Source organism: Lycium ferocissimum, chromosome 5 (genome assembly GCF_029784015.1).
Source record: "Lycium ferocissimum isolate CSIRO_LF1 chromosome 5, AGI_CSIRO_Lferr_CH_V1, whole genome shotgun sequence".
NCBI lineage: Eukaryota > Viridiplantae > Streptophyta > Magnoliopsida > Solanales > Solanaceae > Lycium > Lycium ferocissimum.
This window is the reverse complement of record NC_081346.1, coordinates 71956209-72028136: the sequence shown is the minus strand read 5'-3', so window position 1 is coordinate 72028136 and position 71928 is coordinate 71956209. Positions and strand designations below refer to the sequence as shown.

The 71928-nt window shown below is 34.3% G+C and overlaps 8 protein-coding genes and 1 long non-coding RNA gene across 10 annotated transcripts; 7 read left to right on the top strand and 2 right to left on the bottom strand.

Annotated features, from left to right (window-relative positions):
- Positions 1-2616: 2616 nt before the first annotated feature.
- Positions 2617-4793, top strand: LOC132057335 (uncharacterized). Its single transcript, XM_059449896.1, has 2 exons — positions 2617-2856; positions 4356-4793. Exons 1-2 carry the CDS (start codon positions 2821-2823, stop codon positions 4620-4622), a joined length of 303 nt encoding a protein of 100 aa, XP_059305879.1. The 5' UTR covers positions 2617-2820; the 3' UTR covers positions 4623-4793.
- A 1938-nt stretch (positions 4794-6731) lies between these two features.
- On the top strand, positions 6732-10510 carry LOC132057334 (uncharacterized). The gene is made up of 2 exons (XM_059449895.1): positions 6732-7227; positions 10049-10510. Exons 1-2 carry the CDS (start codon positions 6865-6867, stop codon positions 10313-10315), a joined length of 630 nt encoding a protein of 209 aa, XP_059305878.1. The 5' UTR covers positions 6732-6864; the 3' UTR covers positions 10316-10510.
- Positions 10511-21370: 10860 nt separating this feature from the next.
- Positions 21371-22000, top strand: LOC132058006 (F-box protein CPR1-like). The gene has a single exon (XM_059450575.1). It carries the CDS (start codon positions 21371-21373, stop codon positions 21998-22000), a length of 630 nt encoding a protein of 209 aa, XP_059306558.1.
- Positions 22001-23416: 1416 nt separating this feature from the next.
- LOC132058005 (phenylalanine ammonia-lyase-like) lies at positions 23417-24158 on the top strand. The gene has a single exon (XM_059450574.1). It carries the CDS (start codon positions 23417-23419, stop codon positions 23924-23926), a length of 510 nt encoding a protein of 169 aa, XP_059306557.1. The 3' UTR covers positions 23927-24158.
- A 1277-nt stretch (positions 24159-25435) lies between these two features.
- LOC132058532 (auxin-responsive protein SAUR32-like) lies at positions 25436-26249 on the top strand. Its single transcript, XM_059451003.1, has one exon. The coding sequence runs from the start codon at positions 25618-25620 to the stop codon at positions 25957-25959; it is 342 nt and encodes a 113-aa protein (XP_059306986.1). The 5' UTR covers positions 25436-25617; the 3' UTR covers positions 25960-26249.
- Positions 26250-28004: 1755 nt separating this feature from the next.
- Positions 28005-28705, top strand: LOC132057333 (uncharacterized). The gene is made up of 3 exons (XR_009415131.1): positions 28005-28161; positions 28249-28486; positions 28565-28705. It is a non-coding gene; the product is annotated as an uncharacterized LOC132057333 (long non-coding RNA).
- LOC132057332 (uncharacterized) lies at positions 28576-32559 on the bottom strand. The gene is made up of 3 exons (XM_059449894.1): positions 32373-32559; positions 28972-29050; positions 28576-28819 (listed from the first exon to the last, which is right to left on the bottom strand). Exons 1-3 carry the CDS (start codon positions 32522-32524, stop codon positions 28751-28753), a joined length of 300 nt encoding a protein of 99 aa, XP_059305877.1. The 5' UTR covers positions 32525-32559; the 3' UTR covers positions 28576-28750.
- Positions 32560-39618: 7059 nt separating this feature from the next.
- Positions 39619-42063, top strand: LOC132057330 (transcription initiation factor TFIID subunit 8). 2 transcript variants are annotated; one of them, XM_059449891.1, is made up of 2 exons: positions 39619-40177; positions 40576-42063. In XM_059449891.1, exon 2 carries the CDS (start codon positions 40753-40755, stop codon positions 41875-41877), a length of 1125 nt encoding a protein of 374 aa, XP_059305874.1. In that variant the 5' UTR covers positions 39619-40177; positions 40576-40752; the 3' UTR covers positions 41878-42063. The 2 variants fall into 2 exon arrangements, with proteins under 2 accessions (XP_059305874.1, XP_059305875.1); XM_059449892.1 differs by having other exon boundaries at positions 39636-39778; positions 40743-42063.
- A 2323-nt stretch (positions 42064-44386) lies between these two features.
- On the bottom strand, positions 44387-49689 carry LOC132057331 (membrane magnesium transporter). The gene is made up of 4 exons (XM_059449893.1): positions 49593-49689; positions 49439-49491; positions 48162-48262; positions 44387-44789 (listed from the first exon to the last, which is right to left on the bottom strand). Exons 1-4 carry the CDS (start codon positions 49663-49665, stop codon positions 44699-44701), a joined length of 318 nt encoding a protein of 105 aa, XP_059305876.1. The 5' UTR covers positions 49666-49689; the 3' UTR covers positions 44387-44698.
- Between the last annotated feature and the right edge of the window lie 22239 nt (positions 49690-71928).

Here is a 71928-nt window from a genome sequence, read left to right as displayed (position 1 = left end):
TCATGAAGCTCACCGTCAGGAGCAAAAGGAATTCCATAACAAACTCTGAAAACACCTACATAAATCAATTAACTAATGGTGGAATACGTTTTAGCCAAAAATAGAAAATCAGAAAACTTAATTAGCATGAAACTAACTTACGGGAAGGATGGAAAATCCATAATGAACTTTGTGAGCACCAACATAAATCACTTAACTAATCACCGAAACCAGAAAACTGATTCTAGCATGGAAGTGATTGGTGAAGATCCATAACATACCTTACAAAGACCGAAGAAAAAATACCTCTTGGAGAACATGAACATTTTTACTCTTGTCCAATAACAAAAACTTCAGATCTGTATTCAAAAATTCCGGTGGCCGGTGGCGGAGGGCATCTAGGAACAGTCATGGCTGTTAAATGATTTGGTCTTTAATATTTTCTGTTCAAATAGGGTGGTCTTTGTAATTGCTACGGATATCCGACCATGCAATTGCTACGGATCCGAGGAAAAGAGAAGACGATTGACGCGGTCGGATCACGCGGAGAAGACGGTGGTCTAAAACGACATGAGGATGAATGATACATGGATCCCTCAAAACCAAAAAAAACCTTTAAACTTCCACTGAATACAGGGAAAGATGAAATATGTGGCTTAGTAAAGCCCAAAAAGAAACAAAGATGATGAGGGAGAACACAAAAATAATAGAGAATCTTACATATTTTAGGAAAGAGAGTTGAATTTTGGCAGTAAAAGGTTGAAATTAATGAGCAGTTAATACAGAGTAAAAAAAGGAAGTGAAAGAAATCATAAACTGATTTGAAAAGCACGAAATTAGGGGAGATGGAAGTTAGAAACGTATATTTAAGAAAAGGGGAGAGAGAGAAAGTGTGCAGCTAAACAATAGGGGTGTGGGGAGTGGTAAGTTAATTGGTAGAAAAGTGGGTAGCTATAAGTTGTAAAAATATAATATTATAGCTACTAAACTTAATTATTAAAAAGTATAGTTATGTTCCATAAATATGTAACATAGTAAGCTACGCCAAGTAAAATTTACTATTTTTTTTGCCTTAAGGCAGGCATAAATTGGGTCCAACTTATGCCTTGCGATTTCTTTTTAATTTTTGACTGAGCTGGGCTTCGAACCCCAAATCAAAGGGCTTTTAGTGAATGACAAAAATTAAAGACCACCAATTTGAGAGGCAAAAATTGAAGACCAGTGCCTTTGAAGAGCATTCTGCGCAAAAAAAAAAAACGTAATTTCGGGTGAAGTGCACAAATAATCGTTTTAGGTCTCTATTTATAAAAAATAGTCTAAATTTACTGAGTTTTTAAAGTTTAGCCATTTCAAAATCAATCTTCAAACCGTTGGATTTTGAAATTAGGCACTTAGGTTTGGAGTTTGAATGCAATTCAAATTCACCTTATAGCTGAAGTTTTGGGTTTGTCAGTTCAACTTCAGACCTTCGAGCTAAAGTTTGCTGTAGCAATTCAAGTTAAAAAAACAAGTTATATCTATTGCTTAGTAACCAGATATAGCTCACTTGTGTTCTATATGTTTAGCATGCTAATTGCGTTAATTATAGAATAACTATGACTTAAGGATCGAGTGATATCATCAAATATAGAGCTTCGTAAATTCAGATTTTCATACTGAATGGTATATGTATCGCTAAAAGTATCGAAATTTTATTTACAATGCTGATCAAATAATAAGAATGAGGAGCAAGAGGAAGGCTGAACCTTTTCAATCTTGAAGAATCTCAATTCATGTCAAAAGTCAAAACAAACATATCAAAGAATGAGTAGAGGAGTTAGAAACATAGATAACCAACCATGATTGTAGTGTAGTCCTTCATCTTTAATAAAGATCTCGAGTTCGAGTTCCCTATGTATAGAGTCGTCTTTTTTAGGGAGCGCTTTATCCCAATGTAAAACTTTTCAATGTGAATCCTAATTTAGTCAGCCTCAGTGCCGTTACCGTATACCGGTGAAAAATAAAAAAAATAAAAAAGAAAAACCGATATGAAATTGGCTAAATTTTAAATACTCCGTCCGTCCCGATTTTAGTGTCTTACTTTCCTTTTGGTATGTCTACCCGTTTGGCCATAAGAATTATTCACTTTTTTCCGGAATTTTTTTCACTTTTTTCAAAAATCAGTGTTTGGCCATGAAACTTCTAAATACAACTTCCAAGTTGTATTTGGAATTTGAAAAAAAATCAAAACCTTGTTTTTCACAACCAAAACCTTGTTGAAAAGTACATTTCAATAATATTACTATTTGCAAAAATTATGGCCAAACATAACTCCAACTCCAACTTCAAAAATTCCAAAAAAAGTGATTTTTTTTTTTTTGGTTTCTTTGGCCAAACGCCTACTTAGTAAGTTTTTTTTTTTTTCTTTCAATTTCACCATTCTAAATGAACAATTTTGGACCACAAGATTTAAAGGACTACACACATCATTTATTTAAGATCATCTGACACCGTGATTCATAGCCACGTGCTCTAATCCTCTAAGCTACCAGCCTCATCCCGTCTTCACTGGATCTATTCCCGTAAGTACCCTAAAATAGTAACCTTTCCTCTCCCCAGTCATTTCGAGTTAAGAAGATGTGAAAGCGCGTTTACATAATTTAAAAATCTTCCTTTATTTATTAAACGCCTTGCCTAGTCAAATTAAGTCACTTAAATTGAGACAGAGGAATTATTTAAGTTTTTAAAAACTGAATATGTGTTAAAACAGGGGAGCTAAAAGTGGTCACTTGGGGCTAATTCTACCTTAATTTAGGGATTAACAGATCGTTCCCATAATAGTCTTCAATATTCCTGCAACCAATGTCCGATCCCAATTCTACATCCAATATTAAAACTGTAAGCTCTTTTTCCACTTCTCATTATTAAATTCTTGTTATATTTTCATATTCTGTTGAAAAAATCGATTGCGAATTTACAAGTGAATGTTGTGATTAATGGGAGAGTAGTGTAAGCTAAGTGTTTGATCAATTGCCTAAAATAAGAAAAATAAATAAGTATTTTATGATTTTATAGTCTGAATGTAAACTTGATTTACAGTTTTCGATTGTAGCATATCACTGGTTGCACATGATTTATTAAGATTTAGTTTCATTTTAGCCAACTGTAAGAATTTTTTTAAACGGGTGGGTTTTTAAGGAATCAGGTACTTAAAATTGGGGGGTGGGTCATTTTATTATGAGGTTGCCACGTGTCCTCCCTTCAAATTAAGGACAAATTTGTGTCAACCGAAAGTATAAGGATGGGTATATTTAAACTATTTTTGAGGGTAGAAAGGTATATTTGACCCTTTTTTGATATAGAAATAATTGAACTCCATTTTGTATTGAAACTAACTTAAATTTGCCCCTTTTTTTTGCTTCTCATTATTGAATTTTTGTTATATTTTCAATACCTGTTGAAAAATAGATTGCGAATTTACGGGTGAGGGTTGTGATTAAAGGGAGAGTACAGGGTTTGAGTTGGGTTTGAGTGTAGGCTAAGTGTTTGATAAATTGCCTAAAAGAAGCAAAATAAATAAGAGAATCTTGCAAACTATACAACCCAACATAATATATTACACGTACATAGCCATATTTTCAGCTTACATTCGCATAACCAACATTTTTTTTCCCGTAACAGTGCTTGTACACATAGTATACAACATTATACAAACATTATATAACATTAGACTGACATTCAACATTATGCAGTTACCGTAAACAATGTGTCCGCCTTGTATAACAGTGTATAAGAAGTGTTTAAGAAAAAACTGACCTAAACTGGGTAATTAAAGAAAAACTGGGCTAAACCGGGTGAATATTCTTTCCCACTAGATATACAGGGCATTGGAAATTTTATACTAGTAGAGTATGGAATTGATCCCAACAATACTGCCAATTTCAAAACTCTATGCATATTGTTTTCTACTATCATTATTGGATTCCTGTTATATTTTCAGATCAACTGTATGCATGTTGTTTTCTACTATCATTATTGGATTCCTGTTATATTTTCAAATCACGTTGACAATTCGATTGCAACAGTGCTTATACACACAGTAAAGTAACAACATTATATAATATTATTCAACATTCTACAGTTACGGTAAACAATGTGTCCATCTTGTATAAAAGTGTATAGTAGTGTATAAGAGGTGTTTAAGAAAACACTGAGCTAAACCGGATAAATATTCTAACCAGTAGACAATGAGAGCAGAGGAAACTTTATAGTAGAGCATGGAATTGATCCCAACTCTACAGCCAATTCCAAAACTGTATGCATATTGTTTTCGACTATCATTATTGGATTCTGTTATATTTTCAGATCACATTGAGAATTCGATTGCAAATTTACAGGTTAGGGTTTTGATTAAAGGGAGAGTACAGGGCGTATCGTATAGGGGTTGGACAGTAGATAATGCGACGGAATTGGGATTGAGTGGTTGGGTTAGGAACAGAAAGGACGGGACCGTGGAAGCCATGTTTTCAGGTAGTCCTGAGAAGGTTCTAGAAATGGAACGCCGCTGTTGGGTGGGCCCACCAGCGGCTGAAGTCACAGGCGTGGATGTTAACGCTTGTGATGAAGATATGGCGCCGGGGTTTGAATGTAGGCTAACTGTGTGATCAATTGCCTAAAAGAAGCAAAATAAATCATCCAACCTGAGGCATTAGTACTAATCTCGTAGTTTCTTGTCCATTTGATTTCTGTTACTACCTATAGTTTCTGTTGTCGCATTATTTGTTGATGTTGATGTTGATGTTCCTTTTCTGAATTTGATCCAATGATTTCGTAATAATTCAATGTCTTGCTTCACTTCTGTATTTCATTTTTTTTTTTTTAATGTGAGTTACTTGAGAGTCTTTTTGAAACAACCTCTCTACCTCCACAAAGTAGGGGCACCTTATGAATTACACTGGGTATTATCGTTGTTATTATTGAGGCAAAGAGCTGAAGAAATTTTGTGATAATGGAATTATCTGAAATTATGTTAGTATAAGTTTATATTATTTTATGTTTTTACTCTGAAAGTAACCTTGACTTAGAGTTTTGATTTATCATGTTTACCTTCGACCTGATTGCACGTGATTTTAGTTTCATTTTAGGTAACTGAAAGAATATTTTGGTCAATATAGAGATTAGAGATTTAGAGATCATTGAACTCCATTTGTATTTCATTAATTAATCAAAGAGAAACTCAATAATGCAAAGGAAGTTTGATTCTTTGATACGTTTCCTTCTTCGGACAAAACATTTTTTCCGTCTTTGTTTTAGGAATCCAACTAGTGACTTTGAATTACGAATTCCCTCCATTTCAATTTAAAATGTCTTAGTTTAGTTAAGCACGTTTAAAATGTCTTAGTTTAGTTAAACACGAAGTTTAGATATTGAAGTTCCTCACTGATCCAAATCTTTTTTTTTTTTTCCTTTCCAAATCTTTTCACAAATCTTCATGACAAAACAAAAACAGTCTGTTGGGGAGGAGGATGAAGAAGGAAATCAAAACTTTAGAATTTGAGTAAATGAAAAACGGGTAGGAGTTTTTTTTTTACAAAAATTTCGGGATATTTATCTCTAATTTTTTAAATGACTATAGGTACACCTCAATTAACTTAATTATGTGTTTAATTTAGTGAAGGTCACTCTTTTAAAAAAATTAAAACTTTGAGGTCCCTCAATTAGGAGTCATTGTTGCTGGTTAGGAAGTGAATTAAGTATTAAAATTTATATAATTAGTATCAAAATATCTAGTTTGGTAGCATTTTAATTGGTGTGTATAGAATTCAGCACACCAAGTCAAGTACGATATTTTGCACAATTAAAACATGTATAAGTTATAAATCATTTTATATATTATTTATAAAGGATAGAAAATGAAATCAATAATACATGTAGTAATTAAATCTTACATAATCAAACCCTACATAACTAAACCCTTCAGGCATGTAGAATTGCGATATGTGATAGACAAGGATATTCCATTTAAGTATCCACACTAATAGCCTGTTTGACTAAGTTTTTGAGAGGTCAAAAGTACTTATTTTAAAAATGTGAGATGTTTGACCAACTTTTTTGGAGAAAATGAGTATTTCTAGAAAGTAGCAGAATCAACTTTTCAAAAGTTAAAAAGTAGTTTTTCTCAAAAACAATTTTTTGAAATGCACTTTTCTGAGAAAATACACTTAGAAACACTTTTAAAAGATTGACCAAACACTAATTGTTGCTCAAAAGTAATTTTTAAATTAATTGGTCAGACACAAAGTGGTTCTCATTAAAAATTCTTTTTTAGAAAAAAATATTCTAAATAAGCTGATTTTAGAAGCTTGGTCAAACAGGTTCTAAATCCACGTATATCCAATGAAATTGTTATTCTTTATCCACCAATCAAATACAATCTTAAAAATTATCCACCAATTAAATACGAGATAAAATAAGGCAAAATTTCAGAAATATTCAAGTTGGTCACTTACATTGCAAAAAAATAATCCAAAACTTACATTATAAAAAATAGCCCAAAATATACAAACATATACAGATACTTATTTCAATATATACCAACATATATAAACATATACAAAAGCAGAGAGAGAGAGAGAGAGAAAAATTTGGATACTTTTTTGTAAAAATTTAAAATATGGGTCAATTTTGATAATATTGTTGCCCCAATTAACATATTGCGTAATTTTCTCATAAAATAATTTATCCCATGAAATTACTATCACCCTGCATACCAAACAAGCTCTTCATAATTAATTCCAGGCTATCTGCATAACTCCCATCAGCAACCAACAATTTGTCTCCTCCTTCCTCAATATCGACACGAATCCCAAAAAAACCAAAAAAATGATAAACTGAAAAACAAGTCAAATGGCAATGTTGGCACCTTCTGCATCATCTTTTGCTACCAAAAAATTCACTTGTCATTTGACAAATTCAGCACTCTTCAAATCCCACTTTATCAAGAACCATCTAGAACCACCATCATGTCAATGTCAATCAAGAACCTTTTTTATGCTTACCCAAAATGCTGTTCATTTACATAGGAGGAGTACAACAAGATTCTCCTTTAAGCTTCACTTGTTACTACCTCTTAGTCTTGGTATTAGTTCTTCTCTTCCATTTTGCTCTAGTTTTGTTCTTCCTTGTTCTCCTCTTCACAAATTTCATTCACCTCTTTTCTCATCTCCTATGTCCTCCTTAAATTCAGATGCCAACCCTGTTGCTAAAACGGTGAGTTCTAAGATATTTGTGTGCTATGCCCCCACCCCTTATAATGGATGTTAGATATTTTTTTTTTTTGGTTTGTTTATGTGATATTGATAAAGGTTAGCTGTGAATTTTTTTATTTAACAAGATTATATTTTGAGCTTGTTAAGGGTAATGGGTGTTTGATTATTTCTGGGTTTATGGTACTTGTGTGCTGTGGCTATTGGTTTGTTGTGATAAAAGATGATATTTTGAGCTTCTTTTGGGAAATGGGTGTTTTCTTGGTTTTGGGTATTTCTGTGCTCTAGCTATGATTTGTTGTGATTTTCAATTGAAGTCCTTGATAAAAGATGAGATTTTTGAACTCATTTTAGGAAATGGGTGTTTGGTGTTTTCTTGGTTTTGGGTATTTTTGTGCTCTGGCTGTAGGTTTGTTGTGATTTTCAATTGAGATTCTTGATAAAAGTTGAGATTTTTAGCTTCTTTTGGTAAATGTGTGTTTGGTGAATTTCAAGGTTTAGTATATTTGAGCTAAATGAGGCAGATTTTGAGCTATTCCCCCAACCTCTTGTAATGGGTGTTTGATTATTTCGGAGTTTTCGATATTTATGTGCTATTAGTTGTGAATTTTTGACTTAAGAGAATGTGGTTTTGAGCTTGTTAATGGTAATGGGTGATTGATTGTTTCTTGGTTTTGGGTATTTGTGTGTTGTGGATATAGTTTTGCTGTGATTTGCAGTTGAAATTCTTAAACAAAGATGATAATTTTTAGCATTAGGAAGAACCATCTAGAATCACCATGTCAATGTCAAACAAGAAGCTTCTTTATGTTAACACAAAATGCTGATTTATATAGGAGGGGTACAACAAGATTCTCCTTTAAGCTTCACTTGTTACTACCTCTTAGTATTGGTCCTAGTTCTTCTCTTCCATTTCGCTCTAGTTTTGTTCTTCCTTGTTCTCCTCTTCATATTCTTCACAAATTTCCTACACCTCCTTTCTCATCTCTTATGTCCTCCTTAGCGCCCTGTTGCTAAAACGGTGAGTCCTAACTACCCCTTTTTGATTTTTCAATTGAAGTTCTTGATAAAAGATGAGATTTTTTTTTTTTTTCTGGGAAATGGGTGTTTGTTTAATTCTGCGTTTTAGGATATTTGTGTGCTATGGCAGCTATTTCTCCACTCCTTGTAATGGGTGTTTGATTATTTCTGAGTTTTTGATATTTATGTGCTATTGGCTGTGAATTGAGTTCAATAGAGTTCGTGATAAAAGATGAGATTTTTGAGCTTCTTTTGGGAAATGGGTGATTGGTGATTTCTGGGTTTAGGATATTTGATATGATTTTCAGTAAATTCTAAAATGAGAGAGATTTTGAGCTATTTCCACCGCCCTGGGTGTTAGATTATTTATGGGTTTTTTGATGTTTATGTGCTATTGCTAAAGGCTAGCTATGTATTTTTGATTTAACAAGATGATATTTTGAGCTTGTTAACGAATGGGTGTTTGATTATTTCCCGTTTTTTGTGTGCAATGGCTGTAGGTTTGTTGTGATTTTTAATTGAAATTCTTAGAGAAAGATGTCTTTTTGAGCATTTATTGGGAAAATGGTACTCCTACTTGATTATGTCCTTAAATTTCGATGCCAACCCTGACGTTAAACGGTGAGTCCTAACTTCCCTTTTTGACTTTCCAATTGAAGTTCTTGATTAAAGATGAGATTTTGAGCTTCTTTTGGGAAATGGGTGTTTGGTTATTTCTGGGTGTGAGTCTTAACTTCCCTTTTTTTATTTTTCTATTGAAGTTCTTGATAAAAGATGAGATTTTTAGCTTTTTTCTTGGAAATGGGGTGTTTGGTGTTTTCTGGGTTTAGGATATTGTGAGTCCTAACTTCCCCTTTTTTATTTTTCAATTGAAGTTCTTGATAAAAGATGAGATTTTGAGCTTCTTTTGGGAAATGGGTGTTTAGTAGTTTCTGGGTTTAGGATATTGTGAGTCCTAACTTCCCTTTTTTGATTTTTCAATTGAAGTTCTTGATAAAAGATGACATTTTGAGCTTCTTTTGGGAAATGGGTGTTTAGTGATTTTAGGACATTTGTGTGTTATGGCAACAGGTTTGCTATGATTTTCAATAAATTCTGAAACGATAAAGATTTTGAGATATTCCCTCCACCCCTTGTAATGGGTGTTTGAGCATTTCTTGGTTTTAAATGCTTATCTGCAATTTTTTTCCTCGATTCAATGTTTACTTGCTATTGATAAAGGTTAATTGTGAATTTTTGATTTAACTGGATGAGATTTTGAGCTTGTTAACGGCAATGGATGATTGGTTGTTTGTGGGTTTTGGTAATTATGTGCTGTGGCTATAGGTTTATTGTGACTTTTAATTGAAATTCTTAGAGAAAGATGTCGTTTTGAGCATTTATCGGGAAATTGGTGTTTGATTATTTTTGGGTTTTTGTGGTGCTATGATTGCAGGCTAGGTTTGATTCTTTTCAACTGTAATTCTTAAAAGAGATGAGATTTTGAGCTATTGTTAGATTTGCTCTATCTCTTGGTTAGCTGTGATTTTTTTGTGAACTTATTCATAAAGATGAGATTTTGAGCTTTCTTGGGTGATTGTCGGATTATTTCTCGTCTATTTCATGCTGCTACTGCAGGTTTGCTGTGGTTTTCAGTTGAAAATCTTACAAAGATGAGATTTTAAGCTACTTGTCTTGTATGGTTGAAAGCTAGCTTTAATTTTCAGTTAAAATTCCTTAAAAAGATGAGATTTTAAGCTATTTTTTTCAGTAATCAGTGTCTGATATTTTCTGTATTTTGGTTAATTATGTGTTTGTGGCTGCAGGTTAGAGCTGTGATTAAAGGGAGAGTGCAAGGGGTGTTTTACAGGGACTGGACTGTGGAGAATGCTAAGGAGTTGGGCTTGAAAGGTTGGGTTCGAAATCGGAGGGATGGAACGGTGGAAGCTTTGTTTTCTGGAAGCCCGGAAAAGGTTCAAGAAATGGAGCAGCGGTGTCGGAGGGGTCCACCATCTGCTATTGTCACCGGACTAGATGTCTTTCCCTGTGATGATGACCCCGGAACAGGGTTCGAACGCAAACAAACTGCTTGATCATAGGCTAGCCTGGTGGTAAAGACTAAGCTGATAGTCATGACTTGCTCTTGCTGTATGTCAATAAGTAAACCATGTTTGTACGTACAAAGTCTTTTTTTTGGTCAAATACATGCAGAGTCTTTGAAATGTTTTGGATTTATTGTTAAATGTTCTTATTGATGTTATGCTTACATACATTGATTCATTACTGCATGATTGTACCAAATCTCTCCCATGTGGCCACTATTCTGTGGTGTTTTTTTTAAATGAATCATGTTAGATAAGAAAGTAAAAGTATTAACTCTACAGGTCCTTTTGCCATTAATTTAGATCTGTTTCTACTGACACTTGAACCTTTTATGAATCCGCCCTAGCCCAGTACGGATACCGACAAAGATATTACACAAATAGATATTGGGCCAAAGTAGAAGCAATAGGGCCAGGCCTTCACAAAGGTCAACTTGGGATCCAGGCTGAGGGTACTTTGTATTGTCGTTAAATAGCATGGGGTGTTACTATCAAAGGGTATCGTGAATTACATGCCAAGGCATTTCTGTATTTCTCATCCCTAATTTTCTGAGTCTAAGCTTCTCATCTCCCTTCTTCAGTCTATGCATCCCTAGGTCTTAACTTTCACTATTTCTGCATTTCCATTTGGGCTTTTGCCATTTGAGTTGTTGCATTTACTTTCTGGAATTGTGATTGAACTTTAGTCTGATTGATATAGTTGAGAAGCTGGTTACTGTTACATTGGATTTGAGTTCATTACAGAAGCTGTCATTGGAAATCTCAAAATTTTGGATGTATAAATTTTGTTACGGCATATTAAATCCCAATTTTCATCGAAATGGACCCTTGGTGAACTTTTAAACTAATTGCAGCGAAAGTTACTACGACTACAAGGGAGAGATCTTATCCTTTTGCTCTGCTCCAAGTATGGGAAACTGATGTCACCTTCTATGTTAAAGCTAAATGCTTTTCTTACTCTATTTTCTTTGAAATCTCTTCAGCCATACGTTTATATATTTGATTCTCTTAAAGTAACAATTTTTTCTCAAATGTGATCTGAATAACATTCAAGGATTTGTTGCTCCTGATGTTTTCGGTTAAATATATTCTTGCTTTGGCACATTGGCTCTGGAATTATAAAACTTCTATGCCTAAGACCTTAATCTTCAGTTGCTTTGCAGTTTAAAGTTATGTACTACATGGTTTCTTATATCTTAATAATATATGGTTGTCAATTTGACTCTAATATTTTGTATGCCTAATGAATGATCATTGACCCAGCGTCCTAATCTGTTGAGGTTCATCTAAGTTTGGCCTGAAACATGCAATTCCAGTTCTTTATGGAGAAGATGAACCGATGGTGTAGAAAAAGATTCTGGGATGTGATGTGTGAAATCACGGAAGGAAAAAATAACTTCTCAAGAATGGTTTTGCAATTTCTTGTGAATTCTATGGAAACTCATCAATGAATTTCACAGAAATGTACTATTGGATAATAAAAGAGCACCCTAATGGTATTAGCTAAAGTATCTTTTGTGAAACCAGTGAAAGAGAATTAGATAGATGTTCTAGTCATTGCCTATTAAAATTTTCAGCTTCATTGCTATGTCGTCAACCCGAGTTTAGAAGCTGTTGGACTAGTCTGTGCTGTATTTGAGAAAATCAGTTTAACACTTCCCAGGTTCAACTTGGTTGTACATGTGAGAAGTATGTTCTTCCCGTGATAGCATGTGAACATGTCAATTGTCATGTATGCTATGCTATCCAGTAGGAAAGAACACTCTTGTTTCCTGGTGTTGTAGCATGTATGTACGTATGTATGGAGGCTGATAGTTGAGTTAATGCTTTGTCATTTTCAAGCTCACAATGAGGCCTGCAACTCAAGACCTTTATATCTGCAGTTAAGTTGGAAAGTAGTAACGACCTATGTTACTCGGACTCTTCAATAATGCTGATGGGTGCATGTCGGACCCTCCAAAAGTAGTGTATTTGAAGGATCCGACATGGGTACGACAACGTTTTTCGAGAGTCTGAACAACAATCATTCTCATAAAATTTCACCTTATGATTTTCTCTGAGTAACACTAGGGCTTGGAACTAATCTCGGTCATCTTGTGCCATTATTTTTTCTCATGTGGTTTCTCCTCTTTATTTTTTCTCATGTGGTTTCTCCTCTTTCTGAATCTGTATCTTATGACATTCAGATTTTTGTTAAGAACCTCAGTCTATTGAATGTCTTAGCTTCTTTGTCTAGGAAACAATATTAGGACTTAAATCTGTGCATGTTTCATCGATCCTTGAGGCTGCAATTTGCCAAGCGCTGTCAAAGACGCGGTTGACTGGGACTTTGCTCTGTCATAGCTAAAATATTTTGTAAGATTTACTGTTACGTGGCAGATGATAGTGCAGGAAAGTATGCTGCAAAATCAAAGAAAGTATGGACAGAACTTATGATGTATTCTGAGTTCTAACACACATGATTGAAATTGCTGCAATGGTGATGGGCTTGTGTTAACACTATGGACTTTCAATGCCTCCTTTGTTCAGATACTTCTCAAGTATGATGATTGCAGCTGCTTAGACTTTGGACCTTGGGCTTACATGTCCTCTGCATGAAGTGTGTGACTTTACTCAAAATTAATTGTTTAGGTAATGGTACCGAAGGGTCTTGGCCAGCGGTCAATGACGTGGGAGACAAATTCTAGGTGATTTTTTCCCATCTATGAGTTGAGCTTAACTAGAATAGTGGTGATTTATATATAATCGATCCCAACTTGTTTGAGATGGTGGCATAGTTGTTATCAAGAGGGTGTGAGAAATACTTACCCCAACATAGTAGGTGAGGTTCCCGTACAAGATCTCTCAAAATCGGGCTCCCAATGTGTAGAAACAATAAAGAATGAAATAAATCACGACCCGGCTATTTATAGTGTTCGCTCCTGTGCCATGGACAGTGGTGGAACTAGCATGTTGAAACGAGTTCAGCAGAACTCAGTTGCTTTGCTACAAATCCTATATTTTTATTAAAAGAATCACTTAAAATTGTATAAATACTTTATCAAGAATCCAATAACTTTCTTTTTAGAATCTAGAACTATAAACCCTGTTGTGCTACAACCTGTGCGTCGGACAAGCCAAGGCACTCATTTCTTTCTTGTGCTACACCTCGTGCCTCGCATAATTCATGACCCACAAATTTAGCTTGTACTATTCCTGTGAGATGCACACACCAGTGGATCACAAACCTGAAATTTCTCCATTTTTTCACTTACTCTCAATTGTGCTGAAATCCACTCGAATTCCTCGGGTCTTAATCAAAATCATACCAACTAGTCCTAAAACATAATATCAGCATATGCAAAGTCTTAAAACAAGAAAATGGGATGCAAATATTCAAAATGATGGAATTGGGTTGTTACATATAGAGGATGTTTAGCTAAGCTTATAAGCTGGTCAAAATCAGCTTATAAGCACTTTCGGATTATCTTTGTATTTGGTAAAAATAAAAGTGCTTATAAGCTAAAAATAAGTCACAAGTCATAAGTTGGTCTCCCACAACTTATTATTTTTGAGTTTATAAGCACTTAGTTTAATCAAGACTTTTACTATTCTATCCTTAATATTATTTCGTAATCCCTGAAATACCTTTACTCTAATACTCCCTTTATTCCATAATAAGTGGTTTTATAGACTTTTCAATTTTTTTCAAAATAAGTGGTGCTTTAGGATGTCAAGAAGACTTTAGGCAGATTTTTCCCGATTACCCTTATTTAAATAGTCAAGATTCATTTACTAAATTTTCTTCTTTTAAAAAGTAGTATAACTTGATTAGGAGTAAGTTAGTAAAAACACACTTAATTTTTTAGCAGTGAGCAATTTCTTAAGGGGTGTGCATGAGCCTAAAAAATCACTTATTATGAAACGGAGGGAGTAAAACCCTAACCCTCTCCATCACGTCGCTTCCTCACCCCACGTCTTTAATGTTGGTATTAACCATGTGTTTGAATATAATATTTATTATAGAACAATAATTTATTCATTTTTTAATAAAGAGTTAAATAGATCATGTACTAGTATGTGTGTCCTTTACTTATATAGTAGATGATTTAGTATATAGAGTTTAGCTTATACACGGAAGATTAAATCATCGATTCTTATAAGTATAAGGTTTATGTTCACAATCTAAGATGGAATTTGGACAAAGCCATCGGTATGATTGTAGCACAAGATTAATATAATGTATCTTCATTATGAGAACGGTATAGTTCGTTTTCGAAGCAAGACATTTTGTATGTATTGAATTAACCAAGTAGAGATAAGTGTTTTGTCTTGAATAGATAAAACAAATTCTCTAGTTCATTAAATGTACTTATACTCTTAATCTTGATATAATTATTATGATCAATGTGATTTGTTCATTATTTTGATTTATTAAAAGGTATGACTCAATTGCGGGTCTATGTATTCATGGTAAATTGGATAATGGCAAAATACATTTGTGAAATAATAATTAGCTGATAGAATCCATGTCTCGCTTTGAGATTGATGATACCTTTATGAATGCTTATAAGTCTCATGTGAAAACCCCGAAGGTGAATTTTGTACACGTCACATGATATAAGTTAAAAATATAAAGAATTCAATTAGTCAATGAATTAAATTGTCAGTAATTTAATTTAATTGATTGGTATCTGTAATCTTAACATGGGAAGTTAAATAAGATTTAATGAAAGATTTTGAAATTGAACTAAGGAGTGCAGTTACGATTTTTTAGTGGAATAATTCATAATTTATTATGGTAGGATTAATTCAGATATTTCGAATTAATTCCATAATAGGAAGCCTCGTTAATTAAACTCGTAATTCCCCATTCGTGTCGAATAATAAATAATTAAATGGAATATTATTTTTTGGTGGAAAATAAAGACCCAGCAGGTGTTGAAAAAGGGTGAAAACCCTAAAACTTGTAGTTATAAAATAGGGGTCTTATTCCATATGGAGAAAAAAAAAGGAGTCGTTGGAATCAGGCACTCGAAGACGATCAACCTGTTTTTACAGTTTTACCCTCCTTGTCCGGCAGCAGCTTCTAATCTCTGATTCCAACGACTCCTTATATTCTTTCCAGAGCCTCAAAAATTATTGGTAAAATGACATTCCGATTCTGGGGCAATAAGAACCACAATGTGCTCATTATTCCATAAAAATAAGGCTCGTTCTGCAACCTGAAAGATATAAATTTACTTCAAAGAGATTCAAACTGCCTTTTCATGGTCCTGAGGATCCACCTCAGACAAGATTGAAAAAGACTGAAATAACCTGGGGACATTTAAAACTTCTTCCTAATGTTCTTCAAATAGAAAATAACATCAGATATTTTCTATTCTGCAATGATTTACTCCCTCCATCTCAGATTATATGACGTTTTTTGACTGGGCACAGTGTTTAAGAAAGAAAAAAAGACTTTTAGAACTTATGTTTTAAACATGCCATGAGATTTCTGTCTCTATAAAAGCATGTCATTAAGGATAAATTGGGATGTCTAAAGTTTAAATTGTTTTCAAATAAAAGCAGTTGTGCCGCATAAAATGGAACGACAGAGTACTATAAACAAATACCATGGCAATGAATAACACTAAACCAAAAATGACAATCAAAAAGTCTATCCTCGAAAGGAAACAAGCAGGAATAGGAGCCGAGATAGCAGCGACAGAGTCTGTTTGCACTAGTTTTTGAGTGCGAACTTACCCAGCTTTTCATCTATTTATCACGTCACTGGTGGTTTTTATTGTGGTCTCAGCCACTGCGGGCTAGGAATGCAAATTTTCAGGTACTCAAAGTCTAGAAGAGTGTACTAAACAAGGAGAAAAGACAGCTGATTCCCGAAGCTTAAATGAAGAAAGGAAAAGTCAAACCTGTTATTAGCAGTTCCAACTTCCACGGAAAAGAAGAAATCTAAATAATGTTCCAAGATGTGATTGGGCTATACAAGCTTGTCCACAGAGGTTTTACACCTTGTTCTCTCCCCAAAAGGCATTTAGAATAAAGAAAATTCAGCAAATTGGTATTCAGGTACACACTCAAAAAACCAAAAAAAAAAATAAAAAAAAAAAAGGAAGTCTTAGAGGCATTACCATTAACCTCTGCTGATAATAAGGCCTTAACACTCTAGTTTAACTAAATTCGCATCTCCTTCAGGCTTAAATAACAGTTGTCCCCATGTTCCAAACACTAAATTTAACAATCCTACGGCTATTATCTCTCTCTCTCTCTCTCCTGATACACGTTCAAGTGAACTTCATAATGCCAAACTTTCCAGTACGAGAGAGTTTATCAAATAATATAACCAGCGAAGATGGCGGTACGCCATTTTCCAGAATCTGGTCTTTAATTCAGAAACTTTTTTTTTTTTTTTTTTTGAAACTGTAATCCAAATACAGTTCTTAATTAGAAACAAATTACTCGCTAAGTTTCATTTTATGTGATCAAGTTTTAATGTGCATGGAGTTTAAGGACAAAAAGAAAGATTTTTGAAATTTGTGGTTTTAGACATGCCATAACATTTGTACAGATATAAGATTTTTATGAGTAGTGGTCTTAAACGTGCCATAACATTAGTGTGGCTATAAAAGTTTATCATTAAGGCTAAAATGGGAAGTTAAAATAACACCTTTTCCAAATTTAGAAAGGGATCATCTCTTATGAACAGTAAAAAGAAAATAGGGTCGCGTAACAAACATAACCTGGGCTAGTAATCTATTTAAAGAGAATAGAATCCATAGGACAGATTCACAGAACAAGAAGCCCTCATTTCCTCAAGTTCTAAAATGATAAAGAGCAAAAAGATACTCTAGATAAAGAATGCATGCCACTCCCCTTAAGATGGAGGATCGACTAATGCTATCAGAAACAATCTTTTTCAGAAAGAAAAAAAAAACTTTTAGATACCGTGACTTTTACTCAGCAGCATCACAAGAGGAAGTTTTTACACAAGCAGCAGAGCACAATTTGCTAAGAAACAAAATGGCACATTTATGGCCAAACTTCAGCACACTTGGGAAATTTCACCAATATATTCAAAGAAAAATGATTCTTTCCTTATGAAACGTTATTATCGTTAAATACGCTCATAGACCCAAATATCAGCAAAAACATTTTGTATGGAACGGAAAGGGAATAAAACAGAAGGCAAAAACATTTCTTTCTTCTTTGGACGGAAAAGGAAACTGAAATTGAACACAGTAGAAAATCACAGATAAACAAATAACTAATCAACAAAAAGAAAGGACGGGAAAGAGTAAAATCTGAGATCATTGCCAATGATAATCTTTTAAATCGCATTTGCGTGTAAATAAGTTGAGGAACAATAGGACCTACTCTTCTGAGATTATAAATTAGACCACCACCAACAACAACAACAACAACAACAAAGCTAGAGTAATCCCACAGGTGGGGTTCGGAGAGAGTAGAGTACACGCAGACGTTAAAGAGTCTTTTCACATAGGCCGTCAGCTCAAAGAAGGATAAAAAGGAGGCAGCAGAAACAACAGCGACATAACAAGATAACCAGGGGTTGAGAATTTGTTTGTTTTACTTTCTTTTTTAGCATGTTTTAAAAAGAATGTCTCCTTTTTTCTCAACTGTTTAATTTTAACTTAACACATGGTATCACCAGATTAAAGGACATTTTACGTATTTTTAATGTAAGATTCAAAAGTTTCTTACTTTCTTATTCTATGTGGTAAGTCAAAAACCAGACAAACAAATGTAATACTGGGAAAGAAATTGAATAAAATTAGACCAAATGAGTAAAAGAATTGGAAAAAATAGTGCCTCTTAAATCTCACTATTTTTCAACAAAATAGTTAGCTGGATAGTAAAAGAACAGGCTCGGTCCGAAATTAAGGCCCCAAAACCTTTATATACAACCGTTTATATATCTCACTATTTTTCAACACAAATCACAGTGAGAGGGAGATTGGGTTGTTTGGCACCATATTGTAGATGCAATTTTTAACTTTAATAACAATTGACTATTTAAAATATAGCCGTAATAGCTTTGTCATGGTCCTTGACCAGGCTAACTAATTGTAACCATTTAAAAAGGAGAATTAAAACAATTTGCAAGAGTAAAGGTGGTTCAATTTATATATACACCTTTATATACAACCGTTGTATATAATGTGTATATATATGTATCTAGAGACAAAAACGTAATTTTAAACTAATGGTCCAATTTTATAAAAAGTGGTAATTAATTAATCATTTTAATTATGAAAAAATTAGAATCGATTAATCAACTAAACTTTTGTAAAATACGTATAATGACCATTAATTACAATTTTAACTTTAATAACAATTGACTATTTAAAATATAGCCGTAATTGCTTTGAAAAGTTGTAGCCGTGATTACTTACATAATTAATTGTGGCTAACTAATTGTAACCATTTAAAAAGGATAATTACAATAAAATCAATTTGCATATAATAAAGGTGAAATTAATTATTTTACTTAATTAATTAAATTTCTTGGTTTAATGGAGTTGGATAATATTATATGAATTTCAAAATTGATAAATTAGCTCAAATAATTAATTTAATAACTATTTTCACTATTTTAAAAATCTTTAAATCATATAATTATTCTTAAATACTTGTGAACTATGCATATAGAAATATTCAAATGATACAACGAACAATATATTCAAATATAATATTACTATCTCCTAAAAATGAGATTTTGTATAAAATTATTCTTAAATACTTAGTAGACATATTTTTTGAAGAAAAAAAATGGTAATTTTTTTTTCAAAAAGTGAAAAAAAACTAGTGAAAAAATAATTAAAAAATATATCTTCGCATTGGTGATGATGTAGCGAAAATAAGTCTACCCATTTTTTAAAATGTTTTTACCTCATAAGGTGAAATTAGCTTCACTTTAAATAAGAAAAAAAATTCACCATTAGTGGAGTGTGACATTTCGGATATAATTTAGGAGCAATCTATATAAAATAATATATATCTAAAGAAAAAAAAAAATGAAAAGCTATACAGAAGAGGGGGGAAAATAAAGACTTTTTTTTTAAAGTTGTTATAAAAATTTATATTTTTTAATTAAAGTGCAAATATTCTAGGTGACAAAGTTTTTTTTTAAATGATTTTAAAAAAAAAGTCATGTGGCTTAAAAAAAAAGTTTACCAATTTTTTTTAGTAGACATATACATGGTAATTTTTTTCTAGTGGGTCGATTTTGGTTTAAAAATATCTTCGTGGCTTTAAAATAATATCATTTTTTAAAGCACCACCCAGAAAAAAAATTACCATGTGGCTTTAGAAAAATATATCTACTAAAAAAAATTGCACCATTTTTTTTTATAATGACGTGGTATATATATGTAAACTTTAAAAAAAAAAACTCCGTCGACAAAAAAAAAAAAGTATATTTCGTTTGTAGGCGGAGATATACTTACACCATTTTATGAGCGTATATATTTGCACTTTTTTTTTTCCTAAATGACAAAATTAAACTTTTACCCAAAATTAAATTTTGAAATTCAAACAGTCGGCCAAATTTTAATCTTCCTTAATTATAATCCGCCCAAATTTCAACCATTTTTTTATTCAAGACTCAAAGATACCCTAGACTCTCATTTCTGCATGGTTCCATATCAAAAACTATAGGAGAAGAGAAAGATGACACAAAAGAAGAAGAAGAAGCTAGTAATATCCTCCAATCTCCATGGAACTACAAAGAAGAAATCCATTATAAATAGAAAAAAAGCTAATCTTTTGAAGAAGAAGAAGAAGAAGAAGAAGAAGAAGAAGAAGAAGAAGAAGAAGAAGAAGAAGAAAGCAGTATCTTTTGAAGAAGAAGTTATTATGCTTAATAACATTGAAGAAAGCATTATTTCAACCAAATCAGTATCAGGTGAGTTATTATGCTTAATAACATTGAAGAAAGCATTTTTTCAACAAGAAGAAGTTATTATGCTTAATAACATTGAAGAAAGCATTTTTTCAACGAAATCAGTATCAGGTGAGTTATTATGCTTAATAACATTGAAGAAAGCATTTTTTCAACTAAGTAAATAATTTTGTGGGATAACAGAAATCATTGATATATTCCAGGGTTTCCTATCCTAGTTTGAAAGATTATCAAAAAAAACTCCCACTTCCCCCTTCATTGTTTTGTCATTAGTTCATGGTAGGATTTTTTTTGTGATTGAAAAAGAGTTGGCAAGTGACATAGTTATGCTCTTTCACATTAATGGTTTCTTGATCAATAAATTACTAGAATCTAAGGGATCAATATTGCATATGAGAAAGTCAAGGAAGTATTTGTCCTTTTAAGAATAGAACAATTCATAGTTATGTATTGAACGCCAATCCTACTTCCTTCTAGAACATGGACTAGACAAGTACGCCCTTTAGGAATCTGATTTTTACTTCTACAAAGGACTTTAGATTGCTTTTGTCCTTTGACTTATAAAACACAATCAACAGATTAACGCTAAAACGTTACTTTGAAATTCCACAAGTATTCTTTATTTGGAACAACAATTGTAGCAAGTGTTGAGCAGTCCTCTCAACCAATTCAAGGTAAGTTGTACAAGTTGTGCTTGAAAATTTGTTTTGAACTCTAGTTGTTGTAGCTTTCTTTTTTAATATTTCTTCTTGGTTTTCATATACTCCATGTATATATGTGTGTGCCCGTATAGATTTAACATCTTCAACAAATGAACTACTAAAGCACTCTACCTGTCCTATCTAGGTCATGGGAATTCACTTTAAAGGGAAATAATGATGGAGATCCTCAGCAGGTTACCTGTGCGGTCTCTCTTTCGGTTCAAATGTGTTTCAAAATTTTGAGAGGCATTAATCGTTGATCCTTACTTTAAGATGAAGCATCACATTCATGCCAAGAACGACCAAAATTCTTAAAAGATTCTTATTTGTCAAATATGGACGGATAAGGACGGTAACTGTAATTTCCATTGCTCTTCTTTATCGCCGGTTCAATTGGTTGAGGATGAACAAAAAGTTGATTGCCCTTCGAACTGCATACCAATGGAGTTCAAACCTTTTTGTTGTTATGATGGACTTTTTCTTATTCTAGATTTGTCTGATAAACTCTTTGGACACCTTTTGCTGTGGAACCCCTCCACAAGAGAATCAATAGAACTTCCTCGTCCAGAACCTCTACTGGAATATTATGTATATGGATTGGGATATGATGAAACTAGTGATGACTATAAGATCCTTGCAGTTGACCTGAGTGCATTTTATGATCTCTATGCTAATGTTTCGGTTGAAATTCTCTCTCTAAAAAGTGGTTCTTGGAGAAGAATCGGTGAAAAACATCCTACTGGCGTTCATCGTGTTAGAGGTTTTAGGGATTGTGGCATGGATTATTTGCCATTTGTACATGGAGCATTTCATTGGCTTGGTATGTCAGAATATTGTAGTGACGTTTATCGTACTATTGTTTCATTTAATATTTCAAATGAGGTGTATGGAGTGATACCGTTGTCGGAGCGAATGTGCAATATACCCCACCTTCTGAACATCGACCCCCACGTTGTGATCCGCGACCATGGTGTTTCAGTATTGGGAGGAATGCTTTGCTTTTATTCTACATATAATGCTTGCCATGGGCGCACTTTTAAGTTGTGGGCAATGAAAGACTATGGTGTTTAGGAATCTTGGACTGAATTGATTACAATACTCTATATTAATCTTTGTTGTTCTGCCAGACCGATACATATGTTTGCGGATGGTGAAGTGCTACTATGCTGCAATCGTATGGGATATTTTGGAACTGTATTCAGGACGACATCTAGAGGACCATTTGGATTATGGCCTCATTGTGATATCATTAAGTTTGCATTTGTTTATAGAGAGAGCTTGATCTTGCCTAAATTACTTACCTAGTATTTGCCTATGTATGATTATGGTATTTTATAGGTTACTTGTACTCTTTGTAATCTCCTTAACTTGAGATTTCCTATGGTAAATTATATGCCTACAGTCCGGAAAGATGTCATTGTAGACCGAGGCTGAGGTTCACAAAAGTGCAATGGACTCTCCCTGTTGATCCTTGGCTATGTTGTAACATTTCACGTGGGAATTCTGGTGGTAGGAATTTGTGTTTGGGGATCTGGTATTTGCACCTGTCAATTATATTGGTATCCACAGCAACATGAGGGTGGAAATTGGCTTTTGAATTATGCATGGAAGGTTTTGGTATTATATACCATTTTTTCCTCATTTTTATTTTTGATCATTTTCTTAGCATTGCTAATTGTAATGTCATCTTGGAGTACATTATAAAGTCTGAGATGGTCAAACGCTATTTGTTTTTCTCTCTGTGTATCAGCATTGTTCAAACTCTCCTCTTCCATTTAGATGATTTTAAATGAAATGTGTTTTTTTTTTTTTTGGGAATGATCCAAAGGAGCTGCTAGTAATGGAGTTTGTTGCATCTAATTAGTTTTCTTATAGTATGATTGGACCATTTTCCTCTTCTCATTAAGCAGAGTTGATCATTAAGTCAAGTACTACTCTTTTTTTTTCCTGTTTTCTTTGCCTTTTCTATTATTGAATTGGTCTGTCTATATCATGCTTATTTCAGTATGGGTGTATGTTATTTTTGTATAGCCCGTTTGGTTTAGCTGGAAAAAAAAGTTAGCTTTTTAGCAAGTGCTGAAAAGCACTTTTAAAGTGTTGCAGCTTATTTTGTCAATGAGTTGTTATGTTTTTGGAAAGAAGTGCTGAAACTAAAAATCTTTATAAAAAAAAGTGTTGAAACTGAAAATAAGTAGCTGAAGTGTTTGGTGGAAAAGTCTCAAAAGCATTTTTTTTTTGTTAAAATGACAGAAATGCCACTAAAGCTGTTAACATTAAAGAAAGCTTATTATTACAAAATTTTAAAATATAAATTGATTAAGATAAAAAAAGTATCTTTAACTTTAAAATTATATAAATAAGATTACCTTAAGTAAATATAAAGTATTTACTGAAATAACATAGTAAATAATGTATGTACCCAATATTTGGCTATGCTGTTAAAAACACAGTTAGCCAAGTAGCGAAGAGGACTAACTATGGGTGCTAATGGTGATGGGTGCTAATGGTGAACTTCATCCAGCAAGATTCTGCGAAAAGGAATTGCTACAAGTCGTGGACAGGGAATACTTGTTTGCCTATGCTGATGACTGCTGCAGTTGCAACTACCCCTTGATGCAGAAGCTGAGACAGGTACTAGTTGATCATGAATTGAAAAATGGTGAAAGTGAGAAGAATGTGAACAGCTCAATTTTCCAAAAGATTGAAGCTTTCGAGGACGAATTGAAAGCTGTGTTGCCTAAAGAAGTTGAGAGTGCAAGATCTGTTCTTGAAAGTGGAAATCCTTCAATTCCAAACAGGATAACAGAATGTAGATCATATCCATTGTACAAGTTTGTGAGGAAAAAACTTAGAACAGAATTGTTGACAGGAGAAAGAGTTCGATCCCCCAGCGAGGAGGTTGACAAAGTGTTCACAGCAATGTGCAATGGACAACTCATTGATCCATTGTTAGAGTGTCTCAAGAGCTGGAATGGTGCTCCTCTTCCAATCTGTTAGGTGTTTGCCAAAGAAAGGACCTTTTGTTCATGCTTATCAAGTGCTATTTTTCAGATTCTTTTTTACTTTATGGTGAAGTATTAGTCACATAATATGTTGTGAACTTATATCTTTTTTTGGTTCAACTTAAAAGTGTGTTACAACTCTCTTAAATATGTTTGATTGTAGCCTGTGTATGTCTCTTTTCAGTAAAAACTTAATGAAAAGTGACTTTGTGCTTATATCTATTCAATTCTTCTGTCCAATCAAGTTCCTCTTCTTGTTATATTCAAAGCACTAACAACTGTAGGGCCTCACAAGTAAGGTTCTACATTTTTCAGAAACAAGAAGAAGGAAGTAGTTGTGAAAAAGATGTCCTGGTTTGGCTTTGTTTTTTCTTCTTGGATATGCTTGTTCCAAGTATATTAGTCTCATTTTAGCATAATGGAAAATACGCCTCAACCCCAAACAAGTTGGGATTGGCTATATGAATCACTTCTTCGCTAAGTTTAAGTCATGTTATCATATATAGGATTTGGATAGGAAGATCCATCATGAGTTGGAAAATTTCATGCAATGCTAAGCTACCGCAACCCTCCTTTATCTGGGTTTGGTACCATCAATGTGAGCAAGATCACATGGACAGACTTTCATTTTAGCATAAGACAACTATAATTACGCCTCAGTCCCAAAAAAGTTGAGTGTCGGCTTTATGAATCTTCATTTCTCCATTTAATATTCAAGTCATGTCACCATCATTTTGTATTAGAGGAAGATTCATCATGAATTAGCAAGCTTTAATTTGGAAAATCAACCTATCGTAACCCTCCTAGACCGGTAATGTGAGAAAACTAACATAGGCAGAGTTTCATTTTAGCACAAGAAATTTAAAAAGACAATGAAAAGAGGCCACATGTCTGTGCCTTATTGAAAGAGACATACACAACACAACAGGAACACTTCCAAATGAAAGGAGGTCATGTGCAGCCACTTTAGGGAAGTCCCATTGATGTGCTACTCCAGACTTAGTTGACATTGTGAAAGACCACTTTTTAATTGTGATAGCACCAAGTATGTCAATTTTTATGATGATTTCTAGATAAGTTAAACAGAAAAGAAAACAATAGTATAAAATTTCTTGTTTTTAACTACACTTACACGACTAGTACTACTATTGCTTGATATTGAATGAGGATATCATTTAGAAAAAAGGAATGGCAAATAGGTACTAAAAGCTGAACGTGTATTGGTAGATATATGAAACCTGCAACATATGTCAAGATCATGAAGCTGGCTCTCATCCTAACATACAAACAACTTACAACTAATGACTTAAAAAGCTGTAAGCACATGAAAATGGGGACCCAAAACTACTTAGCATCCTAGAAATTTCATCTAACTAACCTCCAATATCTCCTTTATCATATTATTTATATATATTAATTTTTTTTTTTTTTTTTTTTTTTTTTTTTTTTGCATAAATACAACATTTGAGTCAAACCTATTGATTATGTTAAGTATAACGGTGGCTCTATCCCTAACTCAGCATCTTAGAAATATCATCAAATGAGTTAACCTCTATTCTCCTTCACCATATCCTATAAATACCCTTCTCAAACTCTATAGAAAGAAAACAAAACAAATACCACATACTACGATTTGCTCACCATTGCCAAAAACATATATTCCAACTTCTACATTAAGCTCAAAATATGGTCAAACGTTTGATTGGAAAGCTCAAAACTGAATATCTTCAACTAATTCCTACATACACAACCCAAAATGCTGCTGAAATCGTCGATACGCCGCGTGGAAACACATCATTGGTGCCAAATGATGTGAAAGAAGGACACTTTGCTGTATTTTCAGTGAATCCTGAAGAGGAGCCACAGAGGTTTGTGGTGGAGTTGCAATGGCTAACACATCCATCATTCTTGAAATTATTGAAAGAAGCTGAAGATGAATATGGATTTAGACAAGAGGGTGTTCTTGAATTCCCTTGTCGTGCTGAAGAATTGGAGAAGGTTCTTGCCACTTGTGCTATTGCTGTTTAAACTAAATTATCTACAAGTTGCTAAAAATATCAGACAAGGAAACGGTTGAACATAATTCTTTACGATTTGAATAGAAGGAAATGAGTATGCAAAGATCTAAGTTATATTAGTTCAGTTTTATTTTACTTTCTTTAAGGATATTGTCACTATGCTATATTGTCTTAAATATAGTGTTTCATGTAACTGTTTACTCAGAATGAATTGGTGTGGTACCTGTAATTTTATTTTAAATAAATAAAGTGGTATTTCCTTAATTAGAATGGACAAACGAAAGCTAATGTTAATATTCATTCTTAAGAATGGGATGCAAAGACAGAGGTTACAAAGATTTAGAAGTGGAGATAGATTGCTTACTTGTTGTCAAGTTAATCAAAGAGGAGGATATGCATATATCATCTTCTCAGAGCTTTTATTGAAGATTGTCGATATTTGTTGGTAGTGAACAAAGCTACTATCATATGCATTTGGAGAGAGACAAACAAATGCGTAGATTTCTTGGCGAACGAAATCTTAATTTGGGAAGAGGCACTAGAGGAAATGAAATGTATTACACTAGCAGATTAAAATCATGTAGCTTATAATGATAGCTATTAAGGAGTTTAGTTTAATTTTTCATCGCAACAAACAAAAAATTAATTAGGATGGGATGCTCTTTCGCTAATTAGAATGGACAAATGAAAATTATTTATGTGGCGAATTCTGATTGCATCATACACTGAAAAATGTGATGGGATAGTAAACGTTTCTCTCTTTTAGAGATCTTGAGTTCAATATGGTTAAAATTTGAAATGAGGAGATCACTTTATTTAAGTTTTATCGGCTCAAAATCACAAATATCTAAGTAGTGAGCTTTGAATAGTGACGCTTGAAAATACATACTCTAGTAGTAATTGTCTCATGGCATTATACGATGATGCCACCAGTTGATCCCTTTCCCATTGAGAAAAAAGAATGAAAAAGAAATGAGAGTTCATGGGTGAATAAAAATCTGAAATTAATTTCGTAGAAACATAAAACTGCAACCATTGCCTACTAGCCACTAGAAATATTCATTGATTGCTGATGGGATTAAGGTCAATAGTCAACATATTGAAATTTTGTCGGTCAACTCTGACTTCGGTCAAAGCTTAGACCTATAACATTATCTGCTTTAAAAAGAAATGATAAGTAATTAAAATAAGTATGAATTGCTTAAAAAGTATAAATGATCACAAAGGAATTAATAGAAAGCAGAATCGACGACTCCAAAATAGAATTACCTCATGATATTCTAAATCAAAATATGAAATTTTAGAATAACCCAAAATTAGGCAAAATTCTCAGCCAGAGGAAAGAACCAATCACTAAATCTGACTCTAAGAAATTATCAATAATTGTTACAAGAATAACTTCAAACACAAAGGACATAAGTGCATGGTTCTTGATTTTGACAGTACATGGCAAGAAGACTTAAATTGTGGAAGATAATTGAGGAAGAAGTCTTACAAGTGACTCAGTTACATGAAGAATGGCAGGTGACATTTGAGACAACCATTTGTAGATGGACCATAATAAATACTTTATAGATGGACGATAATAAATACTGGACCATCTTAGAAACTTCATCTGCTCCTTATAATACGATGATATTGCATCCATGCATAAAGTTCAAGGTAAAAGTCCCTTTTTTATGATCAAGTTACGGGAGACACATATGTTAATTAATCAAATTAAAATATTATTGTACTTTTTCTCTAGCATCACCCACGTTCATTTAACTCACTACAAACAAAGCCAAGATAAAATTAAATACAAATATTTTTATTTTATACAATTTAAATAAAAAAGACAAAATGATCATAATATGAGGGACAAAATTTAAAGCCACCCCAAAAGATTAGGGCAATCAGAAAAAAATGAACTTCATCTCCTTATAATACTATGATATTTTCATGATCTAAAAGTCCCTTATGATCAAAAAAAACTTTTTCTAAAGATCATTTAACTCACTACAAACAAAAAGATATAAAGCAATTTAAATAAAAAAATGTTTGTAAAGGACAACATAATAAAAAAATTTAAGGACTACATAACCATTTCGACGACTTACTGACGGAAATTAGCTCGTCGTTAAGGAATTTCCAACGAAAAAGTCAGTCGCAAACGTTTCCAATGAATTCAATTTTTTGTAATAGTAGCTTAACCCTAGCTTCTTTGTGAAATGTTTCCTGCAATTATTACCATGTGCGCTGTAAAATCATGGGTGAATTTAGAATCTTACACTTAGGTAAAAGGCTTGTTGTTTAAGAGGTTTCCGTGTTTAACAGGTGTGTCAAAAGGAATTTAGCCTCAAGCTTGAGAACAAACTATGTATGTACTCTGATTATGAAGAATAAGCAATGCTATCAGCTGCAAACTGAAGTACACCAGCACACTAGGGCAATTCTCAACTCACTTTGTTTCTGCAAATCTGCAGCTCTTGCATCCTCACTACCATTATTAATAAGAGAATACTCAAAATTTGTGACATGGACCGTTCGCCTCGTTTGTCATCTCAAGTTCAAGTAGAAGCAAGGGCACAAGAGTCAGTATTATGAGCCTATAGAACAAATACACTTCAATTAAGGTCGTCTCAAGTTCAAATAGAAAGACTAGCACTTCCATTAATTAGAGAAAACTAAGGGAAGCAACCATGCGGCACTTGGCAATATCATCAAACATTTCGAGGTTAAAAATTGTTTGAATTCATAGTATCAACAGAAATTTCAAGATGCTATTTTTTCCTGTCTCAATATTTCAAAAGGAAAGAAACCTATGGAAAGTAAACAGGCCAATTGAAGTAGTACGAGTCTCGTGCATCTTTATCCATGTACTGGTTCCACTGCAACATATGAAACTAAAATGAGAAACAAAAAACCAGTAATTCCAACCTAGTTTGAAACTACAAGCATTGGAACAAAAAACATCTGTTTATAAGACTATAGCGCATAAGAAAGGACATCATTACATAAGAAACTTAAGAAGCATAAGTACCTTAAATTCATAGTCCTGATTCTTCTTGAGGGCTTTCTTCCAGTGATGTTGCTCAAACATCATGGCTTTGTCATGCCAGCTGCACATAACAGATTCAACAAGTCAGACACGACGCAAAAAGGAAGTTCTTAGAAATCTCACTCATGCAGTAATATGGTTATCGTTGAGCCGCCACTTCACAGTGTCTTTGCCAACATGGCAAAATGTAATCACTCACAGACTACTGACAATTAGGCATAGCGGAGTGCAACTAGGTCAACCTAAAGTTTCCAAGCAACACAACTCAGAAGCATAGTTCTAATGAGATCAAGAAGGAACAAGTGAGCCCCCATCACAAATTACGAACATTATAAAAATACCATCATGCTGGAAGCTTCCAAAAATGTTATTTAACAGAAATGATCAAGCGGCAGTTAGAATGCACAGATTATGCTTTAAGCAAATATCACTCTTGCCTTGTTCACGGAGAGATACGCCTTTAAATTGTTAGCATAAAGTGACAGAGATAAGCTAATGAAAAGATAACAATGACCCAAGAATTCTCTTCAGATATGACCAATAAAAGAAAGAATTTTCTGTAAATGTGAACTTGGAACAGAGAAGGGAGCCTGATCATAAAAAATAAAAAATAAAAAATAAAAAATGTCACTTCACCTTCATTCTTGTTATTATGACAAAGCTAGATATTTAAAATTTCAAACACATCAATTTCGCCCAATCTCACTTCACCTTCATTCTTCTTATTATGGGTATTTGCAGTGCACATGTTGTGTCTTACTTCTTATTCTAAAACCAATATTTCCTAAAGTGTGCATTTTCAGCTTCTGCTTCATATCATGCTAGTTTCTCCGTTAACAAAATATCACCTGTAAATAAACCTTGTCCCTAATACTATGGGTACGCTCGTCTATCAGTATAGAAAACAAATATGGGCTCAATGCGGATCCTTGGTGCAGAGAACTCCTCTTAATCTCCTTCCACTATTCTCACACTTGAAACCACTCTCATAAGTAGCCTTTAAGATATTTATATATTCTAGATGTATACATCTCTTTATTGAAGTACACCTTTGGTGTAGCTTTTTTATACTATAATGTTAACTGTTTCAAAAAACAAAAAAATACTTCACAAATTTATTTTTCTTGGCACTGTAATATGAGCCCAATGAATATCCTGTGAATATCTTTTTTGTGAATCTTCATTTTATCTTTATAACCGAGAATCCCCATAAATTTTTCTAACAAAATATAAGCCTTTGTAGTAAATCTACTGTGCATAAATTCGAGCTAGTTCTCTGTTACCCTTATGATGTCCCTAAGTCTATGCTCTATTACTCTTATCCCTAAGTTTCACTCATATGGCCCTTAAAATGTAATATCAAAATAGTTAGTACAACGTTGAATTTCTTCTCTGTTCAAATATATAGAAAACAATCTACTCTTTCTCCACTTAGTTATCATTTTTCTACTCCTCAATATATCCTTGGATACTTGGTTAGCCATAGTACTTCGAATTCTCACTGGCACTTCCTATCTTTACGGATCCCATCACGATAAACTTTTCTAGCCTTCATAAGCTTCATGCATCTTAGTGCAGCTAATTTCACAAGTGAAGCTAAGGATTTTATCTACATAGACGTATGGAAATCTCTTACCTCATCCTCATTATTCGTGTTGAGCAATTGATCAAAATAGCTCCTACGTCTCTCCATCTATAGTCAAAACTTATCAGGATCTCCTTTAATACACTTAACCTTGTTCAAATTTGAACCCCCTTTTTTTCTCTATCGTGCTAACTTATACATTTCTTTCTTCCTTTCCTGCCTCCCTAACTTTTGGTACAAGTCGTCTAACACGTCTCCTGGGGCTTTGTTAATCACCTTCTTAGCTCTATTTTTTTTTTTTTTTTTTTTTTTTGGGTGGATACCCGAAAAATTCCCAAAGGCCAATAATAAGCGCACCATTCGAAGCTCAATCGATAATGAACCCACCCCTCTATCCTTTTTCACTCAAATATAAGGCTTTTGTCTGTGGCAGGGTTCAAACCCGTTACAAGCGTCTAACCCACACTTCACATATCGGCTCTTACCATTAGACAAAGCCATGGGGGCTTCATAACACTATTATTCTCTTTAAAGGCTTCTCCATCTTCTATTGTTAGTAGCTTTCTACACCACACTCTCTCTAGCTTTAATAGCTCTTTGCACCACCAACACCATAAGTAGATACCACTCCTCAACACTAGAAGGGCTCGTTTGGTTCGAAGGCAAGTTATGGGATTAGTTATCCTAACATTATTTCTTATTGATTGTTTGGTTCATTGTATTAAACATAGCATGCATTACATAATCTCTAAATAGTACTGAATAGGGTGTATAAGTATAAGAATAGTACTTGTATTGTTAATGCCATGCTATTGAATAGGGTGTATAAGTAATATTGATATTAGTTGTACCAGACTTAAATTTACAACCAACATTGCACAATCTTATACTAGCATTTTTTCTACCTAATACACCCTGCCAAATGACCCCTAAGCACGCTATATTGAATAAGAATTGAGTCGAATAAAAATAACCTCTTTATCAAATTAACAACAGACATGGAATAAAAAAAAAAGAATTATTGCAAAATGAATTGAAAGTGAATAACTAACCCCACATAACTACTCTCTGCATTACTAATACCAACATAAGTCTGACCAGTAACCAAACAACCCCTAACTTAATACTACCACTAAAAAAACTACAAGCACACTGTATACAGCAAGAAATTAGCCAAATAAAGATAACCCCTTTATCAAAATTGACAGCAAATATGAAGGAAAAAAAACACAATTGTTACAAAAGGAATTGAAAGTGAATTTTGCAAGTTATACTTGAATTGATTGGAGAGATTCCACATGTAGGGAAAGATCCATGTATTATTTTATGCAGGGTAAAAAATGGAATAACTAATACATTAATAACTAAACCTCGTCTAACTAAACCCCGTATAACTAAACTCTACTTTACTAATACCAGCATAACTGTAACCAAGAACCAAACAACCCCTAAGTTAATACTACTCCTTAAAACTATAAAGCACACTATATAAAACAAGAATTGAGCCACATAAAGATAACCCCTTTATCAAATTAAAAACAAGGGAAAAGGGTCAAAAATACCCCTCCCATCCTTAAAGTTTTCAAATATACCCCCGTCTTGACTGAAATTATCCCTCAAAATAACCCGAAATCATTTTTTAAACCCGTTCCATCATTTAAACCCGACCCAACTAAATAATAACCCCTGAGTTAATGCTACAACAAGAATTGAGCCAAATAAAGATAACCCCCTTCATCAAAATAACAGCAAATATTGTTGCAAAAAGAATTTAAAGTGAGTATTTGCAGGGTTATACTTGAATTGATTGGAGAGAGTCCACATGTAAGGATTAATCCATGTGAGTGCAGAGAAAGCAGCTGACCCGACCCATATGTTAACGAATCTTTCCGGGTCGGCATGTGGTACTCCCGGGTCGCCCCTATATGCATTTCCAAAGTACTTCTCCATTGCTTTTTGGTTTATCCCATATCTTGTGTTCCATAGGAACACTATATATCTGTCTTCTCGTTTGCAGAAGTAGTCCTCATAAGTTTTAGAGTTCCATATTTTTACCCTTGAACTTCTAACTTTTCCAGAAACGTCCCGGTTTGCTACCCTTTTTTTTTTTTTTTGCTTTTCCGCACGGTCTCCGATTTCCGCATTGGAGTCCAATTAAATTTGAATTCGCACCATGTAGGGCCTATTCGGTAATTCTTTGCGCAGATCGTCCTTCATATGAACTGGTCTTTAATTTTTGCCTCTCAAATTGCTAGTCTTTATTTTTTGCCTCTGCTTCTCATTTAATGAAAATTTATGGGCCAAAGTACCCTTATTTGCTGGTCTATGAAACCAGATATCTGGGTTTGATCTCCAGAAGAGTAAAAAAAAAAAAAATCATAAGACAAGGTTTCATAGAAACTATGCCTATTCGGGCAAAATTACATAGAAATATATCTTGTCCGGTATAGTTCTGTAGTAACTAATTTGTTCAGCATAAGCATAACAACTATGTTAATTCCGGCAGAGTTACATAGAAACTGGGCATAATACACAAATAGACCTCAAACTTGGTCTCATTTTTTAAGTATGCCCTCCAACTTTGGGTGTGCATAAGTAGACACCTCAACTTATCTCTACTTTTTCAGTTGAATACTTTAACTTACAAAATGATCATCTAGACACCTTCAAAATAATGTGCCACGTCAGAATTTGTGTTTATGTGTTCAACTTTTTACAAGATGAGATACCTACTTGTGCATACACAAAGTTGGAGGGCATACTTAAAAAATGATGTCAAGTTTGAGGGCCTATTTATGTATTACGCCTAGAAACTATGCCTCGTCTGTCATAGTTCTATAGAAATTAAGTTATCCTATAGTAGTTAATGCTCCTTTCTTTCCGGACTATTCTACCATGACTTTCTCGCTTTTGGTATTCGTGTTATCATATTGTTTTCGATATGCTTGGCCTTATCTGACCTTTTGTCTTGTTTTCCTCTTGTCTTTCTCTCTCCTCCTCTCTCGAGCCGAGGGTCTTTTCGGACAAATCGCCCTACCTTTCAAGGTGGGGGTTAGGTCTGCGTACACTCTACCCTCCTGTAACACCTCGTGCATTCGGGCTAAGATTTGACTCATAAGACAAGGGTATCATAAACCCAATTTGAGTAGTGTATAAATGGAGTTTGAAACCCAATAAAGACATGAGAAGAGTCCTTTAGCAAAGGAAAGTCGGAAGCTACCCTACGGAGCGTGTTTTTAAGTGAGTTTGCACCACCTCTCAATTAAAATGAGTATACGGAAACATATGTAAGGAATTTGGGAAAATTTCCTTCTTGAAAGTTGTATATCTTTGAAATACCTTTCCAACGGTATATTATGGAGGTCAAACGGAGATCTGTACAAAAAGTTATGCCCGTTTTACTAAAACGATTAATTCAGCAGATATACGGTAGAATATACGGTCGTAAAAATATACGGGCCGTATATTCAGACCGTAAAATTTGCCCGTAAAGCCCAATTCACCGGAATGGATGTACGGTAAGACATACGGTCCGTAGAATTTTTCCGGACGTAAAATAGGCGTAAAATGGGTCCGACAAGAATTATAAAACTTCGTTTTAAGGCTTTTTCACTTCATTCTTCACACCCCCAAGCCCTAGAACGACCTTATATTCTCTCCCATCATCAAGAACACCAAGGTAAGCCTACTCTAATCATTCCAAGTCAATTCTAATATATATCCTTGTAATCTAAACAAGAAATCATCATTCCTAACCTAGGGTTTTCAAGAAAACCCATCTCAAGGTTCAAGAATTCAAGATTTTGGAAATCTTCTTCAAAGTTAAAGTCTTTGATTCAAGTTTGGAGCATTATCAGTATGTAGAGTTACTATCTACGTGTGGGAACATCATTGTTTCTTCCCCACGCCTCATAATCCATAAATTATGATTCTCTACTAAAACTAGGTTTCTATACCATGCTCATGATAACCCTAGGTCCAAGTCCATGATTATACTATGTATGAATTGTTATAATTCCACCATTGAGTTCTTAATATTTCTTTATGATTATTGAGAATCCGTCCGTAATCCATGAAAACCCATATATCTCATTCCATGGGTTCATGCATGCTAGTTTATGATATATTATGCTATTTTCAAGAAAATACTATACATGTTTTACAAGTTCATGCAAGTAAGCTATGATTCATGATATCCATATACAAGCAAGTTATATTCATGAAAAGCAAGTGGACTGACAAGTGCCACTTATTTTACATGTTCAAGTTTTTGGGAGTTGTTTTAATTACGAGGAAGGCTTGAGATAGCCCGAAACTACGTAGCCACCGTAGGATGAGGATCGTTCCACACATGTAGGACGATATCTCATAATGACTGGATCCTTTCATATTTTATTAAATCTCATGTTCCCCGGCAAGGACCGAGTGTTCGGTGGCGGGACGCAAGCACCTGACATGGATCGGTTATAAGTTATTGCTCTCCCTACTTATGATATTTTTACTCATGCTTTATATTATATATGTATTCATGTTCATGCTCATAACCAGGTTTCAGTTTCACGTTTAGTTCTTATCTTTATTACTTTATGTCCCATGTTATTTCATTTAGTTGCTTTACATACCAGTACATTCAATGTGCTGACGTCCCCTTTTATTGCCCGGGGGCCTGCATTTCACGATGCAGGTACGTATTTGTGGACGCCGCATCCGCTCGTAGGATTTGCTCGTATCGGCTCATTGGTGAGCCCCATCTTGTTCGGGGTTTAGTCGATTATCTTTATTTTACTAGTCATGCATTTAAAGGTATCTTCGGAGAGCCTTGTCCCGGCAAGTACGTTTTCCAAAGTCAAGATTCATGATTAGAGGTTTCATAGACTAGTCGGCTTTAGTTATGTTAGACATGCAAGGTGTTTAGCCATCTTTGGCTCAACTCATGTTATTTCCGCATTTATGATTTAAACAAGTGTTTCATTAAATTATTATGACATCTCATGTTTTATAAAAGCTCATCACGTTCATGCTATATTTCCGCTCATGTATGCCTCATGATGATTCAGCAAGCCATGTGGTTCGCTCGGTCACATGCAGTATGACACCGAGTGCCGTGTTTCGCCCAGGCCATGGTTCGGGGCGTGACACCTCCCTAGACCCCACATGATGGGATTATACTGGGCTTGTTGTTGTTGTTGTTGTATAGAACAATCTTTGAACAAGACATAGTTTTTGTGTAACTTTGCCCGAATAGGCATAATTTCTAAGAAACCTTGCCTTGCATAATTGGGTCACAGATCCAAATTTATTTATTTTTATTTTTCGATTTCAGGCATATTTTCGGCCAATTTATTATTATTTAAAGTGCTCAAGGGAAAAAATTAAAGACCAGCGATTTGAGGGGCAAAAATTAAAGACCACCCCAAGAAATGGGCATTTGCCCCTTGTTAGGGGAAAGAGCTCCGTATCAAGACTTTTTCATACTCAGGACTCAAACTCAATATATCTTATTAAGGGAGGAGCGCCATATGCTTCACCACATCTTTGGTGGTCAATTTGCTACCCATGTTTTACTTCTTGCGATTGTTGTTGAATGTCAATTGGTCATATATTACAAATGAAATGATTCAATATAACCCTTTACTATTTAAACAAAAGACAAGAATTCTAAAAAATATTCTTGTATTCAATTCTCAAATTCTTACATGTAAAGGAAATATATCTTAGAAGATTTGACATTTTTCAAAAATATCACAATGGGTTATAAAATGAGTGAATCCCACTTTACCCCCTAATATTTAAGGATTGGAAAAAGATAACCCCCTCACATAACCCTATCCAATATATATATATATATATATATATATATATATATATATATATATATATATATATATATACACACACATACCAGAAAAACAAAAGATTCTCAGCAGAAAATATTGGATAGAGAGGTTATCGTTCCCATTCAATATGTGAGGGGGGTATCGTTTCCCAACCCTTAAATGTTAGGGGGGTAAAGTGGGATTCACTCTTATAAAATCCGATATCTTCTGTTCCAAAGGAAGAATCATATATGTGCTGTTAACTATTGTACTTCCACACTTTCCCCCTTAAACTTCTCAGCTTTTAAAAAAGGCAAAGGTGCAAATATACCCCTCAACTTTGCGATTTAGAGCAGATATACTTCCCATTTAAAAAGTGGTGTATATATACTCTTTCCATTACAAAATAATGCAAATATACACCTGGCTTTACACAAGTAGTGCAAACATACCCTTTTCGCTAACGAGATTTTTTTTTTTCAAAATCATTTAGCTTTATTTTTAATTAAAAAAGAGCCAGGTGGCTTTAATAAATACTCTACCCATTTTTTTAGTAGACATATTTTTCTAACACCACATGGTAAAAAAAAATTCTGATGGGTCGGGTCTGGTTCATTTAAAAAAATATATCTGTGGCTTTAAAAAAAAAAATAAGTCTACTCATTCTTTTAAACGAACCAGACCCCATCCATCCGGAAAAAAAAATCATCATGTGGCTTTAGAAGAATATGTCTACTCAAAAAAATGGAGACTTTTTTTTTTTTTTTAAAGCCATGTGGTATTTTTTAAATTAAAAAATAAACTAAATGATTTTTAAAAAAAATTCGTTAGCAAAAAGGATATATTTACACCGTTTTGTAACGGCAGGGGTATATTTACACCACTTTTATAACGGGAGTATATTGCTCTAAATCGCAAAGTTGATGAGTATATTTGCACCTTTCCCCTAAAAAAAACTTGGTTACAAAAAATTGGTTTTCCACTTGATGTTGGGTATCATATTAGGGTTCGACTAAATCTATATTCGCACCGAAAATCCCACACCAGGGTAAATGGTTCCTAATAAAAAAAATCTACATACCAAGGGCTTGGGCGGAAAAATCCCTTACCGGAGTAAATGCTCCCTAATAAAGGAATCTTTTATATTGATGGCTCAAACCGAAGGCCCCTGATTAAGGTTGAGAAATTTTTTAACATTTGACTACATTTTTTGTTGGTGACTTTTCAAAAATATTACAGTTTGCTTGTTCCTCTATCCCAACTTATGTGGCACTCTTTGCTTTTCTAGATTTAGATTATGTAGTTGAGCAACATTTTAAAAGGTATTTTTTTCATCATATGACATTAACAAATTGCAACTTATAGTGTTCTTCCTATAGTTTTTTCATAGTTAAATTTTAAAATATTGAATTGATTTAATCCAATTTAACTTTAATTAAATTGGGACGGAAAGAGTACTAATGTTCTATTTATGACTATTGTTAAATGTTAACTGGTCATATATTAATTATTACATTAGAAGGGAAGGAATAGTGTACAGAAGGAACTTAATTTGGATATAATGATTTTCTTCCATCAATAGAAGATTATGCAAGTAAGAATAGTTACAAATCAACAACTTGAATTATATACAAAGTTCACACCTTTATGTATGTCAAAACTTTCCTCCAATTACCGAAAGAAAAAAAATAAAAAACTTTCCTCTAAAATTTATACTAGTTTTTAATTGCTATTCTATTTAATGGTGTTTATAACTTTTTTTTTCTAACATGACAATATAAAATCATTCAAGTATGATGAAGCATATTTTTAATAAAATTTTCACTTGACTTTTATTTTGAAAAATGCATTTGCATATCAAATTGGCCATCACCTAAGTTATACTTAAACTCAAGCCTTAGTAATTAGACACCCATTTGAACATACTTTTAAAAATGTTTTTCAAGAAAATTTTAAAGTTTTATTGCTTTATTTATCATATTCTATAAAGTCAATCCAGCTTATTTGAGATTGAGAAGTAATAATAATTGTTGTTGTTGTATCTTATGAAAACAAACCGATGGTTAGACCAACTTTATTGTATGGAGCAGAGTCTTTGGTCAGTCAAGAACGCTCACGTCCAGAAGATGAATGTAGTAGAGATGAGGATGCTCAGATGGAAGTGTGGGCATATTAGGAGAGATATGATTAGGAGCGAAGTTACTGGGGACAAGGTAGGAGTGACCTCTATTGCAGATAAAATGAGGGAAGCGAGACTGAGATGGTTTGGTCATATGAAGAGGAGGTGTGAGGATGCGCCAGTAAAGAGGTGTGAGAGGCTGGCTATGCCGATAGAGTTAGGAGAGGTAGGCCAAAAAAGAACTGGGGGGAGGACATTACTCTAGATAAGAAAGTATAGAGGTCAAAGATTAGGGTACTAGGGTAGTAGTTAGTGAGTGATGTTGCATTGTAGGTGGGAGAGGTAGGGGCCAACTCATAAACATGTATTTCTTAGTAGTAGTAGTATTTAGTAATCACGTAGTTGTCTACTCTTCGATGTGTATCACTATCTCTTGTGTTGTTGCTTTGTATCTTGCTCTTTTGCTGTCATCTTCCTTTTAATATTTTATTTTTAATGTTTGTGTTGCTTATTCCTTTTCCTTTCTTTTCCTTTCGATTCAAATTTGAAAATGTCTTTCGAAACAAAGACCTTTTATGAACAAAGTAGAGTTAAGGTACGGCACATCTATATCCTCCGACAGAACCCCACTTGTGGGTCTGGCTGGGTATGTTATTGTTGTTGTTGTTGTATTTTATGAAAACATTTCGAACTGCTTTCATTTGCTTTTACTTTAGCCGAAGTTCTATCGAAAACAGTCTCTCTACCTCCCAAAGTAGGGGTATTTAGGGGTAAGGTATGCATGCGTATGCTCTAGCCTCTCTAGACCCCACATATGAGATTATATTGGATATATTGTTGTTGTGTGTATCTTGTGAAAACAACCTAAATAACATATGTATCTTTAATATTAAAATAAAATCTTTTGCATAGGGCATAGTTTAGTCATGCTGAGCTTATTTGATTTTTGCAATTGCTTTTAAGAGAGTTTGTATGAAGTTTTGAAATGCAAGATTCATTCATAGAATAGGGCTCAATTGTACATTTTCTAAACTATATAGACTAATCTGCCATTATTAGAAAATATAACTTACCCCTTTTTCTATAAAAAAGGCTCTACTCATTCCTCCATTTTCCCGATCTAAACACTCCATTTTCTTGGTTTTGTACCGTTAGGGTTTATCAAAAATTTCTTCATAAACCCTTGTTTTTTCTCTAAATTTCAAATCCATGTCAATTTACTAATCAAGAACTCAGTACCCAAGTTTCAATTTCACTCAAAAATCAGCTGTAAGTATTTCACTTTTCGTCCCTTTACTTGTATATTGGGGCATTTGGTGTTGTACCTTTTGCTTGTTAATGCAGTCTAATACTTAAGGTTTTAGTAATTACAAAGTGGGGTACAAGAATCTTGAATTTTTGGTTCTTGGTTTCTCAGTAACATCACCAAGTTGTGATTTTTTTTTTATTTGGGAAAAAGCTAGGAGTTGTACTTTGGGCAATTGGGGTTGTTCTTTTACTCCTTAATGCAGCTTGTATTTGGTTTTCTTGAAGAATTTGTTGGTTTTTTGGTTCTGGGTTTCTCAGTAACATAACAAAGTTGTGATTTTTTTCTGGGAAAAGCTAGGAGTTGTACTTTGTGCAATTGGGGTTGTACTTTTACTCCTTAAATGCAGCCTAATACTTAAGGTTTTGTTAATTACCAAGTGGGTACAAGAATCTTGAGCTTTATTTTGGGTTTTCTTGAAGAATTGGTTGAGTTTTTGGTTCTTGGGTTTCTCAATAACATAACAAAGTTGTGATATTTTTTTTTTTTTTTGGGAAAAGCTAGGAGTTGTACTTTGGGCAATTGGGGTTGTTCTTTTGCTACTTAATGCAGCCTAATACCTAAGGTTTTAGTAATTACCAAGTGGGGTACAAGAATCTTGAGTTGGGTATTTGGTTTTCTTGAAGAATTTGTCGATTTTTCGGTTCTGGGGTTATAGGTAACTTCACAAAATTGTGATTTTTTTTTTTGGGAAAAGCCAGCTTGTAATTTGGGCAATTGGGGTTGTTCTTCACTCCTTAATGCAGCCTAAATATTTAAGGTCTGCATGAATTTCAATGTGGGTGTATGGATCTTGAACTGCATATTGAGTTTCTTGAAAATTCAGTGCAATTTTGAGTTGTGGAACTTTTGATAATGTCACCAAGTTGTGAACTTTGAGCTGAGTACTGAAGTTTTTGAGTAAAAGAAGCCCTAAATTTTTTTTAGGAATTTGAATATGACCGTTGGAGGTAATGCCGAGGATAAAAGGGAGAAAGAGAAAGAGAGTACCACTGTTGATAATACGAGGGAAGAAAGAGCTGGTTCGGATGATTTTGGGCGAGCAATATCGAGGACTGCGGTGGCACAAATATGTGAAAGTATTGGGTTTGAGATCTTTAATGAATCTGCTCTTGAATCGCTTGCAGACATTGCGATTAAGTATATACGTGACCTAGGCAAGACTGCTAGTAGTAGTGCTAATTTAGCTGGAAGAACACAGTGCAACGTGTTTGATATTATTCAAGGATTAGAGGATATGTGTGCCTCTACGGGTTTTCTTCGTGCATCTGAGGTGAACCGTTGTGGGTTAAATTCTGGTATTGTAAGCGAGATGGTTGAGTATGTGGAATCTGCTGAAGAGATTCCGTTTTCTCAATCTCTTCCGCATTTTCCGGTGGTAAAACATCCAAAGATGATACCTAGTTTTTCGCAAATTAATGAAACACCGGCGTTTAAACACGTACCTCCATGGTTGCCTGCATTTCCTGATCAGCATACTTATGTACGGACCCCCACGTGGAATGAGAGAGCATCTGATCCTCGAGCTGATAAAATCGAATTAGCAAGACAGCGAAGGAAAGCAGAAAGATCTTTATTAAATTTACAGCAGCGATTGTTGTGCAATGGTTCAGCAGGAGCATCAACTTCTACGCAGCAGCCAGATGATGTTGGTATAAGTAAAAGTGAAAATCCGTTCGTTGCAAAACCTTTTCAAGCTGGTGAGAAAGCTGTGGAACCCCCAGTGGCTCTTCCAGCTAAACTGCTTTCTAGTGAGGTGGTAGACAATAATAAAAATCATGTTTCTTTGCTGGAGACGTTTTCCCCTGCAATTGAGGCAATGAAGGATGGGTTTGATGGTTCGGAGAAGAAACTTCCGGACAAGAGGCCGGCTGTCTGTTTAGAGTTTAGACCGGGAAAGAAGAGCTTAGGTGATTCTTTGGATCTGAGGCTTTGGAAAAAGGGTTCGGGGAGAAACGCTTCGTTGTTCAGGCGGGATGATGAAAGAGATGACAAGAAGAGGAGAGCTGAGTTAATATTGAGGCAATCTAGGGAAAATCAGCAGGAGTTAACACAGTTGTAAATTAGTTGGTTAGCTTGATGGGGTACGTACTTCTGTTCCCTGTTCAAAACAGCAGCAATTGATTAGGTTTAGGTAAAAGTCAGTCATACTGTAATTCTTCTGTGGATGTCACAGAGTCTATTTGGATGTCGAGATGTAGTAGTGTAGAGCATTTTTTGAGGTTAGTCATTGTTCATTCTGAGAATCTTTTTCTTTTGCAAATGAAGTTTCTCTTCTATATACTCCACCCCCACCCCCACAGGAAGAAAATTAAGAAGAAAAACCACACATGCACACTTGCAAAGAAAAAGATACGGAGGAAAAAGAGTGATATTGATCATGCATCTATTTGCTTTAGGTAGCTGTGAAATTTTAGTTATTCAGTCTTTAATGCAGAAGTTCGAAAGTGGGGTTGATGGATGAAGCTTGACAATTGATGAGAAATGTCAATCATATTTGTTGTTGTTTTCTCTTAACTAGGAAAAAGGACTAAATTGGCCCCTTTGACATTCTTTTTCTTCATTTCATACAAATTAGTAGTTATATTGTGAGTGTGGTAAGTGGTAACTCGGGAACTAATAGTAGACTCAAGCTATATTCAAGTACTTGCAATGCCCTGTCTACAATATGGCTTGTGTACCGCCAGGAGCCATATTTAAATAAGGGTCTTTTTGGCTTTGGATTTCATTTTAGCTTCACTTTTGTTGTAAAGCTCAAAAATGACTCATTTTCTGATCAAATCTTGGCCGCAACGGTCATATTACTGTAATTACCACTCTTATGCTCTCAGCTGATATTTCTAAACATTCTTAGTAGAAGATGTAAGTAGAAAATGTGAGTGCAATTGGCAGTGCTGCTTGTTTTGTAGTGCCCTCCATCTTCCACTTACAATGACTACTAATTTTTCTCCTTGTGTACACTGTGATCGCTGTTCTATACTGATTCAGTGATTCTTAGTTCCTTTGATGATTTGTCACCACTTACCACTGATCTAACATCAGCCATTTGATTGACATCATCGTGATAAGTAACAATCTGGTGGGTGCTTACATTCCTTGGGTTGGAATAAGCTTGACCAAATAATTAAAAATGTTTGATGATTTGATTGTTTAAACAGAGACAGGAATTTTGGGGATCTGTTATAAGTATAATGATCTATTGCGGAAATTGTTTCATTTGTTGCTGAAAGAATGGCGGTAGTGTTGTTTGTTTGAATTCTGTGAAAAGGCTGCTCTTACGAATGTATGGTCGCAGCCATTTAGCAGTCGTGAGAGAGAACATGTGTTTTTTTTTTTTTTTCAAGCTCTTGTTGTCAACTTGTTATCAATTTCTTGCTGTTTTATGACTGACTCGCAGTTTATTGGGGTTCTCTTGAAACCTTGTGGTGTTGTAACTTGTTTCATTCACGGGTAAGTTATATATGCTCAATCTGGTTTTTCTTTATTGTTTCATAAGACAGAAAGCTAAACTCTTATTGCTCCAAGTAGGAGAGGGGTACCTTTTGTTACTTATTTGCTGTTCCAATTGAGCAATTCTCTTTTTGTATAGGCTGCATGCACTATATGTCTTGATCTCCTGTGTGCTCTCAGTTACTTCTGCTGTTGATTTTGTATTAGAAGAATTTGGAGGTTTTTTTGATGTATTATTCCCTTTAATAGATTTCTTTTTAGTTATACCATCACGCTAGAAGATTTTATATAATAAATTCTTCCTGACTGTATACTCCAGTGAATTGCATTCATTGTCTGCTTGCATAATCTTGCATTGTTATCCAACTATTGTTATGGACTTTTGAGTGGAAGTTCTCAGTTATTTATGAAACTCAAGGCAGCTAGCTACTCTCATTTATTTTATCCATGCAAACAATTGGGGTCTTTTCCACATAATAGCGTCAACCAAAGACTGGAGGAGCGTCTTAGCAGACACGAGAGAGAAATTCCTGGTAACTTTCTCTAAAATTATTTGGCAAACTCCAAAACTTTTGAGAGGATGTTGGTTTGACCAACGAACTATGTGGGATAATAGAGCTTCTTAACTTGATTTGAAGCAACATTTTTTGGATGGTTACGTTCAGTTCGCTTGCAAATTTGTTGGACTTGGCCAAATGTGATAGGCAAGAAGTACCAATGTTTTCACACAATGAAATCAATTGAGCATAAAGTGAATGGTAAGGAACTGAATTATCTTGTGATTTTATATGCATGGTTAAGCTATTTTTCCATTACAATAGTATAGTGACTTTGATGCAACAAACTGAAAGTTGGATCACCATGCATAAAATTACCCCTTGAAAGTTGTATAATGCAGTAACGCGTGTTTTTTTCTCTCATCAAAATTAGTCTTTTGGAGTTCAAGGATTTCACCATGGATATGGATAATAGACCATGCTGGTCATACACAAAATTTTCAGTTTATATGATTTGCTTCACTCAACCAAAACAAGGCACAAAATTGAAATTATGAAGAACGGATTTCATATCCAGCATTAGAGATGCCTAAACAGAAATTTCAGAGCTGCATTTCTAAATAATCGTTTTCAAAGACCATGTTCATATTTGCATAGATAGAGAATAAATGCTAATAGACACTATGAGATATGTCTTGAAAATTCGAGTAACATACAAAAATTAAAATTTAAGCAAGCAAAAATGATAATGTGCAACTGAGAATATCTTTCCGTCTGCTCTCTAGCAATTAACATTCCACAGTTCAACTAGTGCTGCTCAAGTAATCAAATTAGTGTAATAGGAAAACTGTCTAAAACAATCCTCTCCAAGAACAGTAGTGAAAGACGCGCTGGTCTGGCAGTTCGTTGTGTTCATGAATGCTGAATGTCACCCCATCACTTCAATTTCAACTCGGTTTCCAAAGGAAATATTTTTCCGCGGTGATTAAAGATCATAAAATCCAGATTGGCAGGCAAAGCGACCACCCTGCAACATAGAGATACATAAGATATCGAATAATATAGACATTTCTCATATACAATAAGAGCAAATGAATTGACTTCTGCTAACAATTCTCACTTAGCTATACATGAAGTTAAAACACCAGAACAACAAATGAGCTTTTCACACTTTTTTTAAAAAAAAAAAAAATGAGCTGTAGCAACTAAGGATATAACAGAAAGCAGGAGTACTTGCTCGTGGGACTATCAACTAAACTATTACCTAGATTTTAAAAGGAACCGTGATGTAACTCGAATCAGGAGAAACCAGGAAAAGCACAAAAAGCCTTTCACTGACGTGTTATTCAGTGCTCCAGTAAAATAATACGTATTATAGATGCTCTACATCCACAAAGATGTTGAATGACGTTGAATACTTGTAAAAATGATACCCATCACCTAGAGCCGACCTCACGATTCCAATTTTCAAATACCATGGTAACCAAACATTCCTCCACCCGCTCATCACTTTACTTTTGTTCCCTTCCAGCTACTGCAGAGAGCAAAATGATCTCCAAATCATGTAATGGTCTATCCCCATTATAGGATGGTAGGAGGTAGGAAATGGGAATAGTGTCGTCACACATAACGGAATGCTTTTTTGACATTTTTCCATTGTTTTTTGGCAGCTAATTAAGGTTTACTTTAGCAAGATACTGAAACAAGCACATTATCTCCATTTCACAAAATTTAACGAAGTCAGCCTTTTGTCCACTAACTGAACACTGCATTGTGTGATTGCTAAACAATGAAAATTTTGGATGCTATCACCACAACACAAGCTACCAAGTCGATATCCAACTTTTCTATGCTTCCCATGATCTCTCTCTGTCTCAAGTTTTCTTCTCTATATTGCTTACCCAAAATCACTAAGAACAAAACTGTGCAAATTCTAGTCTTTTGTTGATTCACTAGCTGCATTTAATCATCGCGAGTATAAGCAACCATCTGGTCCGCCTGGGTGTTAGGGAGTATAAGCAAGGGTTTACACGCCATGCACAAGTGTGGATAAAGAAGTTAGTCCTAACTCCTATAGTCCTACCACATCAGCATAGTGGTGATAGACAGGATTCTAGCAGTTCTTGAAAAGAAGGATTAAACAGCTAGATCAAGGACATATTAGTCTCGTTCACTGAAAAGTCATAAATTTAGTGAATACCTTAAATAGGAGGAAAGTAGAAATTGCGCGACTCTGTCCACAAAAGACTAAGTTAAAGAGGGAAAAAAGGTCAAGGGATCAACAACACAAGTCATCATTTGCCGTATTCCAGGGTAGATAAGTAGGGACAGGAAAAAAACATCACAAAACTATGACTCAAAAATAAAGTTTGTGGATATAGAGTGAAGTAATGACAGGATTATCAAATAAAAACCAGTGTGGTAAAGTAAACAATCAACATCAAAAAAACTAGTCTGTAGTGTCTATATTCAAAACTGAAAGAAAATTTTCTACACTTTGAAAACAGGATTAAAAGGAACAAATACTAAATTTTGGAAGATATAGGTATGTCCAATGATAAAAAATGACCAACATATCTTTATTCTGGGAAATCCGATGGATAGATATCATGGTGTCGACTGAGTACAAGGAGATATGGTTGTGGTAACAGAGAGTTACCCGGTATACGTGTCGGTGGGAGGCAAGTGCCCAGTAGATTAGTCGAGATGCATGTCTTCTGGCCCGCACACCACTGTCTGCTATTTTAGGGGATGCCCTAACTTATGTTTACTTTTTGTTTAACACTCTCAAAAGAGGGAATCACAAAGTATTACAATCAAATAGACTCCATTTTACCAAAAGAAATGTTCAGGCCACAAGTAGGAATACGTTATTGGGAGAAGCTCCAACGACCCAAAAGGCCTAATACTAAACAGTACAAACCAAAGCACATTTAAAGACATATGCATAAAGAAGGGAGCGTCGGAGTTAGAAGCCAACACAATTATCCAGTGCAAGAAAATACGAAGTTGCATTAAAATGTAGCATGTAGCTATATCTATAAGTCTAAGACCTCGATCACAGTAACTGTGACACTGGAATGGTACAGGGCAAGGCTACTTTTAAAAAGGAAGTTATCAACAACAGAAGATAGAGAACCCTTTGAAGAACATAAGAGAGTGAAGAGATAAGATAAGAAGGTGACTAGCAAAGCCCGTGATAAATCCTGGACTGCTTGTACTAAGAGCCCGTTTGGATGCGCTTATAACCCATACGTTAGGAATCCTAACTTATGGCTTTCGCTTATTTTTGCTATATAGGCATAAAACAAGTGCTTAAAAGCACTTTTTTATTTTATCCAAACACTACAAAAGTTCTTAAAAGCTATTGTGGCTTAAAAGCACCTAAAATAAGCCAATCGAAACAGGCTCTAAAAGCAATAAACACTAAAAAAGAGAGAAAGAAACCTATAAGCTAGCACGGCTAAGAGGGATGAGGGGTGGACTTGAACAAAGTTGTATTAAAGACAATTTTTAACAAGTTACAACACAAGGTAGCGATATCAAAGAAAGGTGGAGCAGCTAGTTCAGAATTCACAAGGATAACTTTAAAGATTCACAAACCCATGACAAAAAAGAAACATTAGCTTACTCTAAGCATCATATCCACTGAAGTAAAGGATGCAATGAAATATGAGAATTAGAAAAACATGTGGTTCAAATGGTATCCTTGTGGAGGACTGAAAGTGCCTTAAGGAATTCGTAGTATAACTCACCAAGCTACGAAAGTTTATTTTAAGTATAAGAAAGAAAGACCCCAAATGAGTGGAGAAAGAGTACCTTAATTCTGATACATAAATATGAAAGTGATATTCAATGGTGTCCAAACTTCGAGAAAAGAAGGATAAAGCAAATATTTAGGGATACTACAAGGGTGACAGAGAACTAATTTGGATCTATTAGATTAAACAGATGCTATATGCAAAAAAAAATTGATGGAAATTTATAGAAGCTATATTTTTTGCTTAGAAAAATTGATGAACATATTGGGAGAGAAAGAGGATTTCCACATGATAGTCATTGGCCTAGCTCTACCTCCAAACTAGCCAAGGAGCACTTCATGCACGACATTAGCCCTAGTTATCCATTGACTTAGAAAAAAATAATATAGAGCCAAGAAAAGTCCTTTGTGAATGCTTGAGAAGAACAAAATATATACCAAAATATAATGCATGGAGGATATGCGCAAGTGAGTGCTCACAACTATGAGATAGCAAGAATAGACGTTCCCATAACTGTGGATTTATACCAATAATCTATATTCCACAAGCCCTAGAACTCCAAAATTTTCTATTACTACAAAACAATGAAAAATAACAAAAATACATAAACCCCAATTCTAAAAAAATGAGTTAAGTACCTGTTTTCCTCAGATTGAGGATGGATTGACTTGAATTTTCCAGGGGCAGCAAGTGCAGCCCACAAGCATAACACTAAACTAACTATCAATTCAATCACAACCTGCACATTACCCAATACATGGATCAATCATTACCACATCACAACAACAACATACCCAGTGTAATCCCACAAGCGGGGTCTGGGGAGGGTAGGATGTAGGCAGACCTTACCCCTACCTTTATTTGGGTAGAGAGGTTGTTTCCTATAGACCCTCGGCTCAAAAGAAGTGAAATCAAAGCAAGATAGAAAGGAAAATAGTGACAATAAGATAGAAAGGAAAATAGCGACAACAAAATAGCAAGATAAATAAAGCAAATGAAGCAACAAGTAGATAGTACAAATTGAAGAATAGGAAACTATGCGAATACTATATATTACTACAAGATACAAAGAAGAAAAGAAGAGGGAACTAGCCCCTTGTCTCTCCCACATAGAACATTACCAACATACCCAGTGAAATCCCACAAGGTAGAGTGTACGCAGACCTTACCCCTACATTGGGAGGTAGAGAGGTTGTTTCCGGTATACCCTCGGCACAAGGACAAGCAATTCAACGCAGTACGGAAAAAAATAACGGAAGCGAATAAACCATGGCAACATACTACAAACGGCATGATAGAGCAATCCGAAAAAACGAGCAGTAACTACCACAAACTTATACGATAATAGAAGTCAAGAAACAACAGATAGTAACAGAAATCGAAACACAAGAAACTACAAGTGTAACACTACGACTACTAGCATGAAACTACCTCAGACCACATCACATACATATAAAAATTCAATTTTTTTAATCAACTGTAAATAACTCAGTAGATTCAATAAAAGGGGTAATAAATGATAATTACCACATCACATACATATAAAAATTCAACTTTTTATCAACTGTAATAACTCTATAGATTCAATAAAAGGGGTGATAAATAATAATTTACATCACACACATATAAAGATTCAATTTTTTTCAACAGTGGCAATTCTGTAAATTCAACAAAAAGGTGAAAACCGATAAATTACTTCAATGGGTGGTCCAGAAAACTCTTTCACAGTAATCTTGAGCAAAGTAGGAGAAAAAACATATAGTAGCAGAAATCGAAGGACAAGAAACTAACAAGAGTAATACTAAGACTACTAGTATGAACATTAACACATCACATACATATAAAAGTTCAATGTTTTTATCAACTGTAATAACTCTATAGATTCAAGAAAAAAGGGTAATAAATGAAAATTTACGTTGATGGGTGGTCCAGAAAACTCTTCCTCAGTAATCTTGAGCAAAGCCCTATCTGAAATTACACAACAAAAATTAAATCCCTAAATAAAAAAGAGGGAATAAAAAACCCTAAGGCATTATTATTATTATTATTATTATTATTATTATTATTACATTGGATTGTGGAATAGGTAGCGTGAGATAAAATTAGAACACCGATGAAGCCAACGAGGAAACCGGCACCCATCTTGGTCGGAGAAGAAGAAGCGGCAATAAGGAACGTCACTGTCGAGCTGTGAGAGTAGAAATCCACGTGCTAAGATGCGAGCGTGATGACGCTGATATTTAGATCAGCAAAAGGGCACATTGGTAAATTCACTGGCAGACCATAAGCAACTCTCGATAGTTTTAAGAAAATATATTTTGGTCCAAGAATTTAAAAAATAAAAATAATAAAATAAAAACTATTCCAAGCTTTTAAACCAGCCCCCAAGTTTTAAAAAATCCCCTTTTGATCCTAAGTAAGAAATAATGAAATAAACCAAAATAAAAATATACCTTATAAAAAAAAATATAAAATTACATTCCCCTTTCTCAATTCATTCCCACGTTTTTTTCCTCCTACATCTGAAATATACTCCATTAACATTCATTGTTGGAGCTGTGAGCTTCAAGCTTGAAAAAATGAGTTTTCGAAAGAGTGATTCATTTCAAGTGGGTGTTATTGGATTTTGTTGATGAGTTTCTTTAAAGATTTTCGAGAAGATTTAAGGTGATTTGGATTAAATCTCAGTATTTGAGCTTGAGGATAGTCATGGAATTTGGAAAAAATTATGGCTGGGGGTTTATTTCAAGTGGGTGTTATTGGATTTTGTTGTGATCTTTTAAGGAGTCTAAAATCTCATATTTAAGGGAATTTGGAAAAACTTAAAGATGATCATTTCAGATTTGAAGTTAAGGTTGAAGACGAACACTTCATATTTATAACTAAACTATAGATGAGACAATGTCTATGCATAGACCGCAGAACTATTATAGCAAAATGGGGTTCTCAAAAGAGCTATGCGACCACACTTGCATACTGCAAAATGGCCTACATGGTCTACAACCTAACACTTGCTTTTGTAATCAAAGAAGATTTTTTTAAAATAAGAAGTGAACTAATTTTAGATTATAAAACTTATAGTTGTAACTAAACATTATGTTATCACCATGAAATTAGTGAAACAATACTATAATAATCTAAAATAATGATAATTAATCAGTAATGTTAATAATGAGTTGAGGAAAAAGTTATGAGAGCTGAGAGCTGCAATAAATCGATCAAAAATCATGTCAAATCTCAACGAAATTGCTTCAAATTTCAGATATAAATTATCCTCGATGTTCCGGATTTTTTAATGTATCACTCATTCAAACAGAGCTCGTTTGCGGTAACCCACATTTTTAAATTAGAGTTTTGAAGCTTTGTTAATGGCCATCAATGGCTTCCTTCTTCACATTTTTCAGCAACCAAAATGTATATATACTTCAAGTTTAGCATTCAACAACAATTACACACATAGAAAATGAAGGAATGAGAGAATTTGGGAGTAAAAGAATGATTTTCGGAGAAGAAGAACATGAAAGAGAAAGAGAACGGGGTTTTGTTTCAAAAGTTTAAAACTTAAACTCCGAAGTTTTTAAAAATACAAAGAGGCCTCCATGTGTTTGCTAATCCTATCATTGGTAATTTTTGGAGTAAAAATAAATAGAAAAGAAAATGAGGACTCTGCCGCTTAGAAAAAAAAAAACTTTTAGGGTCCTGCCACCTAAATCTTCCGTTAGTGGAGGTAGTAAAGTAAAGTAATAATATACCAAATCTAAACTTTAGCCAATGCTATTCATTAATTCCTTTTTATATTTTTTAGTTTTGAGCGTGCTCACTTGCTCCTTTCCGCAAACAGCTGCTTATTGAGGAAAATAGTACTAACAAACAGAATAATACTAGTATGAGGAAAACGTATGTACACACAAAAAGAAATTGATGTACTGAGTATTAATTTAACATTTAAAATAAGAACCCCTCCCCAACGGTCCGGAACCAAAATGCCCCAAAAAATTGACTAAAATACCCCAACAAAAAAAAAGTTACGTAAAACACCTTTAGCGTAGATATAAGAGTTATCCTAAATTACTGCGCTATATTGTTGTTGTTTTTTTCTTGCTCTTTTGGTTAATGTATCACTTTTCACTTTGACCATAGATTAATCATGCTTCGGACCCCGAAACTTCAATATTTTATATAGAACCCTACTTATTTTTAAATTCAACACATCAAGGATACACAAAAGTTCGGATGAGTTTTTTTGAATGTCATTTTGTTAATGGACATTAGCTTGAAGTTCTTTACGAATACTTAAACTTGTTCATTAATAATTAATCAAAAGTTAGTCAAAATGGCAAAGATTCATAAAAAAAAAAAAACTTAATTAAATGCATCATTCATAATATATACTTAACATACTAATTCATTAATAAGAGCATAATGATGATGATTTTCATTACTCAAATAACCCACACAATCGAGAATACAATAATAAAAATGAAGGAATGAGGAGAATTTGGCTTAAACGCCCAAAAAAATGTGCTATGTCAAAAAGAAGTTTGATTTTCTTAAGAAGAGAACAACGGATGCAAATAGAACCATAGGGTAGAATATGGTATATATGGTAACACAAGATTTAGAAACTTGAAATGTCCGATGAAGATTAATATTTTTTTTAAAAATAGTAGGGTCATAAAGAGGCAAGGGTACTGGGGGTTTGCAACCATTTTTTGTTTGTTATTAGACTACACAATATTCAATTAGTAGAAATTTTGGTCTTTACTCCTTCCAAAAGAAAAAACAAAATAGAAAAGTGATTTCAAATAGATGATAAATCCCCACCTTCTTACAGCGTAATGATGATTTCTTAGGTGAAATATTCCGTATCCGCGGGAATATTAAAAAAAACTTTCGAACGTCTTGTTCGTGACTTGGAAAATCTCAATGCTCCAATACCAACAAGGTACTCCTAAATCTTCCGTTAGTGCAAAGGATTAGAAAAGGCCGGTAAGACGTGTAGATTTTACATAAATCAAGAACAAGCATCATCGGCAGAAACTTTAGCCAAAAATGTGTCTTGCAATATTTTTCATTAGGATTCCTCGATGATTTTGTGATTTTAGTTTAAGTTTAATATATCATTATGCTCTTAGGCATTAATTAGTATGTTAAGTATTTTCATCTACTCAAGAATGTTGTGATTTTAGTTTTAAGTTTAATATATCATTACGTTATTAATGAATTAGTAGCTGTATTTTCATCTACTCAAGGTTATGAATGATGAATTTAATTAAGTTTTTTATTTTTATTTTTACTAATGCCGCCATTTTGCTCAAACAGAATAATACTCAAGGTTATGAATGATGCAATTTAATTAAACTTAATGTCGCCATTTTGACACTTTTGATTACTTATTAATGAACAAGTTTGATCGTACTCAAGCTAATGTAGCCTTGAACGAAAATCGAGCACTTTTCATTAAAAATAACTTTGTGTATCCTTGATGTGTTGATCCTCTAATTAATCCCACAAAAATAAGTAGGGTTCTATATAAAATACAAGGATCCCAAATGATTAATCATGGTGGTTTAATACCAGGTTAACAAAAGAGCAAGACAATATCTAATCTTATTTTGTTTAATTCATGGTAAAGGTGTGACTTTTTTTTTGTTAATATTTGGTCTATCTATACTTCCCCAACCAATAAGAAAACAAGGACCAAATAATAATAATCTTATTTTGTTTAATAATAATAATAATAATAATAATAATAATATAATATATAATAAAATATATAATATATAGAATACATATCATATATAATACTCCATATAATAGGAGAAGCAAAACAACCTATTTTTTTACCAGAAATATTCTAAAACTTTGAATGAAACAACTCAAATATTTATATTAATAAATTAAGTTTTAGAACAACATCACAAGAATGTATTTCAAATAAATGGCTAACATCTTATTAACTAGAATTAATCCTTACTTTTATAAATATCAATATTTCTATGTGAAATTAAACGCTTCAAAAAACGTGAAATGTTACTTGTAACTTGTTTTCTCTACTTTCCTTATAAAAGGCAGGGGCGGACACTTCTTTTTTCAAGTTGATTCAAATTATTCTAACGTTTTATTACTTATTTATTTTTGTTTGGCGTACAAAAAAACTTTTTGAATTCCCGATAGAAAGCGGACACACGTATATCCAAGGGGTGTCATCCGACACCGCTTGGTCGGTAAAAATTTTTACTTAAGCCAAATGGCAAGCTAATAACAAGCCACCAGGCAATTTTAAGACAATGTCATCTAAATTATGTAATAAAAATGAATTTTGAGTTACAGAACAAAGTTCTTTGAATTTATAGATAATATTATGAATTTGAATTGAATATCCAAAAAATAAAATTTGAATTTGAAAACTATATCTCAGCTTTATCCTATCAGTATCGTAACCAGGACTTTAAGCTATTTTTTTTTTTTTAAAAGAGTTACTTATTAACTAAAACATCACATTTACTTTAAATTAGACTCTATTTGAGAGATAAAATGTGGGTTTTGAATAGAAAAATATGAAGAATTAAAGTCAAATTTGATAGAATATATATTCCTTTTGAATTTAAAATTTATATTCCTCTACGTTAACTTTTTTAATTAAAGAGATAAAAAATTACAATGACTGTCTTATCTGCACATTGTAATAATAGTAAGTATTATTATAATAATAATAATAATAATAATAATAATAATCAATATCTTGACTTAATTATAAATAAAATAATAGAATTAGTTTTTGTTTAAAAAATGAATTAAAAATATTGTTTTGTGTATTTCGAATTGATTTGCTAATATCGAAATGCATGTAGTTTTGAATTTGATGTAAGTTGGCAGATAAAGAAAAGGTGAAGCTCTTATGAATTGATTTACGTGCTTTATGCACCGTGTTCCAAGGTCATAGCTTAGAAGTTTTGTATAATATTATTTTCTTTAATGTTTTATCAAAAATTGGGTGCACATAAAAATTTGAAATATCATTCAAAAAGATTTGTAGGATTATCACGAGAACAATATCCTTTCAGATAAGGTTATATAGGATCTTGGAATCCTATATTTTTAAATATACATTGTTTTTCTCATAAAACATATCTTACCCGTGTCAACTTATTATGTGATATGATTTTCGAAATTTTAATTTAAATAAAGTTTGAGTTGGGATGAAGTTCCAACTTCTTAACCTCATATATATACCTTAGGCACATAAATTAAAATTAGGTTTGCTTCATAGAGTCACTTCCAATGCCAACCTAACCTCTTTCAAGAATTATTTTTCTTCCTTTTTTGTTGTTGGTCGTTGGTTCTATTCATGCTTACCAAATTTCTCACGATAGAAAAGTACTGCTCAAGTAAAACTTTATGTTATTTGTTGTTTCGTTTTGTTTGCTTTTATCTTTTAACTCTAGGATACTAACTTAGTATGGCTATTACGCTGGCATGTATGTCTTATACTTTGTTAGTGTTATTTTTTGGAAGCAATTTTTTAAAATCAATAGCATTTATTTTGATAGATGTGGCCTGACTTACTAATGAAAGCACCAGAAGGTGAAGTAAAGGACGAGACTTCGTATTGCGCGCAGGAGGAACGATGAAGAAGATGCACTTTGGTTATTGTTATTGAGATCATTTAGGTATGAAGCTATCGATAGTGGAAAATGATAAAGATACATGCTTTTGTTATTGTTTTTTTTTTGTTGTTGGAGATTGATCATTTTATTAGGAAACAATTTAATTTCTTGGACCATCCAAGTTGCCACCAGTTTAATCGAGTCATGTTATTTGTTCTTCCAGATTTGAGTATTATATACATTGGTGATAATACAGATATTTTACTGATTGATTGAAAATTAATTTGATTTCCGAATATCTCGCTCTCTTTATGGAGATTCAAGCCAACTGTAGACAAATCTACCGGTCCGGCGGTAATCTTTTTGACTTGTCCCCTCCGATACTGACGGTCGATCACGTCGTCAACTCGACAAACTACGGACAAGATGTTGAGTTGAAAAGCTCCATGAAAAAGAAGAACACCTTCCTTCAACTAATAAACTCTCTTTTATTTTCCTCACTTTTTAAGAACTCTCCAAAGTACATATTTTTCTTTACTTCCACAAAATAAAGATGACAAACTATTTATAGTTGAAAAATTCATCCTTGAATTGAATTGGATGAAAGAGTGGAATAATGGGGTATTAAGATGATGTAAATATGGAGAATATGGGAGAATTATGAGTACGGAGGTTACAAAAAGAAAATAGACCACATTCATCCATAACTCATATGAATAATGAGATAATTAAAAACAAAAGTAATGGCCAATAAAAGGCACAAAAAATGTGAGGAAAAATAGACCACTTCTGCCAACTTTATGGCCACAAAGTGTAGGAGTAATTAGGACTAAATAAGGCACTTTAATATATTAATAAAATAATATCAAAATGCACCAAATGTCCTTCAATCCCCCCGTCATTTTAATATTAATATAAGAGAGTGTACCAGCTGAAGGTAGATTATTATGCGTAATGAAGGTGTGCTCTACATTGAACCTCCACTTACTAAAACAATAATCTTTACTCCGGGCGTAATGGTCTCGGACTTGATCTATAATTTGCTTAAGGAAATAAAAATCATTGCTCACACAAAATAATCAAGGTGTTGACATGAGCTTTCCGGCCCAACACGTTACGGCCTTGTGCTATCCGGTTTCATGAGTGCTTTTGAGAATGAGCCCCGATTCTGGTAGGAGCGACCTAACTTCACGATCACATAGGTGAAATACTGTCAAAGGGGCACGCAGCAACACCCCACTCATACGAGCTACGAATTTCATTAAGAGTTTATAAACTCAACCTCCCTGGCCCCATTACGGAATAATGCACTCACACCGTAGGGAGGAATAAATAAAATAGTGCATTTTTCTCGATAAGTCATCATATGATTTGTTTTTCCATTGAACTTTGGTTGTAGGATCTACAGTCCCCGGGTTGGGTTTATAAATATCGACTCATGAATTTATGGGCTTCAATCCCGTCCCCCTCGATGTGCTCGGACCTTTTTCTTGCGCGAGGCCTTGGTTAGTGGATGCAAGATTATCACAAGATTTGACATAATCAACGTTGATGGTACCACTTGCCAAATATGATCTCACAGTAATGTGTTTTCTCCTTATAGGTCTGGATTTACCGTTGTAATAACGGTTACCGTTGTAATAACGGTTTTGAACTCTACCAATCGCAGCGGTGCTATCACAATGAATTAAAAAGGAGGAATTGGTTTTTCAAAATAAGGTATTTGAAATAATAAATCTCTCAACCAATTCGCTTCTTCACTAGCTGAAGCTAAAGCAATTAGTTCAACCTCCATGGTAGAGTTAGCAATAATTGTTTGCTTTTTTGAATTCCAACAAATAGCACCACCCGCCAACGTAAAAATATAACCAGTGGTAGAACAGGAATCACCAGGTAAAGTGTTCCAATTTGCATCAAAAAAGCCTTCACGTACAACAGGATATTTTTTCATAAAACAAGCCATAAGTTTTTGTACCCACTAAATATTTCATAACTCTCGTTATGGCATGTCAATGTTCACTACCTGGCTTGCTTGTAAACCTACTAAGTACTCCAATTGCATACGCAATATCAGGCCTAGTGCAATCAGTCACATATCTCAAACTTCCAATTAATATAGCATATTCCTTTTGATTTATCACATCATTTTCACTTTGAACAGGAAACAAGTGAACACTTGAATCAAAAGGAGTTACAACATGCTTGCAATTAAGAAAGTTATATTTTTTTCAAAATTTTCTCAACATAATGTGACTCGTCAAGGAAATTTCATCACATGTTTTAGTAATTTTTATTCCAAGAATAAAATTTGCCTCACTAAGATCTTTCATGTCAAAATGGCTTCTAAGAATATTTTTAGTTTCACCAATAACATTCATGTTTGAACCAAAGATCAATAAATCATCGACATATAGGCAAACAATAACATGTGAATTATTCCAAGACTTATGATAAATGCACTTATCACACTCGTTTGTTTTAAAACCATTCTCAATCATGCAGGAATCAAATTTCTCATGTCATTACTTTGGTGCCTGTTTCAAGCCACATAGGGATTTAGTAAGTTTACACACTTTGCTTTCTTGGCCTGTTTCAACAAAACCTTCGGGTTGTTCCATATATATTTCCTCATTTAGGTCCTCGTTTAAAAAGCAGTTTTTACATCCATTTGGTGAATATGCAAATCAAAAATTGCAGCAATAGCAATTAAAAGCCTTATGGATGTAATTCTAGTTACCGGAGAAAAAGTATCAAAAAATTCTAGGCCTTCTAGTTGTTTAAAACCCTTAGCAACTAGTCTAGCCTTATATTTATCAACAGAACCATTTAACTTTTTTCTAAGGACCCATTTACACCCAATTATTTTACAACCCGGTGGTAAATCAACTAACTTCCAAGTTTTATTGGAAATAAGTGATTCCATTTCATCATTTACAGCCTCTTTCCAAAAAATAGCATCATGCGAAGATAAAGCTTCTTGTGTGATAGGGTCATCTCCAACATTCAAAACATAAAAATCAGGACCAAAATCTTTTTCTACTCTAGCTCTTTTACTTCTTTGTATTTCAAAATCATCATTTTCTTTATTTTTCAAAACAGAAGTAGAAGAACTAGGTAGTGACAAAATATTTTCTTCAGTCCTATGACCCCCACTATTTTTAGAATCAAATGGAAATTTATTTTCATGAAAAGTAGCATCTTTCGATTCTATTATTATATTATCTTCAAGACTAAAAAATCTATAGGCTTTGTACTATTTGAAGCATAGCCAAGAAAAGCACAAGTAGTAACTTTTTTTACCCAATTTACTTATTTTGGGATCCATTAGCCTTACATAAGCTAGACAACCCCAAACTCTTAGATATCCCAAATTTGGCTTGTGATCTTTCCACAACTCAAATGGTGTTAATTTAGTCTTTTTATGAGGCACACGATTCAACACATAACAAGTAGTTAAAATAGCTTCACCCCAAAAATTTAGAGGTGCACTAGACTCAATAAGCATGGCATTTGTTAACTCAATCAAAGTTCTATTTTTTCTCTCCGCTACACCATTAGACTCAGGAGAATAAGGTGGAGTAGTTTCATGAATTATTCCCAATGATCTAACAAAAGAATTAAACTCATTAGACTCATATTCTTGGCCTCTATCACTTCTAATTCTTTTTATTTTTCTACCAAACTGATTTTCAACTTCATGGAGAAAAATTTTAAAATTTTCAAAAGCATCACTTTTATTTTTCATCAAGAAAACATATGTATACTTAGAAAAATCATCAATAAAAGCAATAAAATATCTATTTCTTCCACGAGTTAAAATTCCTCCAAGTTCACAAATATCAGTATGAATTAACTCTAACAATTCAGTTTTTCTCTCAACTTGAAAATGAGGCCTTTTTTTGATTTTGGCTTTACTACAAGCCTCACATTTTTCAAATTTTTTTTTAATCATTGGGATTAATCCTAAACTACTCATGATTCCTACATAACGATTATTAATACGACACAAACGAGCATGCCAAAAATTAGTGGAAGAAAGCATGTAAATAGAATTAGTAACTTTATTCATTTCAACATTCAACTTGAACATCCCATCACAAGCATACCCCTTTCCCACAAAAATACCTTTTTTCACTATTACATATTGATCAGACTCAATAATTTGTTTGAAGCCTACTTTATTAAGAAGAAAACTAGACATCAAATTTTTTCTCATGGAAGGAGTAAAAAGTACATCTTTTAAAGTTAACACCTTTCCTGAGATAAAGCTCAACTCGACATCTCCCTTTCCAAGCACTTGAGTAGTGTGAGAATCACCAAGCATGATGGTTTTGGGCTTCTCAAATGGAATATACACTTTGTACCAATCTTTGTCATAGCAGACATGACGGTTTGCACCAGAATCAGCCCACCATCCATCAACATTTTCAACCATATTTATGTATCTGTTATCACCGCCACAAGTGGCTCTTGGTAACGTTCGCTTTGAGGTGTAGGACCACGTTTCCGAAACTTGCAAAATCGAGCAATATGCCCACTCTTGCCACAGACAAAGCATGGTCCTCCGTTTTGTGCTTGTTGATTTTGTGCTTGGTTGTTACCACCATTATTTTTCTTGGGAGGTCTACCATTATTTTTCTTGAATATTTTCTTCTTAAGCTTCATAGAGGTATTTTTGTTAGCATTAGGAGCAACATTATTTGAAGTAATTAAATTTACTTTGTTTGTGACGGGTTGTAAGTTGCTTTCTTCCGTTTGCAAAAATGCATCTTGGCCCCTTGCCTCTTCTTCCATGCAGATTCGCATAATCAACGTCTCAAGAGAGGTTTCCTTTTGTTTGTGGCGCATAGTTTTTTTGAAATTCCTTCCATAAAGGTGGAAGTTTATCTATTATGCCACAAACAATAAGGTTATCTCTAATTTTTATCTCCTCGGACCTGAGCTCTCCAACGATCATTATAAAATCTTGAGCTTGGTCTACCACTGAATTGTTGTCCACCATTTGGAAACGAAAAAATCTACTAACAAAGATATTTTTCGCTCCAAATTTTCTCGATATCATATTTACTCTGCAATGCTTTCCAAATTTTCTTTGCAGTAGAGTAAGTTCTATCATAATAATCATAAAAATTATCTGATAGACAATTAAGTAAATAATACCGACACTTGTATGAATCTTCCTCGTACTTTTCAATTTTTTCTTGAAGAGAAATAAGTTCTTCATCATTCATTGAAGAGTTGTCTACTTTATTTGGATTCTTCTCAGTTAACACATAAGAAACATTGAGAAGACTTAAGTAGAAAAGTATTTTACCCTTCCATCTCTTAAAATGAGTACCGTTGAACCGAAATGGCTTATTTAGATCTCCCACTTTGACATCCGCGGATTTTTCAATTGTAGCCATGTGAATCTCCTTAAAATAGTTGGTGATAATACAATGAAACTACAATTACAATTGAAAAATGAAATGAAGAAATAAAATATCTTCGGCTGAGGCGCGGATATCTCACTCTCTTTAAGGAGATTCAAGCCCACTGCAGCAATTCTACCGGTCCAGTAGTAATCTTTTTTACTTGTCCCCTCCAGGATACAACAGCCCGATCACGTCGTACAACTCAACAAACTCTGGACAAGATGTTGAGTTCAAAGCTCCACTAAAAAGAAGAACACCTTTCTTCAACTAATAAACTCTCTTTTATTTTCCTCACTTTTGAAGAACTCTCCAAAGTATATATTTTTCTCTACTTCCACAAAATAAAGACGACAAACTATTTATGTTGAAAAATTCATCCTTGAATTGAATTGGATGAAAGAGAGGAATAATGGGGTATTAAGATGATGTAAATATGGAGAATATGGGAGAATTATGAGTAGGAGGTTAGAAAAGAAAATAAGACCACATTCATCCATAACTCATATGAATAATGAGATGATTAAAAACAAAAGTAACGGCCAATTAAAGGCACAAAAAACGTGAGGAAAAGTAGACCACTTCTGCCAACTTTATGACCACAAAGTGTAGGAGTAATGAGGAAATAAGGCACCTTAATATATTAATAAAATAATATTAAAATGCTCCAAATGTCCTTCATATTCTTATAATCATCACGTTTTAGCTACTGAACTGAAAACACCTAAATGAATATTTCAATTGATTCTATTTTACAAGTTCTGAGAGTAGCTCATCCTTACATTTTATGGATAGAGTTACAAAATCTTTACACATTTTAAGATATATATATATGTACACACACAATACAATATATTATAGCTTATTGTATATAGCAGCTAAGAAATTAGTGATTATTTTCAACTTCTAAATAGGAAAGATACAAGAAGTGGTTTGAATAAATTAATAAATATTTCATGTTTTAAAAAATATGTAGCACATGTATATATGTGATAGTAGGATCTATGCTATAATATATGATAAGAAAATTGTTTTTCTGAGCATATCACAAATGAAGTATTCAATTAGAAAGTTCCATTGATAGATACATGAAACTTTGAATACACAATTATCGTATGAGAAATCGACCCAAATCATGGATCATGCGGGCACCCACACTAACCCTCCCCCGGTGGGCGAACCCTTCAGATAACTACCTTAATTTGATACAACATGCGGAATAAATACTTTTATTATAAGAAATTCCCAAAATACGGTCTAGACTCATACAAGAGCTTCTAAGAAGTTTACAATTTGAATAGATAACAGACTCAAACCGGATACGACTTCGTTTAAGGATAGAGAACAACGAAATCTAAGGAGAGACTGCGGGTTGCAATAGCTCACCCAAACGTCTTTGACGAATGCCTCGAAACGGTCGTGAGACTCCGAACATCACTCGAAATAACTCTACACAGAAGGAGTGTAGCAAGAGTAGTATGAGCACAACACTAGGCTCGTAGGTATCATAGGCCGACTAAGACTAGATAACGTATATAAAGGCAACAAGCAAGAAAAACATATAAACCAACAAGTACAAGTCAATATGAATCCATATCCACAGAACAAGTCATCTTTTATGTTATAGCATCTAAACCCAATTGTGCCAAGTCTTAGTATAATCAATCCGAATCGGACATCACGGTAGTATCACAACAATCAACAGAACCAAGATATAATGCAATGCAATAATGTATGTAGGATGAATGCAATGCATATGCGTTTTGTACAACATGTCCGGACGGAGCTTAACTCCACGTCTCGGCGATCATGACCCATGGGGGACCCGCGAAGTCCATGTACCACTCGCTCCGGAATATAACCTCGGATCACGAGCACACTCTCACGATCCCGGCAAAGACCTCGGGCATCGGACACTCCATCGTTCCCGCAAGAAACCTCGGGCAACAAACACTCATCTCTCTTTTACCCTCTCCGCAAAGACCTCGGAGGCTACACTCTCTCACATATCATCATTAGTGCCATAACCATGCATATATCAATGTATCATGGAAATGCATATGAGTATGATGAAATGTAATGTTAAAAACCAATTCAATCCGAAACGGTACCGCACATGGAATACAAGTAATATCGCAATAAGGCTACACAAAAAGCCACGATGGGATCACCATTCTCATCTCCATATCAATCAAGTAAAACACCGCAATATCATAGTCATGATATATCATTAGTCACGGAGATACTCAATGTCTCAAGTGGCAACGAGCACACAAAAAAAATAGATCAAGATAAGTCAACAACACAACGGGATGTGTATCCCCCAAATCATACAACAAGGTCCAACCTAAGAAAATATCTAACCCAACTTGATACCCGCAGTTTATATGCATTCTCCGACAATATCATCTAAACATACGCTTCGCTAATCAAAGTCTCACCATAAGGTAAACCGTAACCTACCTCAATGCCGACCAGGTGTCACGAACTCCCATGCCAAAGCTTTTTCCTTCGAAGTGCTTCCGATCGGACAAGGTCTTTAGTGCTTATTCGTCACACAATATGTGTACGCTACCCAATAATACTTCAACCTATATTAAGACGCCAACAACTATGGTTAAGCTACGGGGAGATTCAAACGTATTCTAACGTTAGTAACTCCTTTCTAGATGTTTAGGCGATGTTTTCTCTTGTATCTAAACCAACCACATACTACCAATACAACATCAATAATTATGTGTTCAATACCAATCCGGACAGCCCACACAATATTCTAAATGTACCCACATTCATAACATGCAATAACGATTCACATACGGCTTCGACATTCTCAAGTTACTTTTATTAGTTTGTAGCCTTAACGTTTGCATGTAACAACTTATAACAGCCCATCCAACATACAATATGATGTATACTCTTAACTTATAATTATTCTTTCCAACTTAATGAAAACACAAGTCCAAAACAGTCCACTACCACAACATGTCCAAAACAGTCTCTAACCGACAACATAACGATGTTCGGAATTTTTGCAAACGTTTACGAACATACTAAGCCAACCACATGCGATTTTTATACATCATTTCATGTCTTCTTTTCATATAATTTTAGTAAGTTATGACCAGCTATCCACACGACAAGTACAACATCAATTCATACGCAACTACGCTATATCGTCATTTTTATAATCCTTAAAACAACTCACAAATGACTTTAGTTTCAACTCCAACCATTAAACACCTTCCTTTCCATCATAAAATTCATGATAATAACAATCAAAATATCAAGTAAAAACAGTTCACTAACTTCTTCACAAAAACAGTCCACACACGGCTACACCATGCTTCAACATCTCTCACATAAAATCATAGATTCAACCATTTTCATACTAACATAACTTCACCTTTAACCTTCCAATTCTTTTCATTCTTTTTACCATGAGATCTATGATAGTAACAACCATATTTATTAAAGAAAATCAGTCCATTAATTCCACCAAAACAGTCCCTACGGCCAACTAACATTCCAACACCAACTTTCATGATTTTATGCATGCGATTCATGTTCGTCAAGTTACAACCATACTTCAACATCAACACATATAACCCCATAACTACCATCATGTTCCAACATCAACACACCTTATTTCATGCATACAACTTATATTCACACATCTACATCACCCTTAATACATGAAAAGAAAGTTAGATCTTACCTTGACAACTTGACTTCTCTACTTGGCTAGAGTTGGTGACTTGAGATGGAAATGGTTCTTGTTGCTCCAAAGACTATCTTCACGTTTTAGGGACCTTCTAAAGGGTTGAAACACCTTGGAAAATAATTTTTGGATCAAGACTCAAAGGGCTCAAAAATCAGCCCTTGGCCGAATGCTCTCTCTCTAGGCTTAAGTTTTCTTTCTTTGTGTTGTGTAGTTGAAATGAATTGTGATGGCTGATTTCTTGGTCATTATTTGGTTCAACTTTGATGCCTACAAGTTGGTCACATGCTCCACTTATGGCATGATTCATTCCATTAACTTTACACTTTAAATTTCCTAATTTGTTTTCTACAACTTTTGGCCAACCTCACCTTCTTGTTTCTCCTTTCTTCTTTCTTTTCAATTGTTTACAAGACAATTGTATGTGTGTTGAATGATTCATACACCACCCTTTGTCCATTGTAATTATGCCAAGATGAATGAGCAATATTTAATGTGAAATGATCCCTCCACCATGTTATGTCCTCCTAAAACAATGTATACTTTCATAAAGTAGTAGATGCTTAAATATTCAAATGCATGCCTCACATGGATGCCTTATTTTCAGTCACTTGGCTGAATTCCATACTCCTTTCTTTCAATTTGGTTGTCCACAATATAATGTAAGTGTAGTGGATGAATCACATTTAAATGTATATTTGTATGTCTCCCATAGTAGTCTTATTTAAGATGACTTTGAGTCATCTTTTGGACATGTCATGTTAATGTTCATATTGGCTCATTGTTGCCACTAATTTTAACTTAACACCACGATTAAGTAGTTCCTAATTTCCATTAATGCTTCTATACCAAACAAAATTTGTAGATAAATTGTGACTTCAAACGAAATCGGAAGTTAAAGTCTCTACTTTGTATCTTGAGATAGTCTTAATACTCAGCCCGACTTGAATCATCCATATCTCCTTACCCCGATATCATTTTGACGAGCTGTTTGTTGCGTTGCAAACTAGACTCGATGAACTTAATTTTAGGCTTTTGAAACACCTTAAAACTCCTCATATACTAGGAGATATGCCTCCTACAATATAGGCTAAAATCGGGTCCGAGATTTTTCTGAAATTGTTCCGATTCATTTCGTTTAACTTCTAATCCTCTTCCAACCTCATGTAACCTCTTATACATACATATACACAGTCATTTACATCCATAACAATTCATATACATGTCTCGAAGGGTCCGTAGAATCACAATAACCATAAGTAGAACTCACAAAGCTTCGACGAAACTCCAATCGAAAAAGTATATTCCTATCTTTTGTCCATCTTCTATATCATTACTAATAATCTCAAATACTTTAAAAGGTCACTCACATTACCTCATATACATACTCATAACGCGATTTCAAATCCTTTAGGTTACCAGGTCACCTCGAGATACTTAAGACAACCATATTTATAACGATATTCTTACTAACTCGATTAACTTTCCTTGAACCTTCTTAACTCATTCTTTCTTGTTTTAATACAAGTAGCAAGGATTATTATGGAGTGTGACATTCTCCCCTCCTTTAGAACATTCGTCCTCGCATGTCAAATGAGGACTAAAACTCGTCAATTAAATAACCGAATCACCCGTTATCGCAGACTATAGACGCAAGATTTGACCACGAAAAGGGTGTTTTAGGAATATTATGCCTAAAAGTGCTAAACGACCAAATGGGTCGTTACATAGATACCAATTAAACAATCGCTCGTCCTCGAGCGACAGAGAGAATGAACGCCGACGGTAACTAAAGAATCTTTAATAGGACAATGCGGGAAACCTCTACGGAATGCATCATAAACATTTCTCTCTCGCCTTACTAGCCGAACTCCCCTCTAACTTAGATAAAAGACCTAATTTTCATATTTCCAAATTCAAATTTTCCCCCATCCTCGGTTTTCGAATATAAGCACTTCGCTTTTGTCGAAATGTTCTAATCTATATAACCAAACCTATGAATGTTATCGATAGGCCCCACAATTTTCCTTAGAACCACACCAACCTTAGAATAAGATGCAAACCTTGCCCACTCGAATCGGTAAAGTATTCTCGATTTCACTAACCCTTCTTTCACCATTCTTAAATTTTCTTCGTACCACGACTTCTTAGGAATACATGAAGACCAACCCGAAACCACAACATACTCTTGCCAGAAAGACTCCTTGCTTTAGCGGAGCAACCTTAAGCGATCCCAACAAACCGATCCACTCATAACCGACCTTGCTAATTCTAAGTCTTACTTACACCTCCAAATCACAATGCGGGAAGCATACCACCGAATACCCGCAGCCAAGTTCGTAGGACACCATCCGATCACCCTATAACCTCTTGCGACCATAGTACCTTAAATCACTACCAAGTACTAACGTAACCCATTAATTTAATCATACTTTAACTCAACGGAATCCACAAACCCACTTTTCATGGATAAACCCCAATTTCTACTTTAGAAATTCGGATTAAAGTTTAAACTAAGGAATTGAATCAAGGGGAAATACCTATATTATGGTTTAGACCTTACTCCATTGAAGGAACTTGGAGAACGCCTTTGAATTCTCCTAAGTCCAAGCTTTCAATATTATGAGAAACCCCAAAGCAACATTAATAACAAAAATGCCCAGCTGTTCTGCCTCGTTTCTCGTGCCAACTGATCCCAAAACTCGCTTTTGATGCTTCCAACGGATACCTTGTGAAATTTCACTCAAGTTAGGCTTTTGAATCACTCAATTTGACCTTATAATGAATGAGATATGGTGGTTTAAAGTTTTTGGAAAGACTGCAGATTTTTTATACGAATTTCAGTAGCAATTTCGCAACTTTTAAGCAAAATTACACCAGAAAAATTAGCGTTGAATTCCTTTAGTAAAATTGTCATATCTCCCTCATACGATGGCGAAACGCGAGGAGACTTGTTGCTACAGCTCCGAAATTACGATACGGATCTAACGGTTCAATCGAAACACAAAACAAAGGTTGTTTGCTCATTATGGTACCCTTTTGCTCAAAACGACGTCGGAACAAAAAAACAAACATCATACAACCCGAATACGTCCGAACTCTCAAAACATCCAAAGTTTGTGGACATTTTGATCCGTTTTTATCAGGTGAACTCAAATCTCAAAACATAAACGGGATCATTTTGATCCAATGATCAAATGAACTCAAATCTCGACTTAACCGGTTCTCAACCAATGACTCAAATCAACCAACGACCAAAACTCAACTAAGTCATAAATCACATTCTAGACTTAAAAGAACTATCAGAATTCAATTTCGGCCACGTTTACTCAAAAGTCAACTTTCGCTCCACTTAGAACTTCAAAATTTCAAAACTTATATTTTCTTCTCTGATTCTCATCCGATCTCCTCGGGAATGACACCACCAATCCCCATAAGCCATAAACATCAATATTAACAATAAATTTTGAATCCGAGTCTTATTTCGTTCCGTGACCATCTTTTCATCATAAAGAGGCATATTTAATGCTAAAACCATTTTAATTATCAAAAGCTAACCAAACGAACTCTAAAATTAGCTCCATCAATTTCTACAGGTCATAAATAATATTTCAAATCTAACAGAATCTTCAAATCGCCAATCAGAACACGTTTCCCCAACATAAATAATTTATTCAAATAATTGAATTCCAAAATTTTCATAATGAAACCTTCTCTCAAAGTGGATCAAATGATATCTGTTGACTTCAATTTTTGCAAGCAGGTCAAAATAAATACTATGGAGCTTCTAGAATGGACGATACGTCAAAAAGATAATCGATTTTCAAACGACCGCTCGCTGCTCAAACCTGTTAATATTCTCATATTCTTTCGTCGAAGTACCCTTGCCAAAAATACTTAATGGAAATAATTTCCCTTTCTCCTTAGTTCATAAGTTCACTAACGTGATCACCGATCTCTAAAAGTCTTTCACCATTAGTACTAGTCACACCATCATCATTCTGTTACCGTAAATAATTTCATTGACCCATGCCTTATTCAATAGTCCTCAAAAAGGTGCTCACGTATGAATAACCAACCCCTTACTTAACTATACCGAACCATACACATCTAACTAACCGTGTATATTTTTTTTTCTTTTTTCGCTATCCTTTGGTCAACCCTAAGTCATTGTATTCAAAATCAAAGAAATCCTCAAGATTTAACCTTTGCACAACTTTCCGATAATTCTCATTCGAAAACTTAGATGCAGCGACCCGATAATCCTTCAACTATACCTCCATCCTTGTCCAACGCAAGAGTTGTTTCTAATTGTCGATCTACTTACCTGCTCCCATTAGCCTATGACGAGTTCTAGCGGACCATCGCATATACAACTTTAACACCTCCCCTAATACCACCCATTATGAAAATGCCCACGAATCAACACTCTTGGTTTCAACAATCCCTCTATCATAACTAACCTCAAAGATGCCAAGCGAACCCACGAACACACTTTACAAGTGAATGAACACTACCGTCTATTCCACTAGACTTCACTTATCACAAGTAATATCGCAACCCGATTTCGATCGAAAACCATTCCGAAAGAATTTAAGGATGAGTTCCCATCATCATAGCCTATACAATATGTGAGAAGGTAAAACAGAGAAGTTCGTATACCAATTGGGATCAAAAATACCTAAGAATACCTAATTTGAATGAAGTAGCACGAAATAATGAAAGAATGAATCAAGTTTCCTAGATGTCCCATAGCCTCCCAATTATAAGTGTGGCGCGCAACACACCCATAAGTAGGACTCTACTAGACATTGCTCTTGTACTTATAGACCAAGGGTAACCTAAGTGTGGCTCGATACCAACTTGTCACGACCCAAATCATGGATCGTACGGCGGGCACCCACACTAACCCTCCCCGGTGGGCGAACCCTTCGTATAACTACCTTAATTTGATACAACATGCGGAATAAATACTTTTATTATAAGAAATTCCCAAAATGCGGTCTAGACTCATACAAGAGCTTCTAAGAAGTTTACAATTTGAATAGATACGACTCAAAACCGGATACGACACGTTTAAGGATAGAGAACAACGAAATCTAAGGAGAGACTGCGGGTTGCAATAGCTCACCCAAACGTCTTTGACGAATGCCTCGAAACGGTCGTGAGACTCCGAACATCACACGAAATAACTCTACACTCCCAGAAGGAGTGTAGCAAGAGTAGTATGAGCACAACACTAGGCTCGTAGGTATCATAGGCCGACTAAGACTAGATAACGTATATAAAGGCAACAAGCAAGAAAAACATATAAACCAACAAGTACAAGTCAATATGAATCCATATCCGAGAACAAGTCATCTTTTATGTTATAGCATCTAAACCCAATTGTGCCAAGTCTTAGTATAATCAATCCGAATCGGTACATCACGGTAGTATCACAACAATCAACGGGGAACCAAGATATAATGCAATGCAATAATGTATGTAGGATGAATGCAATGCATATGCGATTTTGTACAACATGTCCGGACGGAGCTTAACTCCACGTCTCGGCGATCATGACCCATGGGGGACCCGCGAAGTCCATGTACCACTCGCTCGGAATATAACCTCGGATCACGAGCACACTCTCACGATCCCGGCAAAGACCTCGGGCGTCGGACACTCCATCGTTCCCGGCAAGAAACCTCGGGCAACAAACACTATCTCTCTTTTACCTCTCCGCAAAGACCTCGGAGGCTACACTCTCTCACATATCATCATTAGTGCCATAACCATGCATATATCAATGTATCATGGAAATGCATATGAGTATGATGAAATGTAATGTTAAAAACCAATTCAATCCGAAACGGTACCGCACATGGAATACAAGTAATATCGCAATAAGGCTACACAAAAAGCCACGATGGGATCACCATTCTCATCTCCATATCAATCAAGTAAAACACCGCAATATCATAGTCATGATATATCATTAGTCACAGATACTCAATGTCTCAAGTGGCAACGAGCACACAAAAAAAAAATAGATCAAGATAAGTCAACAACACAACGGGATGTGTATCCCCCAAATCATACAACAAGGTCCAACCTAAGAAAATATCTAACCCAACTTGATACCCGCAGGTTTATATGCATTCTCCGACAATATCATCTAAACATACGCTTCGCTAATCAAAGTCTCACCATAAGGTAAACCGTAACCTACCTCAATGCCGACCAGGTGTCACGAACTCCCATGCCAAAGCTTTTTCCTTAAAGTGCTTCCGATCGGACAAGGTCTTTAGTGCTTATTCGTCACACAATATGTGTACGCTACCCAATAATACTTCAACCTATATTAAGACGCCAACAACTATGGTTAAGCTACGGGGAGATTCAAACGTATTCTAACGTTAGTAACTCCTTTCTAGATGTTTAGGCGATGTTTTCTCTTGTATCTAAACCAACCACATACTACCAATACAACATCAATAATTATGTGTTCAATACCAATCCGGACAGCCCACACAATATTCTAAACAGCCCACATTCATAACATGCAATAACGATTCACATACGGCTTCGACATTCTCAAGTTACTTTTATTAGTTTGTAGCCTTAACGTTTGCATGTAACAACTTATAACAGCCCATCCAACATACAATATGATGTATACTCTTAACTTATAATTATTCTTTCCAACTTAATGAAAACACAAGTCCAAAACAGTCCACTACCACAACATGTCCAAAACAGGTCTCTAACCGACAACATAACGATGTTCGGAATTTTTGCAAACGTTTACGAACATACTAAGCCAACCACATGCGATTTTTATACATCATTTCATGTCTTCTTTTCATATAATTTTAGTAAGTTATGACCAGCTATCCACACGACAAGTACAACATCAATTCATACGCAACTACGCTATATCGTCATTTTTATAATCCTTAAAACAACTCACAAATGACTTTAGTTTCAACTCCAACCATTAAACACCTTCCTTTCCATCATAAAATTCATGATAATAACAATCAAAATATCAAGTAAAAACAGTTCACTAACTTCTTCACAAAACAGTCCACACACGGCTACACCATGCTTCAACATCTCTCACATAAAATCATAGATTCAACCATTTTCATACTAACATAACTTCACCTTTAACCTTCCAATTCTTTTCATTCTTTTTACCATGAGATCTATGATAGTAACAACCATATTTATTAAAGAAAATCAGTCCATTAATTCCACCAAAACAGTCCCTACGGCCAACTAACATTCCAACACCAACTTTCATGATTTTATGCATGCGATTCATGTTCGTCAAGTTACAACCATACTTCAACATCAACACATATAACCCCATAACTACCATCATGTTCCAACATCAACACACCTTATTTCATGCATACAACTTATATTCACACATCTACATCACCCTTAATACATGAAAAGAAAGTTAGATCTTACCTTGACAACTTGACTTCTCTACTTGGCTAGAGTTGGTGACTTGAGATGGAAATGGTTCTTGTTGCTCCAAAGACTATCTTCACGTTTTAGGGACCTTCTAAAGGGTTGAAACACCTTGGAAAATAATTTTTGGATCAAGACTCAAAGGGCTCAAAAATCAGCCCCTTGGCCGAATGCTCTCTCTCTCTAGGCTTAAGTTTTC

What these genes read in the sequence shown, in the direction of transcription:
- LOC132057330 (XM_059449891.1), top strand. Translation starts at nt 40,753, where the DNA reads ATGACCGTTGGAGGTAATGCCGAGGATAAAAGGGAGAAAGAGAAAGAG.
- LOC132057332 (XM_059449894.1), bottom strand. Translation starts at nt 32,524, where the DNA reads ATGGAGAAGTACTTTGGAAATGCATATAGGGGCGACCCGGGAGTACCA. An exon ending in ACTCTCTCCAATCAATTCAA is followed by an intron (nt 29,051 to 32,372) that starts GTATAACCCTGC and finishes TGTTATGTGCAG; the next exon opens with CTGGCATGACAAAGCCATGA. An exon ending in ATCAGGACTATGAATTTAAG is followed by an intron (nt 28,820 to 28,971) that starts GTACTTATGCTT and finishes CATATGTTGCAG; the next exon opens with TGGAACCAGTACATGGATAA.
- LOC132057335 (XM_059449896.1), top strand. Translation starts at nt 2,821, where the DNA reads ATGTCCGATCCCAATTCTACATCCAATATTAAAACT. An exon ending in CTACATCCAATATTAAAACT is followed by an intron (nt 2,857 to 4,355) that starts GTAAGCTCTTTT and finishes GCAAATTTACAG; the next exon opens with GTTAGGGTTTTGATTAAAGG.
- LOC132058005 (XM_059450574.1), top strand. Translation starts at nt 23,417, where the DNA reads ATGGTGATGGGTGCTAATGGTGAACTTCATCCAGCAAGATTCTGCGAA.
- LOC132058532 (XM_059451003.1), top strand. Translation starts at nt 25,618, where the DNA reads ATGGTCAAACGTTTGATTGGAAAGCTCAAAACTGAATATCTTCAACTA.
- LOC132058006 (XM_059450575.1), top strand. Translation starts at nt 21,371, where the DNA reads ATGGAGTTCAAACCTTTTTGTTGTTATGATGGACTTTTTCTTATTCTA.
- LOC132057334 (XM_059449895.1), top strand. Translation starts at nt 6,865, where the DNA reads ATGGCAATGTTGGCACCTTCTGCATCATCTTTTGCTACCAAAAAATTC. An exon ending in CCAACCCTGTTGCTAAAACG is followed by an intron (nt 7,228 to 10,048) that starts GTGAGTTCTAAG and finishes TTGTGGCTGCAG; the next exon opens with GTTAGAGCTGTGATTAAAGG.
- LOC132057331 (XM_059449893.1), bottom strand. Translation starts at nt 49,665, where the DNA reads ATGGGTGCCGGTTTCCTCGTTGGCTTCATCGGTGTTCTAATTTTATCT. An exon ending in TACCTATTCCACAATCCAAT is followed by an intron (nt 49,492 to 49,592) that starts GTAATAATAATA and finishes GTGTAATTTCAG; the next exon opens with ATAGGGCTTTGCTCAAGATT. An exon ending in CCTCAATCTGAGGAAAACAG is followed by an intron (nt 44,790 to 48,161) that starts GTACTTAACTCA and finishes TCTATGTTGCAG; the next exon opens with GGTGGTCGCTTTGCCTGCCA.